We start from the raw sequence: 72,089 nt of genomic DNA on the forward strand, positions 1-72,089 counted from the left end.
CCAACAGGGAACGCAGAAGTTCACACTTTTTCTGAGTGGGAAGTTAACCTGGCTGATATGCGCACCTACAGAGGGCCTCAGTTTCAGGGTCTTAACGGCTCTCAGAGGGTGTGTGCTTATGAACGACTCGTACTTCACCAGGTGCATGCTAAACAAGTCTGAACGAGAGTCGCGCTGAACGAGAACTTGGAGCAATAACTCTCACAAATTAACCTGGCTCTGGTGCAAAACTGAGCATGCACCATACAGAATCAGGAATGTGTATTCACTCCTGCTTGCAAACTGAGTTAACTTGTTCCTTTTTAAGAGTCGTTCAAAAAGAACCATTCTTTCACAAATCTACCTATTAACACCTCTTTTCAGCCCCATTTACATATAGACTGGCTGGGAGATAAGTCCCAGACACACCAAGCTGACATCTAAGAATAAGTGCCAACAAAGCCTGTTGCATCACCTTTGTCCCAACCAAAATGTTGCACTTAAGCACACCGCCTTGCCTTCCACACTTCTGTTTCTCTCTCTGTCAATTCAACATACTGAAACTGATGAGAAACAGCCAACAAGGGCCTGTTAACCCCCAATTCCACCAAACACTTTAAGTCCAGTACCTTTGGAACCAGCAGTAACCCGTCAGACATGGTACCCAGACCCCGAGTCAGCATGGGGTTTCCACCACAGACAGTCCTCTTAAATGTGGGCGGGGTTGTTGTCACTCACTGCTCCGTCCAGCACTCGCTGTATTTCCTCATCAGCGGTGACACAGATGGAAGTCTGCACCTGGTTTATCGTCCACAGAACGAGGCTGCACGCCCACATTTTCAGAACAAAATAGAACAGGCTGCAGTGAGAGTCTCTCTCCATGGGATATTTAAAAATAGCAGCTTTGTGCATTTAGTCCTTCTCAGGCAAACTCAGGGGTTTAGTGTTGCTGTAGCCCACAGGAAGTGAGGATTAGAATATATGACCTTCACATAATCCGCTCCAAATTAATCTATATTTTTAAAGTCATTACTAAAAGTGTGTGTCATATAAAAACTAAAGTGATGGTCAAAGTTGTCACAGTGAAATTTAAGGTGTGCTGATGGATTCATGTCGTCAACTCATGCATTGAGTAACATTACAAGTTAACGTTCCACCTTAAAAGTTGCCGGCAGTCGGCCCAGTGAATGAAGTTATTTTTTTCTCGCAAAACATCCTTTCATTTTATAGTTATAGCTTACTAATATATGTAAGACTCTCCACAGTTACCCCTTTTCCACCAAAGCAGTTCCAGTGCTGGTTCTGGGCCAGTGCTTAATTTGGAACCAGTTTTCCTGTTTCGACCGACAAAAGAACTGGCTCTGGGCCAGAAAAACTGGCTCCAGAGTGGCACCAGTTCTTTGCTGGACTAGAAGAAAGAACCAATACGTCACAGGGAAGGGGGCGGGGTTATTGAGCCACTCAGCCGCTGCAATGAAAGCTGGAGGCGATGGTGGACGAAAGCGTAACGCTGCCGCAAACGGACCCCGGTAAGTTTGTTTTCGAACATTTTCGCCTTGCACATAGTTGTTTAGTGTTACCAGTTTCTTCAGATAACAGCTGTGTCCCAATTTAGGCCCGCGTCCCTCGGAGGATGCGGCGCTAAATTGGGACACAGCTATTGTTTGTGAAGTCTGCTCGGGTTAATGTTAACTGATCAACAGGTTAGCCTTGCTAACATTAGCTAACGTAGCAAGTTACTTAGCCATGGGCTCACCTACCAGCCCCCCTTTCAGTTGGCTAAACATTGTATAATGTGCAGTCGACGAGCCACTGTTTAAAGCGCTGTTTTTCATGTGGTCTACAGAGTTATCTGCCATCGAACAAGACGATGCTAACTACGAGCTAACGTCACTACTCCACTGCAGCTCGCCAACACCATCCAGCAGCTGAGGTCAAAGCCACTGTTGCCAACTCCTCAGTAAGAAAAGTAGCTATTGGCTGTCCTAAAAGTCGCTAGAAGTCGCTAAATGACGTCATCGCCTAATTTGCATAATTGTCCATATGCATGTAATTGTAATGGCTGCTGTAGGAGAGAGGAATAACGTCGTGGGAGAGACAAAAACTGAGTAAAAAAACACCCTGAATATGTTTAGAACTACAAATGAACCTTCTTTCAGTGATTTATATTAGACAAAGAAAATTTTACATTTACATCCCGCCCTGACTGTAAACCAGGTCGGGATCAGCCAGCGGTGGTTCCGCGCATGCGCGATTCACTTGCAGTCTGGACGTGGAGGGGTTAACGTCTCCTGCTTTGACTGCTGCTGGGAGGGAGGACTGGGCCGTCTGTGAGTGCTTTGAGGCGAGAGAGGAGCCCACGGCAGCATCCGCTGCTCGTTGGGAAGAATAAGAATGATACGTGCTCTCACAACAGAGTCTCCAGAAGTCTTCAATAACATCAGCAAAAGTCGCTAGTCGCTTTTTTGAAAAAGAGTCGCTAGAGGGGTCTGAAAAGTCGCTAAATATAGCGACAAAGTCGCTAAGTTGGCAACACTGGTCAAAGCAACACAGCAAGGACCTGAATGATGCCCTGCTGCAGAAGCTGGAGACTGACACCAGTGTGTTTCTTCATGGGAAGTTTTAGTTTTGCACATTCAATCCACACTTGTCACTTTTATCATTAGCTTGTTTTTTGTATTTAAATGAATTCCCTTCTAAAGAGACATGTCTGCTTTTGTATGTTTTCACTTAATGATGTACAATTTAACTGTGTAATAAGTTCAAGTAAAGCTAGTAAAAACAAGTCAAGACCTCAACAGGTTACCCATTTATGAAGATGCTTTTCATAGATGTCTTCAGTCACTGTGTTTATAAAGAAATGAGAACATGACAGCCATAATCATTTATATGAATTTATTGATCTGAAGGATGAAACAATATTGGTGACATGAAGTAGTCCAGCAAACACAGGTAAAAGTAGTCAGGTAAGCAGCAACAAAACAGCAAAAACAATGAAGAGTAGCAGCCAAAACATGTGCAGCATACACAACCAGAACTAAATATAACAAACATTTGAATGGCAGGTTTTTAGGAGGCACCTCCACCGTCCTTTCAATCTCCCAAAGGCCATTTCCACAACCGACCGTGCACTGCTTAATCTGTAGTTATAGGTGTGTTGTTCAGGGGTCAATCTGCCAGTGTCCGCAAAGGGCTTCATGAGCCAGCTCTGCATGGGGTAGGACAAAAATGTATAGGTAAATAAGCATGTTGAGTAGAGAGTGATGAATACTAAAATCAATAGCTAAGCATCCTTTTTTGTCCAGCTGAAACTACAATAAGCCCTCAGTTGTCTAAATAAGTACACAACACCTAACGTTACACATTTGCATTGTGAATTAGCTGTGCTCTGCCAACTAACGTTAGCTTACAACAAAGGCTAACATAACAATCTCACGTTCAGTGTTAGTAAGAGACAAACCGTGTTAGGTTATTACCTGTCTTCTGGAGGGTCCATGTCATTGGTTCGACAGCCCATTAGTCCGACTGTCCGCGGTGCTGAACGGCTCGCGCGCCGCGACCGGCTTGAGGCAGGCAGGCTCACGGCTTATGTGTTTACCACTTTCTTTTTCATTTTAACCCACACCATGATCTTTTCCTGACCCTAACCAAGTGGTTTTTGTGCCTAAACCTAACCAGACCTTAACCACAGGGCATCATGATGATTTCGGAACGGACTTCGGAACAATGAGTTTAATATGGTCGGAACAATGAGATGTCGAACCAATGGGCAGTTCCCCTTCTGGAACGTAATTGCTGTCCATACAAATCTTGTCAAGCAGCACAAATACGACGTATCTGCCTTGTTTGGATGCCGATGAAGGCCTCGTAGTGCCAGGAGTAACAGCTGCACAAGTACGTGGTCCGCCATTGTTGTTGTTGTTGTTGTTCAACGTAACTGACGTATACAGTGACGCAGTCACGTGGCACCCTAACCACCTCGAGCTGTGGAAAAGCAGATTGGTTCTCAGCTGGTTTGCAAGTCGAACCAACTGAGAACCAGCGCCAGCACTGGCCCCGAACCAGCACTGGAACTGCTTTGGTGGAAAGGGGGTAAGTATGAACAGAGGTTACAAAACCAGCCACAACTCAGAGTGACCAGTCAACAGGCTGCAGTGTTCACAGCTCCACCTTTTAGTACCAGATCTGTGTGCTAGGTACCCCAACAGAGGGGGGACCAAACATGGGGACGGTAAGGAACCATTCCATTGGTACCATCCACAACTTTTCATAGTGGAAATGGGAAAAACGCATACTGGACTATATTGAACTGTACTGACTGCTTAAAACAGGACTGGAACATACTGTAAGAACTAGACATCACAACTTCTCTTAAGTCCTAGCAGCCTGTTTAAAGGCACAGTTTCGAAGAGTGATTGTGTGCATTTCTCTGTGGTCTGAAATTGCTGATACTTTCACAGTATTCAAATAGCACCTATACCTGCTTTATATGAAAAAAACACATTGCAATCTGTCTTTTTACAATATGGAATCTTCAATAAAGTCAATCGATGAATCATGATACCTACCAGTGCTATCTTCTGAAGTCATTTTATCAACTCCACAGTGCTAACTCCCCTTCAAATATCAACAAAGTTTATCTAAGCTTGACAGCGGGGGTTTGCATGTTTCATGTCACACAAAACCCCGACATGCATTTACATTTGTGTAGTGAGAAGAGCCACTAATTGCCATGTTCACATTCAAATGAGCTAAATGCTGTGACGGGGCCCTTGGCCATTGTTACCTTTAACGGCTTAGGATGAGCAGAAAGGAATGCACTTTCATGTGCGCGGTGAAGCCTTGAATTTCCTATGTCCTGTATCCTGGTCGGCCGTGATTGCTATAGCCACTTATGGTAACTACCTGGTTTCATTTAAGCCACAGGAAACACAAAACATATCACTTCATGAGTGTGAGAGAAAACACCTACCTGAGGCTCGGTGTGAACGGCATCAAATGTGAATGCAACGTGAACTACATACAGGTTGGATTGACTTTAGGTTAGCAAAACGTGATGCACCAATACAGGTAGACATGAGTGAGACGACGTTTCAGTGAAGCACATACTGGAGCCACATTCAGCCAGTTTGAAACCCCTGAGTAAACTGGTATGTCAAATATTAGCAGCTCAGAGCCCAGCTAGTAGTTAGCACAGGCCTCATTCACAGATACTTATCAAAGCAGCACCCTGCAGACTCAAGTAGTGTGTGATATGGGATGCATGCATTCCAACCCACCCTGCCCCCCTCCCAAACTCCCACTGACCCATTGTGCTGGGGCTTTTTTTCCTCTTATCCTTGCCCTTGGCCCTACATGACCCCTTAGCACCCACCCATCTAGCCAGACCAGAGGTGCTGTTAGGTCAGTTTTGGTGCAGGTCACACACACACACAGAGACACACACACACACGCCCGGATTGACCCCCGCCTATCTGTGTTCGCGGATCACTTCACAGGACAATCTCCCTATCCATCTTTGCAGGGTCATTGTGGAGCTGCCCTCAGCAGAGAAAGGAGTTTCATTCACAGGGAAGAACCCTCTTTCTCTGCCTTCTCTCTTTCACTCAGTCCCTCTGCACCGCGGCTGGAGGAAGGGAAGCCCTCACACAGATACCGTGTGTGTGTGTGTGTGTGTGTGTGTGTGTGTGTGTGTGTGTGAGTGTGTGCGTGTTGTTGGAGGTCATATTTAGAATATGAAGAGGCATCAGGACTTCAAAGCTGGACATAGAAAGAGGGTGAAGACAAATGTCACCACTTCAACACCCCTGCAAACTCACACACTCACACACAGTTTTTGCTTTTAGGTATTAAAGCTCCGGGTTAGCTGAGGGCAGGACGACAGAGTAGACTGAAATACTCTAGAATATTTTCTTGTGGCAAAAATGAATGATGGCAAAGTGAATTTTCTGTGCTCACACATTTACTCAAATACAACAACTCAGCAACCCATTGAGGAAGATAATCAAGTGCAGAAAAGTACAAGAAATAGCCACTGTTGGCTCATGCAGGTGTGCCAGGTATGCATGCTACAGTCTGATGGCTTTGTTATCTGACAGCTCATTTACAACGAGTGAATACATGATGCATAAAACAAGAGGCTTATATACAGGTAATGACTCAAACATTCAGGAACCATGGTATAGAAAGGGCACAGAATTTGGGAGTGGGGGTTACAGATACCATGGGGGAGGGTCTGACACACACTCTCACACACACACACACCAACTACTGAATGAATGAAAGGCAGTACTGGGAAATGGAATGAATGAATGAATGGTTGAGACTGAGCAAATGAATGAATTTGATAACAACTGTTTCCATTATGCACACAGGAGGCAATTTGACATTCCAAACCAATCACAAGAAAAAAATGTGTGCATGCATTGTAAATTTCTGCAAAGCACTGCAATGTTACATTTGCATGTTATCATGTAGTGGTAGTGGATAACGTGGTTAGGTTTAGGCACAAAAACCACTTGGTTATGGTAAGGGTCACATTTTGGCTAGAAATGCACGGTTTTGGGGGGGCATTAGCTCGGCAGGAAAAGCAGATATGTCTTGGTAAGAAACAAATGTTTTTTGAGGCACTTTCGCAGCAGAAAATACATCGATGACTAAGTAAGACACAACCATTTTCTGTGGCACTATCCCGCTAAGAAATGCGCTGATGACTTGGTAAGAAACTAGCACGTTTTGTGGCACTATTCCAACAGGAAACTCAGCAATGTCTCTGTCAAAAACAAACATTTTTCATGGCACTTTCCCGGCAGGTAACGTAGCAATATCTCTGTGTAAAGCAATAACTTTTTGTGGCACTATCCCTGCAAGAAACGCACAGATGACTTGGCAAGAAACAACCACTTTTTGTGGCACAATTCTGATAAGAAACACAGTGATGCCTCTGTAAAAAAAACAACCATTTTATCCTGGCAAGAAATGCACCAATGACTCGGTAAGGAACGACAACGTTTCATGGCACTATCCCGACAGGAAACACAGGGATGTCTCTGTAATTAAACAACCATTTTTTGTGGCACTAACTCAGCAGGAATTGCAGCAATGTCTCTGTAAAAAACAATTCAAACAACTGCTTTTTGTGGCACTGTCTCTACTGGAAAAACAGGTCGCTACAAAACACCTACAATTGGGGGCTAAAACTCTGCTTGGAATACAGCCGTGACTCACTACATCACAACCAGTTCTGTTGTTGTTTGTTGTCCATCCACTTTCCCCTCCACCTTCAATGGCAAAGTCAGTTCATATATTCCATCACTTTATAAACGTTGAATGACACATGCTAATGTAACACATTTGTGGTTTGCAGAAACATATATTGCAAACATTTTCTTGTGGTGACATGGCTGCTCATTCTAGTCGCAGAAAACAAACTAACAAACTCAGACTTAGAAAATGAATTCATGTGAAAAGTATGTGTCAGCAGTCCACAGACCTGAGCTGCTGCACTGACTCAAAGCCTACACCTGTACAGTCAAAGACAAACTTGTCACACCTGCAGAGGCCGACCTGTAGGAAAATTAAATTCCTGCTAAGTAAGATATTAACCCTTTAAAATCAACCATTAACTTCAGTATTAACTTGTATACAGTGTGTGCAAAGTCAAAGATATAATATGTGTTTGCGTGACAGCCATTTTCTGAAACAAATCCTAATGTTTAAGAGCTGTTCAGTTTAGATGATAAAAGTTTATAAGCAGGGGAAAATCCTCATCGTGGTTAAAGACAAGACTGCAGCTTTTGAACGTGTCTTTATCTGGTTATAACAGACAATCTAACCACAGTTAGGAAACAGAGGTTTGGGCCACACTAGGGACAGCGTTATAGGTGCGGCAGTGTTGGTCAGTCCACCAATTTAGTCCAGACTGAAATATTCATACTGGATGGATCATTCTGTACAGATGTTCCACTGGCTCTAAATTCATATTTAGAAATTCATTCAAAATATACAAATTCCATCAGCCTTATTTTGTCTTTGGCAAATGTTAGCATGTGACCACTGCTCAATTAAGATGGTGACCATGGTGACCATCACCTGCTAAACATCATTATCAGCATTTAGCTCAAAGCCCCGCTGTGCATAGGGGAGACCAGGTATGGTTGTAACAATGGGATGGTTATAACAGCACCACTTTCACTAAGAGGAGATGACCTGTGAGTCATGTAATGCATTTACTGTAAGCTCACTTCCTTCCTGACAGTGCATGTGCATAGCTGTGTGATGCAGTGTGCAGATTTGACAACCAAAACACAGATTTTAAGGTAGGAAAGTATTGTTTTTGGACCGTGTCTATACTTTGATCAGTACTGATACTGCTGAAAAAAGAATTACGTGACTTGTATTACATTCAAGAGACGTTTCTTGGGTAAAAGAAGAAAAAAAGCATTTAATCTTTGATCACGTCCACTCCCATGCTGTTCACAGCTCACTAAACAATGACTGAAAGAGGTGGGGCAGACTGGAACACCTTTTATAAAGTGTTACAACTACCCCTGTGACAGCTTAACACATCTCTCTGCCTATGTCACTCCTCTTTTCAGCATGCCCGGAGAGTTCCTGAGAAAAGCTGACAGGAATGTGCTTGCACAGATACTAAAACCTCCCAGGTGAGGTGAGGTGAGGCTGGGAAGGACAGGATGATCTGTACCCAAAGAATAGTCTACCTGCCATGTGACACTGAGCCAATGCTGCAAGAAATTACAAAAGCATAGAAAAAGAGGAGCAACACAGCTGCACTGTTTGGGCCATCACAGCAGTCAGTAAGGATGTGTGGACTAGTTACATGGCTGAGTTTGCAGACTTAGCTCAGATCATAGAAGAAGCTGGTTGTTAGAGAATGTGTCAGCCTTTTCTATGTATATTTCTAATAGTGTTATTCTTAATTCTTCACTCTCCTCATTACAACTTACCAACTTATGTTTCAGTGATGTCTATCAGTGTTGACACGTTAATCACAATGCGATTACGGTCCAAACATTAGGGGCCGTACACATGCTACATCTTTAACCTCCTGGAAAACGCAAGATCGGGCAGTGGGCGCTACTCTTGCACCTACTCCATGCCAAGTTTCAAGAGCGCAGAGGTGGGCTGTGTCTGAGGTTGCTGAGCGACCATAATCAGAAGACATAAGTGCAGAGTGGATCTTCTCCCAGGCGTTGTTTTGTCAGTGTGTATTAGGCCAAAAATATTGTTCGTGGGACAGATGTAAAGCTCTGACAGCTCTGCACTAAGGTCCCGTTTATGCGACAATGATTTCAACCTAAAACGGTAAACTTTAGTTGCGTTTTGGCCGATCGTTTACACGACAGCGGCGTTTTGGGTGCCTGAAAATGCAACATTTTGAAAGCGGGTTCCAGAGTGCAATTTTTTGGAAACAGCACCATCTCCGTCATGTAAACTTGCAATATGCAGTTCCTCTGAAAACGGAGACTTTTCGCACATGCGCATTACGCTTCCAGTCACTGGGCATGCATGAGAAAGTCGACCATCACAACAACAATGGCGGATTCCCGAGCTCTGTTTGTGCTGCTCACCCTGTTGGATTTATCAACTCTTCTCCAGCACAGTGTAGATTTACTGTAGCAACTCCACCCCGTCGTCTGTCCAAACGTTTGTGCAGTTGCCATTTTGTTTGTTTATACATCACCGCTCTGTCGAAGGAAGCTCATGTGCGCAGGCGCGTGCTGTTTCATTACAAAGTCACACCGCCCACTACTGGCCTGGCATGTATACTGCAGCTTATTTGGTCATTTTTGCAGCTCTGTGTGCACGGCGATTGTTATCAAAACGTTGTCGTCTGAACGCGGAACTTCTTTCAAAATAAAAATGAGAAACAATTCCGTTTCAGCGGATCGTTTTTGTGTAAACATGGCTTAAGACCTTAAGATGATCAGCTTATTTTTCATATTTATTGCAGATATTTACGAAAGAAAGGAGAGATATCTGTCGGCTGTGATTGGTTGTTCCTCAACAGATGACATGCGGTGCACACTGAAAGTTGAACTTTCTGTATCCCAGGGCGCAGCTGTCCCACCCTGAAAAATAGGTGCTTGGGAACACATGCGTGCCGTGACAACAAATACACGGCATGTGCACGGCCCCTAATGCTTTTTTTTTTTTTAAATCCAGGTAATCACATGTTGCTGTTTTGTCCCTTCGATGTCCTTTTGATGACCAGGGACAGTGTTTGGCTTTAAAACCGGCCTTCCAAGTGAACGTCGGTGGTTGGTGGACCCATCCAACACCCCTCCTGCCCTACTTGACCTTCCACCACCCTAACTTTTGTTGTTGTCCTGCCGCATCGCTCGCCGAGCGAGAGGACGTTCCTGTAGAGTTCCTGCCCCCCAAATAGTACCAGGAACTTCTTCAGTGGAAACGGGCCTCAACTTTGCATTGAGACCGGGTTGATCAGACACAACTAAACTGAAACCCCTGAAAAGTGCAAATGCTGTCATTTGATTCCCAATCAAGACACTCCGGTTAAGAATTGCTTTACCTTGTTAATATGGACTTTAAAACTGCTTTGACATAGAAAATAATGTGATTTTAAACACCTAAAATGATTAAACATGTGAGTAATTATTAGATTCAGTAATTAATTGCAATTTTAAAAGTGACTACACTGGTTTGAACTTACTCCAGTAATGAGGTGGGTTGTAACAGTGGAACTTCTTGTATTTGACTTTAATCAGTGACTTCTGTGATACAGTTGGAGAAGTTGGAAACACTGCTCTTTATAAAAGACAAATATGGGTACTTTGTGTCAAAATTCGAGAGCTCTAACACAACACTTCAAAGAGTTACAGGTGCTGTGACAAAACCCAGAACTGGTCTCTGTAACGTCACATTGCGGCCAGCATGGCTGCTGAGTTTTAATCCTCCACCCTGACTTTTCTTGAAGCACGTATAGAACATGATTGTATTTCTTCTTAGATATCAGCACCTGCCCTACAAGTACTGATACCTATCATTTTTATCAAGACCCTGGATTAAGACACTTGCCATTATATCGAAGTATCTGGCCTAACCTGTGCAGTCAAATAAATTCAACAAGTGGTTGAAATCATGTGTTGAAGGAGTCAAACTGAGAGACCATCACATGCAAGTGACTGAAACTCAGGGTAAAAAGGGAAAGGTCTCGGTGTAGTGAATCACAGTCCTGACATTATCATTTATTTCACAGCCGTGGGCTCGGTGATGGTGTGATCAGTAGTCTGAACCAGTCTGTGCCCTGCTGGTTTCACTTCAGCTCTCCCTAAAGCTGTCCCTTTAAACACTTCCTTCCCCTGTTACCATAAAGCTGCTAGAAGAGCCTCCCTGCAAAAGTCACATGCTCCAGTTCCCTTTGTCTCCCCATAGAAAGCCTCTATCTGTGCACGGGAGGGACGAGGAGCATGCAGCTGAGGAAAGTCACATATGAGGGGGAATAAAGTGCATCAGAACTAATGTTTGGTTTCAGCTTTTCTTATTGTCTGTGAGCGCAGGATTCATATTTTGTTTCCAACACCGTGTCATTAAAAACATGTTAAAACAACTGAATATAGTAAAAAGTTAATAAAAAGTTTCCCTAGTGGCTTTTTATGACATGCATTAATAAAATACTTGAGTAATAAACCATTTGTAGAAGATAATTAGACAATGAGAACGGTTATGATAGCGAAAAAGAAGCTTTGTTGATTAGATTTGTATTATTTTATACGATTGTATTATTTTATTGTATCGATGGGAGGCTTAGTTGTAAAGACAAAAGCACATAGCAAAAATATACTGTAAAAAAAAATGAGGCATGAGGAGCATCTAAATGAATCAGAATATGAATGTTAAAGATTTTCCAAACTTTAAGTGAAAGTAAACCAAAAAAGTTTTGAAAATCCAGCAGCTCAGTTACAGATGTAAATGCACCATCAGTACATATTTTACCAAACAGAATCATACTGTATTTTTGATCTTTCCCAAAAACAACAACAGCAAAGTGTTGCTATGTTCTGATGTGACTCCAGGTTCAGTCCTCAGAGGTGAAACCCTCTTCAGACATTACGGTAGTCCACCCAAAAGCCCAGAGAGGAATTCCAGGAATGTGAAAAGCTCCAATTCATATTGAAACTAGATTAAAATGTTCACAATTTAAAAACCAAATGCTGGTTTGAGCCTGAGCGACTAAATACACGTCTACAGGGCCTGATTAACAGACTACACTCTGTATCAGGCTGCACACGTCAGAATATATGGCTCCTGCTGTCTTCTTCTTCTGTCTCAATAAAGCAGCGGGGGTGAACTCATGAAACAGCTGCTGTCAATAGATATTGATTATGTGACAGATTCTACGTCAGAGGACTTTTATCAATAACAATGTCAACTTTTCCAGTGCACTGAACTTTTCCCCACATGAAAAGTTACGCCGACATCTGCCTAGTAACAGCAATTCCTCCCATTGGTGCAACTCCAGTCTCCTCCCGCTTGTGTGTGAGAGAGAGAGAGAGAGAAAGAGTGTGTGTGTTGGAAAAGTCTTTAAACTTTACTATTTGCACTCAAGTCTTACTTTAATTTAAACAGCTTTTCTCTTGTGTTTTTAAAGGAGTATGATTGTTTTGCTGAGGTTATCAAAGCAACAACGTGCACATTGTTTTTTGTAATGATCAATAGCATATAAAATATATTCCATGGTTGGAACTGGTGGAATAATCATGACAGTATGTTTACAGGCAGACTTCAGGCATCCATGTGATTCAGTGTGGGGAAGTCACATGCTGAGGTTTATGTTAACTGCACTGAGCATATGGTGCCCAACATTTTACCACTTTTCATTGTGTAACTTTAATAAAATGTGACATCACAGCTCATCTTTAAGTATAAATGTGTTGTTAAGTATCCCATCAGGTGTCCCAGGCTGATATCTTTACCCTGAGCTATGTGGAGTAGGAATGAATGGAGATAAATAAAGCAGTAGCCTACTGTGTGTGTTCAGACTGCACTATTGTCCCATGTGCTCACCTCATGTTCAGTTTGTTGAGGGAGAGCTGCTGCTGCTTTCATTGAGTCTCGCGCAGAGGAGGAAGGGGTGCGAGCCGTTATCGCCCCCTACTGACGCCACACGGCTCAGCCTCCCCTTCGGTCAACTCTCCTCTCTTCCACCGGGGGACCGACGTCCCCCCTCACTGGGACCGACGTCCCCCCTCACTCAGCCCCGGACCTCCCACCTCTTCCTCAGAAGCTAGCAGGCTATAGGAGGAAGGGACAGAGGTGGGTGAGGAGGCAGGGGCGCCCTCCCCTCTCTCCCTTTCCTTATATATATGTATATAATAGAATCCCTTCCTCGCGCGCTCCCTTGCAGACTGCTTGTCTCTTTGATCCCCCCCCCCCCCCCTCCTAACGACAGCTGACGTCATAGCGAGCTATCCACCACCACAGCAGCCACCGCCGCCGCCGCCGCCTCCTCCTCCTCAGCGCGCGCTCGCCGATAAACTTTATGTGTGTGTTCGTGCGCGTTTGGTGAGCGCGAGGCAGGGGTTTTTGTCTCGCGGAGGGAAGCGTTCAGAGCTTCAGAGGGCTCGCGCACACCGGAGGAGCAGCAGCACGCAGCAGCAGCAGCCCAGCAAGAAGAAAGTGATTTAACACATTTACCGGCCTGTAGCCTCCCGTCTGCTGGAGCCTGCTCCCTCAGTCACACGGTGATATTATCACGGGGGGAGACTTTACACCGGCGGTCGTTCTAATAATATTAAAAGGCAGAAAAGTAAGCCGAGTATGGAGGACCAGCTGCTGTGCTGCGAGGTGGACTCCATCAGGAGAGCCTACCAGGACGTCAACCTGCTCAACGACCGAGTTCTGCACACCATGCTGAAGGCAGAGGAAAACTACCTACCGTCTCCAAACTACTTCAAGTGTGTTCAGAAAGAAATTGTGCCCAAAATGAGGAAAATAGTTGCCACCTGGATGTTAGAGGTTGGTTCCTTCAACTTTCAACTTCAGTGCCTGAGTTTCGCTGCTAACTTGTTGCTCTGTCGCCTCCATAGATTTAATTCACAGCCTATGAAACATGCTGCAGTAGCCTTGAGATGAAAGCTGTGAGTCTGTGAGAGGTTAATGTCTGTTAATTCACTGTTACATAAACGCTCTGAAAAGTATGTCCTCATGAGTGCTGGGTGGTCCTTCGGCTATAACAGGAGATATTGGCTACAGACAGCTTCCAGCATGAATACCTTTTGTTGTTGATTATGTCTTCAGCTACATTTTCCAAAAGGTATTGAAATGTAATAACACGGGGAAAATATTCCAAAATAACAGCAATGTACACGTATGCAGTCTGGCCCGTGCCAGTAGCCTATAACGCGCCATCTTTGTTGTCGTATATGAGAAGGATTTTAATATCATTAAAAATCTATAAAATCAGCAGCAATGACAGTATCTGGATCAGATGGGCCACAAATGCTTCTATATCCTGAGACAGTTATAAAGTGTCTGCTTCAGCTTGTTCGGCTGCTGTCAATTGGAAAAGTTTGTTTTGCTTCCCATGAGTCGCTGCTGTCTGTGAAGGTCGCTCGGGAAAAAGGGCATTTTGTCAAAGTGTAAAAGTCTGAAATGGGTTTCAACAGTCGGGTTTGATAGATCAGATGTTTTTCAACATTAACATGAACTTTTGGATTGAATTCGTTGCGGTTTTATATTTTGTATTAATTTCTGAAATCGTGCAGCGCGGTGCCGAGGGAGGAAGCGCCGCCTGCACGTGAATCAGCCCAGTCTGAGAAATTATTTTTTTATAATTCATACGTGTCACAATTCGACACATTTTCACTCTCATCCGATCAGGCATTCGATAAGGATCATTTACATGTCAATTACATGCACCCTGATAATTTTTAAATATTTATAAATATTTTATGAAAAGATGACGAAGTTGAAATTGGAGAGTGAAACTTGCATCGACGCCACCTTTGTGTCTCAGTCAGAACTGACTGCAAACTAAATCCCGACTATTTTTTTTATTACTGCAAAACTCTCACTTTCTCTAATAAATCGCATTTATCATATTTTGACTTTAGATGTTTTCTGTTGCATGTAAATTACATTAAATATCGTGTCACAGCGGATATTTAAACTCTTAACTCGAGTGAATTAGTTCATGAAGTGTTTAATTCCTGTTAATTTATTTTGGGATTATTGTGCAAAGTGCTGTTTTTGATTGCAAACAGCTGTGTGCGGAATAAGACATAGATGCAGCTGGGGGCAAAGACTTAACAATGGATGTGTATGAGGGGGAATTTCAGCAGCAGACTCAGAGTGTGTTTCTCACCTCCCCAGGTCTGCGAGGAACAGAAATGTGAGGAGGAGGTTTTTCCGCTGGCTATGAACTATTTGGACAGATTTTTATCAGTGGAGGCCACCAGGAAAACACGACTACAGCTGCTGGGAGCTACATGTATGTTTCTAGCATCCAAGATGAAGGAAACTGTTCCACTAACGGCGGAGAAACTCTGTATCTACACGGACAACTCGGTCCTGCCCGGAGAGCTGCTGGTAATTGAGTTCTGCAGACATGGATGTTGCATAACACATACAGTAGGCTACATGAGCAGCATGCACTGCTGAGCACATGACCAGAATACAGAGTGGTTGCAGTTCATCTGGTTTGTCAGTGTCACAGTGGTCGGAAAATATCAATATCGTGCTGAAATGTCAGAGATAAATTCTTTGGTTCTAAATTAAAATAAGTATAAATGTAGCTGTGGTGCAGCAGTGTCTGAATGGCTGCCTGTGACTTTCCCATGGTGACTGGAAGGCCTCTCTGATTTCATGAATGGTCTCAGTGACTGCCAAGAAAACGCTGATTTACTGCGACACCTAGTGGCCATTAGACAGAGGTGCAGGTTGCTGGCAAAGACTAAGAGGAGCTACACACACTTTGTTTTTGTGTGTGCTGCGATATTAAATGTGTGTGCATCTGTTATCATAGCTGTGCGTCCCTCCGAATGGAGACAGCTGATGATTGGGGCAGATAATAACACATTTATGCAGCGTTTATTAGTTGATAAGTAAGACAAAATAATAATAATTAAGTAGTAGATCCATTGATTGTGCAGCTAGTATAATAACGTATGAACTGGAGTATTTTGACCACTTAAGCCAAAAGAGAAAAAAACAAACTTTTAATGAGATGCCGTCCAAAAAAGTAAAGTGCAACCTAGACACATAAGACAAAGGAACTAAACGTCACAGCACATATAAACGAAGGAGCACATTTTCTTTCTCTACACGTGAGTGGGTCAGTGTGAGTGAATTCCTCTGGTCTGGTCCGTCCACAGCAAATGGAGCTGCTGGTTCTCAACAAGCTGAAATGGGACCTGGCTTCAGTCACGCCTCACGACTTCATCGAGCACTTCCTGTCCAAGCTGAAGATCTACCCGTCCACCAAGCAGATCCTCAGGAAACACGCCCAGACCTTCGTGGCTCTCTGTGCTACAGGTAGGATACAGTTTCATAATTAAAGGGCAGGTCTTTTGTCTTCATGTGTGCAGCAAATATACGTTATCAGTATACACAGATGCTTATTTATACATTTTCTCTGTTTTGAAATATTTCACATTTTTGTTCTGTGGTATATTATGATCTGCTGTGGCCTGGATTTTCTCATCTGTATTTAGTTATACTCTATATTTACTTTTTCATAGTCAATTACTGACTGACACAAGCGTCCAGACAGGGTTGATAAAAGTTAAGAAATGTATTAGAGATAAAAACAGCTCTAACCCCAGTTTGGGATGACTAGTTTCAGGTTTAGTTATTCTGATCATGGCAGCCATGTTCTCATTACTAGTTAATAAATGTTAAGCGGGGTTGATGTGCAGGGTTTTGTGAGGATAATCAGTCATGCTTTGTCTTGTTTTTCTGTGAGAAGCTGCAGGTTGCAGATTCATTGGGGGAAACTGGGAGAGGTTACATTTGCTGTAATACTGTAGACGTGGAAAATTATAATAAAATAGAAACACAATAAGAAGTATGCAAGAAAAATGTGCATTGTGCCACAATGCATGTACATAGAAATAAAAATATAAGAGAAGATATGTTGCATAAGGAATAGAAGTACTAATAATAATAATAAACTTTACTTATATAGCACAATTTAAAAGCTACAGAGTGCTTTGCAAAAAACCCCAGAGATAAACAGTGATAAAAAAAAAATTTAACAGTAAAAGCAGATTAAATGTTATGCACCACTGGACAACAGAAGCAACATATGAGAGAGTAAATATGAAAAAATAATAGTACAATAATCCTTTGGGGCCTGAACAGAAAAGACTCGGTCACCCTTGTTTCTTTAGCCAAGAACATGATACATGAAACATATATACGAATATGTGCATCAAGTGTTTGTTGAATATAAAACACCTCTTACAACAATGAACATGGGTCACGAGCTCATTGGATAAAATAAAGCATAGATTTGTTCATATATTTTAATCAAAGTGTTTTATAATGATCATCAAGCTGTGCTGTGTAGATTCTTCTTTCTAACACATGCTTTTCCCGTTCTTCAGATGTCAACTTCATCGCCAGTCCTCCGTCCATGGTGGCGGCGGGCAGCGTGGTGGCAGCTGTTCAAGGTCTCTACCTGAAGAGCCAAGATGCCTCCCTGTCCTCACAGAACCTCACCAACTTCCTGTCGCAGGTCATTCGCAGTGACCCGGTAAGCCAGACACACAGTCTCTCAAACCTATATTTGAATGTGGAAAAAACGTTAGCCATTTTTACACAGAGATCGCAATATAGCACCGCTACTATGTCCCTTCTTTATGCCGCCTTTGCATTTTTAACAGAACCAAGGATTTTAGACAGCATGCCGACAACACAGAATCAGGCGTGACATGTAACACCACAGTGTCAGTAGCACTTTATAAACTACCACAATGACAAAACATGTCTATAACAATCACTTACCGTCTCTGTTTTATGGTGGCTGATCTCGTCCTCTGCTCGGAGTAAGGAGCTCCTGGACCTCACTGTTTTCCCAGTTTACAGACATTTACGGCCGCTTCTTTGAGTTACCCACTAACTGCTAACAGCTACTTTTTAAATCTCCCATGGTGGGTTGCACACATTACATCAAAATGTCCCACCTGTCCTGCTCATGGTCCCGTCGTTTCGGCTGGCCTGTTTATACAGACACCGTTTCGGCGCTGTTACTACCTCCCATTAAAGGCGAGACAACTCTGTAACCCTGTGATTGTACCTTTATATATAGCACAGCGAGGCGGTATAAAGATATACCCACCTTGATCAGGCAATGTAAAAAGGGCTATTGATGTGTCTTGATGTCAGCAGCGTGACTCAGTGTTTTGATTCTGTGCTTGCAGGACTGCCTGCGGTCGTGTCAGGAGCAGATCGAGTCCCTGCTGGAGTCCAGCCTGCGGCAGGCTCAGCAACACAGCAACACGACGGAAACCAAACGCGTGGACGAGGAGGTGGACCTGTCCTGCACCCCGACAGATGTCAGAGACATCAACATCTGAAATGACTGACGTCCGCGTCGCATGATGACCTGATGATCGAGGGAAAGTTGTCGACAGAGGGTGGTGATGGGTGGGCTGGGGAGGGGTTTCCTCATCTGAACTCCCCTCCTCCTCCTTCTTCCTGGTGGGCTGCTATTATGGCCGACATGCCCGCTGTACGCTAGGACCGCCAAGGCGGGACAAAAGTGCCCTCCGCCCTGCAACAAACCCCAAGTCACATTTCCTGCCAGTGTCCCCTCCCATCGTGGGAAAAGAAACGAACACTACAGAAATGTACAAGAGAGAAAAGAATAGTGATGATGTGCGTGGGCTGGAGTCGAAGCCACAAACAGACATTTAGCAGATATTTTTTTTGTCATTCCCTCAAATATTAAACTAGGAATCTTTAAATTACCGCAGACTCAACTTGCCTACTAAAACATCCCAAAGTGTCATGTACAGTAGGTCCTTGTAGTCTGTCTTCAGGTCTCCACCTGAAATCTGACTTTTGTTGAAGAGAAGAGGATTTTTTTGTTTTCATTTTGTTTTATCTAATGTTTAGACTTCCTGTCCTGTGTTTGTCTTGTTGCAGTGCAAACATTCATATATCTCTGCTTGCTTATGTTTAGTCACTTTATCATATATAATTTTAGACCTCTTTATCAGTTAGTCTTATACCTCTTTTCTTCCAAGCTTTTTGTTTTTTAAACCAAGTGTAGTGTGAGACGCTCTGTTTTTATGACCCTAGTGACTGTGGACTGCTGACGTTAAGGCCCAGACGTTTGTGAATCATTCCTTGACAACATTTGCTTTATCAGCTCGCTGTCATTTGATAAGATCAAATCGATGCACAACCAAGCAGAGCAATCCACAGTCTGCTATGTATCCTTTCTCTGTGTAGTAATACCTAAACCATTCCAACTTTGTTTTTTTAAAAAAAGCACTTTTGGTCAGCGCTGCTGGTCGTCTAAAAAATCACAGTGATTAAGTTTGTAAAACAACCTGAAAATTGAATGGGAGGTTGAGCAGGAGTCTTCTGGTGATGGAGAGTCAGAGCAGCACACACAGACAGTTGGATCTGATTCATCTAATGGGACAAAAGATTTGACCAGTATGGCAGAAACACTTTTTTAAAAACAAGACTGAATGCTGCTCGACACTGTCGTGAGTCTGTAGCTGCCTTCTACGTCTCAGATTTGAGTTTTAGTTCAACAGATGTTTCTCAAAGGCAAAGCTGCTCTTCCACTTCAAGAAATATGGTGTCAGTGTGCAGAGCCGGAAGCTAAAGGTCCAGAGGTAAAAGTAAAAAGAAGTATTGTTTTTATAGTTGAAATAATACTTTATTTTTATAGAGTAAAACATATTTATTCTTTGTTAGCCTGCATTTTCTAGTCGAGCTATTTCTGTCTCCAGAGCAGCCCTGCCGTCCAGAAATATCTGCAAAACTAAAACTCCAGTCTGCCTCTTAATCGCCAGGACGGCATCTCCTCCATCGCTCCACCTCAGTTCAAATACTGCTCATGGATTCTGGGAAGGGGATCAAGCTAAAAAAAGGAGTGTTGAGACTATGATTTTGCACAAACCTGAAAGACGTGGGCTGCGTTTCTTGGGGACTTGCTTGAAAAAAAGTGTGAGCGGCAAGCGAACCCGAGGGTTGAAAAGGTGGCAAAAGTGGCAAAAAAAGGGTGAAGGCTCAACAGGGAGGGGTGTCTTAATGCTGTAGAGTTCAAGTCAGGGTTCCTACACAGGACGGCAGCGTCGTCACGGCCGGGTATGATGGATGGACAGATTGATTCTGGAAACACAAGTATTGAATTCTACGTCCCGCTGTGTAGGAACCCTGTGGGTTAGGTTTCTGATTGTACATTAAGGATAGAGAGTAGGAGAGAAACACTCCTTGTATTCCGCTGCTATAGAAAATGAATCCCAGCTACGTGTTTAAAAAAAAGAGAAAAAGGAAAAAAAGATGACAAAACCGTAATGAATTAAAAACGATGCTTTTCTCCTGTTGTTTGCTGCTACATTTTTGGTGTTTTTTTTATACATATAAATGTCAATATACTGCCATTCTAGGTTTGAATTTTCTCATAGAAAATTGTTTTATTGACATCCTCATTTGTTGTTTTTGTGTAGATTCTATGTGATCCTTTTTTTTTTGTTTGTTTATAATTACGTAATATGATTTTCCGAACTATTCCAAAAAAAACAAGGAAAAATGAGACAATGTACAGAAATGCTTTGATCCACAATACCTCATGTGACAGTCAAGATCTATCTCTGATTTTTAGTCTTTTTGTTTGTTTAGTTCTTATTCTATTCTACTTGTTGGTTCAGTGCCTACTAGCTCTGTTCAACCTGCTCGAGATGAAGCATCCGTGATGGAAACTAGCGAGTCCAGGGCATGCTTTGATACTGGTGCCATAACAGAAAATGGGATATGTATAACTCTGTTGAGTGTTAAGCTGTCTCTGTGAAAGAGACTTTATCCCCCCTTTAGGCCCATAGCGGCCTTCTTTCCTTTCCCCCCTTTTATATTTATAAAAGAAAAAAAGCTTTTTGCTCCAATTTTCAAACTGTCAGTGAGTTGATTTGAGTTTGTAAATAGATTCAGTGTCGTGCTCGGTAAGCCATAGACTGTTTTTTGTTACAAATCATTTCACACAGTTGTGTCTACTTCATGCCAGTTGTCTGCAACTGGGACAAACAGTGTATTCATATTTGTGTCGACTACACAATAAAAACATGAATTAGATGGAGTCTGGAAAACTGCCTGTCTGTTCTTGTCCACGGGAGGTTTGAGTGAAATGAACTCACACTGTATGTTCTGAATGTGTTAGCAGAGAATCTCAGGTGCAGCTGAATGTATAGTTACTCTCACCAGCCACTTTATTAGGTACACCTGTTCAACTGCTCATTTTGCTAATTGCTAATTCAACTCAATATAACTTGATTTATCCCAAAAGAAATTCTTTTGTCAGAGAATGCTTCAAATTACAATAACACCAAGAACAGTAACTACAATTTATTGATTCACAATCAGAACAACCAGTGGGTTCCCCAGGTCAGGGTCTGTCACTGGGCCCTGTTTTGTAACAAAAGAGTATTAGAGAAAGAATTTTATTCATCTCCGAAGGGAAATTCAGCAAGGAGCAAAAGCAAAAACCAGTGCCTGATAGGGTAACAATAGGAGTAAGATAAGAGTTACTAAAACAAAGAAGACAAACTAAATGGTTGAAAAAGCAGATTGCCCCTGATAATTAATGTCATTGAATATAAGACAATGAGAAGTAGTACTGCACATGACTTAGAAAATGATATTGCACTACACTGACAAGTGATCATGATACTGAAGAATAATATTGCACATGGTGTCAAACTTTTGCACATGATAAAAGCAGTAATAGTGCACCTAATGTAGATGAATATTGTTGTAAGTAAGTAAGTAAGTAAATCATTGTGAAGTCACAAAGTGCTTCACAATAAATATGCAAACAGTTAAATAAATAGAAAACACAGCAAGTACAAACAGCAAAGATACAGCGCAACCAAAACAACAATCTATATACAATCCATATAAATGCTTACAATTGTCCAAACGCCTGCCTAAAAAGGTGAGTCTTCAATTGCATCTTAAAAATGTGGACAGAGGCTGAGGATCTCAGGTCCAAGGGCAAGGAGTTCCAAAGCTTTGGGGCCACGGATTGAAAAGCTCGGTCACCTCGAGTTTTCAGCCTTGTCCGAGGCACAACCAGGAGGCCCTGGTTAGAAGACCTCAGTGACCGGTTGGAGATGTAAGGGTTGAGGAGCTTGCAGATGTAAGTGGGGGCTACTTTGTGGAGGGCTCTGTATGTCAGGACCAGGACCTTGAATTGGAATCTAAAGTGAACAGGAAGCCGGCGCAAGGATGCCAGGATGGGGGTGACCTGGCAAGACTTATGTGACCGAGTTAGTTGTCAGTGTCTTCATATCAGCTCTCCCTTCTACAGAAGGGGGAGGAGTTATACAGGTAGAAAAGATCTCCAGTGGTGTTCTGTGGAGCTCCTCAGTGGTCTCAGTCTACAGCTGAATGTGCTCTGATAGGACTCAAGGGTGGCGTGCAGGGGGTGAGAGGCACTGTCTTCTTTCTGACACCTCCACTCCAGTTCCACTCCAGACTCCAGTTCCACTCTCAGGGCAGAACCAGCTTTCTTGATGAGTGTACTGAGTCTGTTAGCATCAGCTGCTTTCACCCTGCTGCCCCAGCACAAGCATAGAAGATGACGCTGGCTACCACCCAGTGATTAAACATCTGTAACATGGTTCTGCAGACGTTGACGGATCTGAGTCTCCTGAGAGAAAACAAGTGGCTCTGACCTTTCCTCTACACAGCATCAGTGTTTATTGTCCAGTCCAGCTTATTGTCCATGTGCACGCCCAGTAACTATCCACAATGTCCACCTCAGTTTCCTCGATGCTGACTGGGTTCAGACGGGTCCGTGCTGAAGTTCAAACGGAGCATCAGAATGATGAAGAAAGGTGATTGAAGTGACTTTGAACGTGGCATGGTTGTTGGTGCCAGACGGGCTGGTCTGAGTATTTACTGGGATTTTCAGCACAACCATCTCTAGGGTTTACAGAGGATGGTCCCAAAAAGAGAAAATATCCAGTGAGCCAAAATGCCTTGTTGATGCCAGAGGTCAGAGGAGAATGGCCAGACTGGTTCAAGATGATAGAAAGGCAACAGGAAGTCAAATAAGCACTGGTTCCAACCAAGGTGTGCAGAAGACCATCTCTGAAGCAACAACACCTTGTCCAACCTTGAAGCAGATGGGCTACAGCAGCAGAAGACCACACCAGGTGCCACTCCTGTCAGCTAACAACAGGAAACTGAGGCTACAATTCACACGGGTTTTCTCACCAAAACTGGACAATAGAAGATTGGAAAAACCACATTCAGATGGAAGCATGGATCCATCCTGCCTTGTATCAACGCTTCAGGCTGCTGCTGGTGGTGTAATGGTGTGGGGGAGATTTTCTTAGTACCAAGTGAGCATGGTTTAAACACCACAGCCTACCTGAGTATTGTTGCTGACCGTGTCCATCCCTTTATGACCACAGTGTACCCATCTTCTGATGGCTACTTCCAGCAGGATAACGCACCATGGGGTCCCAAGTATGCAAGTGTTGCATTTAATTTTACTTCAGTGTATTTGACTAGAAGTCTGGGTATTTTAGTTTTGACTCAAACTAAAAAAGTTACTCTATTTTTGAATAAGTCGATGTAAACTGTTGACATTTCAGTCTTTTTTAGTCGTCAGCTTTTATTGAACATTTCAGTCAATTTAGTCGACACAAAACCAATAACTTTGTCCATTTAGTCAAAGTTTTTTCACATAAGATTTTATGCTATCATCATGTGATGAAAGACACAAACTGAGAGATTAAAAATGCAGACTTTGCAGATAGTGTCTGGTCTGGTGATCTGATGGGATCAATTTAAGGAATACACCCAACATAAAACCAAATATCACCTTGTTCCTATGTCCCAAGTCCTGCTGTTGTTACTCCGAGTAAAGTCACCTTCTCAATTTTTATCTTTTCTCCTAGAATTTTAAGCTGTTCTCAGTCACTCAGTTTGTTGAAATACAAAATGAATGCTGAGTTTGTAGAAAATGACGCAATTCGGTGTTTGCTTCCCGTATGAATGTAGAGCCAAACCATGATGTGTTTTTCAAATCCTAACCACGTGCATTTGTTGCACAAGAATAAACATGAATAAGAGGTGTTTTACCGAAGCTGTACGTTTATTTTTAAAAAGACTGTTTGCATCCAACGAGCAGAAACTGTACATTTCCTGTGAAAACAGAAGTGTAGTTTGAAAAGACACAATGCAAATTGACACAGCGTCCCAGAACGTCAACAACAGACACACCCAGGCTATCTAGCATGTCATATGTAAGCTAGACGTGAAAGCAATATTTGACAAGTTGGGAGTAGTGTTGGGACGGTGGGAGATTTTCACAATACGATAACATCTTACAAAATACTGCGGTTTCATGGTATCATGTTATTACAGGATTAATATTATCAGACAGAATGACCTTTAAAGGAAAGAAAACAGAGGGGCTATTGTTGGTTGAACAAACATTTTATTACTATAACTGAAATGTGAAATCATTTTGTTAATGAAAGCATTTTTTTCTCAATATTGTGGATGATAACTGGCAACTTTTATATTACGGCCTTTAAAACCTCTCTAACTCTGCCAGGACGCCGGCGTCCTCGCTCCCCCCCTCCTCTGTTAAATGGTATCTCCCAGGCGCACTACGTCATCAAACCATGTGATGTTTGGTATTGCCGGATTCAGGAAGCTCTCGACTCTTCAAAAATAACATCGTTTTTCTTTTATTTATTATGTATTTCGCACTAGAGCAGCCTAAACACACAAAGTCCAAAATCGCGATGAGTGGTGACAAGTCATGGCATGCCGTTTTTCGACGGGAAAAGTTAAAGGATTACTTGTGATCTTATGTGGAGCGGTTAGCGGGGAGTTAGCTGGTTTATAGAAAGTAAGAGTCTCACTCCTACCACTATTTTTGGCTGAGATATACCGTCTAGAAAGTGGGATCATAACTTTCACGTTTCATATGGCTTTATTTGGTGATATTTTGTGGTGTTTCTGTGTCATAAACAACATCAGCTATCATAATCACGCCTGATTTCAATAAGGTACAATGTTTGAAGCTGGCTGAGTGTTGTTTGATCACTAACAGTACTGTTTTGAAGCTGAGAGACCGACTTGTCTTTTGGAGCTCCGCCTGGATCTTTTCATGGAAAAAACACTGTAGAATGGTCATACTTTGAGCAGTCTTCTTCAAATTTGATACAAATATTCATTGATAGTGTGCCTACAGCCCCACAGTGTCATTTACCTGCTCAGATGAAGCCACAGACAGTTATTCATCCTGAAAAACATTTTGTATTTTATTTTAGGCATCTTCAATTTTTAGTGACTTCAGAGACCCATTACTCTGTCTCTGTATCACCTAGAGTGTTTCTGACACTTTCACAAGAAACTTCAGAGAGTTTTCTTTCTGGCAAGACCTCATGCATGTGTGTAGTCAGAGCGGTTCAGAAGCTATAGTCATTTTAATTTGGGTATGTCATTTTAGGCGTTTTTGCTATAAAATGGGGGTGGAGTGCAAGAGGTTAAATTTTTTTTATTTTTTTTTATATATACTTTATTAATCCCCGAGGGGAAATTCAATTTTACACTCTGTTGTCAATTACACACAGGTCCGAACACACACATGCACAAACTGGACCTATACATGCACTAAATGGAGAGATGTCAGAGTGGGCTGCCCATGACAGGCGCTCCGAGCAGTTGGGGGGTTCGGTGCCTTGCTCAGGGGCACCTCGGCAGTGCCCAGGAGGTGAACTGGCACCTCTCCAGCTACCAGTCCACGCTCCACATTTTTGGTCCGGACGGGGACTTGAACAGGCGACCCTCCGGTTCCCAACCCAAGTCCCTATGGGCTGAGCTACTGCCGCCCCCAAAACCAGTATATCGCTGCAACCCTAGTTGGTATGAGAAGGTGTGATGCTACTTGTCACCCTGTAGATAAAAATATAGTAAGATGCACTAATTATGACAAGAAAGCACCACAGCAACATGAGTAACCTCTTCAAACATTTAAAACAACCCAGCTGGACCACCAACGTCATTAGACGATGATATTTGGTTGAATTCAGGTGTTAATGTCAGGGGAATTTAATCAACTCAATTTTCATTCGAACCAAAGTTTAACATCTGTCCAACATAAGAGTCCAAAGTCTTTCTGATTAATATTGACGTTAAAAGTGTAACAAAAGATATTGGTGTCATATTGAATTTTCAAAAAAGAGTTTGGTGTCATCCATCCTGACCATGCATCACAGGAAACGAAACTGCTGCATTGAACAAAAAATAAATCAATAAAATTATTGATAATATTCCAACTTTTCTTTGTCAACAAAAGTAGAGATATTAGTTTTTCTTCTTCAACAATACTGAATGTTAATATTTTCACAGTTTAATGACATTGTGTCGTCCTAGTCATGGAAAAAACACATTTAGTCACAGTTTTTATTAATGAAAGTAACGCTGATATCTGGATATGATTTCATCTTCTTTTTAAAATACACATCTACAAATGATGTTTATGTTTCAACTTGTAAACTCCACTAATTTCCTGCTGCCCACATTAAAGCAGAGAACAAGAAAGTTCTGTCTGAATCCTGAAAAGTTATTGTTTGGCTAATGATTAACAGGAGTATCTGTGTGTGTGTGTGTGTGTGTGTGTGTGTGTGTGTGTGTGTGTGTGTGTGTGTGTGTGTGACAGTACTCATTGATTTGTTATGCAAGGAATGTCTTTGATGGGGCTTCAGTGTGGACGAAAAGGCGTGAAAGTCTAATCCTTTCCCACAGGCCTGCCAGCGCCAGCTCAACCAGCAGCAGACAAAGACCCTCAGCACACACACTCACACACACACCACCACACACACACAAACACACCACACTGACATACACTACAACCCCTTTCACACATGCAGTCTGTCTCTGACCTGTAAGTAACACGTACAGCAGGCTGCTGTGTGTTACACCAGGCTTTCCCTTTTTTCTGTCCATGTGCCTCTCTGTCTGTTGATGTTTTCACCTGATATCCTCAACACACACACACACACACACACACTCTTCTATATAGCCCGCTTCATACTAAATGTATGGAGTGATGCGAATTTCAATCATTTATATTATTTGATAAATAGTGTTTTTACTCTGTTCAGCCTTTTAAAGGCAATCTGACATTCATCTGAGAATTTTTTTTTATAGCTTTGTAGTTTTGGCTTTTGTTAATCGGTCAAGACTACATGCGGACGTAACAGTTCTGGGGACTCCTGTCTCCTGTCTATGTTTGTAAGTTGAAACCATTTCCCTCAGTGGAAACAAAGCTTCTATTTACTTTAATTTCACAGATAAGAAACAATAAATTGTGAAGACAATAAAGCCTCCACAAAAATAGCATTTTAAGTCTTGTGTGTGATTTATCCTGGCTTCATATGAGCAGAGGAAATGTCCGCTCGTCGCTAGGCTAATTTATACAATGTAAAATGCCATAGGCTTGTGCTAATAACGTTAGCATGTTGTATTTGTGGGGAAAATGTGTCCAGATAAAGACAAGTGTTTGTCTGTGAATGCTGCGAGTTATAGTGAAGCTGATTTGTGTTTGAAACTGTCTCTATTAAGCCATGTTTAATGTGTGTTTAACGTCTGTTTAATGTGTGTTTAATGTGTGTTTAACATGTGTTTAATGTGTGTTTTACATCAACTAAACTTTGCAGCACTTTCCAGAAACCCTGCAGCCGACTAGTGTTTTGGAGGTGTAACTGCAGAGTGACACAGACACACCACCGCACAAGTATAAATGCACACAACGGTGAAGGCCATGTGTGTAGGCTACTGCGCAGGCTCTGTATAGAGCTGACACACAAGTATAAATCACACCTAACTCATTCACCTCCCCTCCTGCCCATTATATGTGGACTTTCTCTCTCGTTAGATGCGCAGAGTGTCAAAAAATCCGGCTGCCCAGAGGGTCTCATATTAACACTAAAGGGTGCTTTGATGCATCAGTATCTGATGCTGAGGGCTGCTGACCAAGCGTTGGTATTTGGTGAGTTGGGAGTGAGACTGGGCTGGAAATAGGGTCTTTACTTCAGTAAGATTTCTTTAAAGTAACTACTTTTACTCGAATATGATCCCAGCTGACACTGGGTGAGAGGCAGGGTTCACCCTGGACAGGTCACCAGACTATCACAGGGCTGACACATAGAGACAGACAACCATTCACACTCACATTCACACCTACGGACAATTTAGAGTCACCAATTAACCTGCATGTCTTTGGACTGTGGGAGGAAGCTGGAGCACCTGGAGGAAACCTACGCTGAAACTCCACACAGGGGCTCCCCCACCCCAAGGTTCGAACCATGAACCCTCTTGCTGTGAGGAAACAATGCTAACCACTGCAGCACCATGCCTCTGAATACACTGTTATCATAACTGAGTGAAACAAACTGCTGAAAAGATCCAGGGTGAAATGATTGTTTCCAGGAGCAGTTAAAAAAGTCTGTATGTGCAGTAACGAAGGCCCCAAACAGTTCACGGAGGAGTAGCCTCAAAGTGAAACCAGTTCCAGGGCTGACACTGGGCGGTGGGTTTGCGTGTTAACATGGCAGTTTGCATGGAAACAGAAAAGCCGGCGGCTCCATGCTGAACCAACTCACACTTATTTGACATGCGATAAACTATTCTGGTCCTGTCACAGGTAAGTGTTTGTGGTCTGAGAGCAGGGAGAGACATTACTGAGCAGACCACATCAAACACAGAGGGAAGTACTTCCAGGATCCGTCCCGCAGGAGGGAGGAGAAGGAGGCGCTTCACCGAGCTGCTGCACTTTGATCACTGCAGGTTTGTGAAGGAGAATGCAACTCTGGGACTGAGGACGTTGATCGTTTGCTCATGTTTCGCTCATATAGTCGATACCCTTATATCTAATGACAGTTTACATCTCAGGGCCTGTTAAAGCCTTTTTGGAAATAGAGCGACAGTGCATAGAAACTGCACAAAGTAAATAAATCACAAAACAAAATAAAATTAAGAAAAAGACATTTAACTCTTCTTTTATTTCATGTCTCACTTCAAAGTCATCAGAATCCTGTGCTTGGTCAGTGACTTCCAGCGTCAGACACCGACAAAAAAAGACATCCGTTCACGACGGTATGATATGTGGCCGGTTACCCAGCAGCTCCTGGGGGAAACGTGACGGGACCACAACAAAAGTAAAGGCAGTACAAGTCCAAGTGGGGCGTGCAGGGTGGTGGGTGGGTCCAACAACCACCGACTTTCATCCAGGAGGCCAGTGTTCACCTCCTGTAAGACTGTAAAGCCAAACCTTGGCTTTTCCTAAACCCAACCACATGTACTTGTTGTTGAAGGAAAAAAAAAACGTCAATTTGCAGAGTTGTACCAACATAGTGCTTTTATTTTGAAAGAGACTGTATGCAAACTGTACATTTCCTGTAAAAACAGAAGTGTATTTTGAAAACAGACAATGCATGTAACAGGCTGAAGATGACACGGCGTCCCAGAACGTCAACAACCAACACACCCAGGGTACCTTGGACGTCATTTCCGGACATGGAAAGTCCATGACCAAACGTGGACATGTGACGAGGTCGCAGTGAGAATGTGTTGTAAGGGTGTAAACAACCATTATGTCATCCAGTTCAGAAACACACACACACAAAAAAAAACACAACACTTTTTAAAGGTATAAGTTAAAGATTTTTTTCATGCTCTGAGTAAATATATTTCTCTTAAATTTTGGTTTCAAGTTAATTTAAATCGGTGTTAACGAGCACTTCTACTTCTCTAAGATAATCCATCCACCTGACAGGTGTGATATATCAAGATGCTGATTCAACAGCGTCATTACTGCACAGGTGTGCTTCAGGATGGTCACTATAATAGGCCACTCCAAAATGTGCAGTTTGATCACACAACATAATGACAGTGATGCTGCGCAAGTTGTGTTGGTTTATGTAAATGTTTAGTAACATCTGGACAATAAAAAGCAATAAAAGCATTGATTTAAAAAACTGCAGTTCTTTGAATGGCCACCAGAGGCTGGCTCCAGAAGCCCCCTGTGTTAAAATGCCCAACTTTACAGCAGAAATAAACATGTTTACAGCCTGGTACAAAAAATGGTTTTGGAAAATGACAACTGTACAGGGGCTGATTTTTTTTATAACTCACCACTTTACATTTTATTAAGGCATAAAGTTCTGCATAATCAAAGGCGGGACACTTTGAGTGACAGGCTGTCTGCTGTTAGTGTCCTCGGCCTCTCAGTCAGATCCACCCCTCGCTCCTCTACTGCTCCAGCCTCTCACCCAAATATGGTCACTTTTGGTTCCAAAAATCTAAGATGGCGGCAGCTATTATGCAGAACACAAACCGATGGGTGAAGTCATGGTAGCTACGTCCCTTATTTTTGCACTCTGTGGTTTTAAAAGGAAAATGTATTTGTGTGGATGAAGCCTAAACCTTAGAAGCAGAGGGTTGACCCCAAAAAGCAAACAAAAAGAAACTTAGGCCATGTCCACACAGAGACGAGATTAGGTGCATCCGCAAAGGTTTTTTATTGTATAGACCTTTCGTAAACACAGAACCAGCGTTTAAGAGCTCAAATATGCCAACTTGTGAAACGGGGTCCCAGAGTGAAAAAATCTGAAGACGCAACCTTCACATTTCCGTATTTACAACACAGTACGCCTCTTTTCTGAAAGGATGACGCCATAACTCCACCTCTGCCTTAACCAACATGCGCTAGTCAACATTCTGTAATCAAGTGTGACCCTGCCATCTTCTTCTTAGTGTTCGTTTACATCGCACAAGTTTTATGCGCATGCTCCGTTTCTTATTCTCTGTTTTTGGTGTACTCTGTGGCAGCGTTGCAGCGCCACTTACAGGCCTTGCATATATACTACAGCATTTTCAGTGGCTTCATGTTTACGTACACATATCTTGAGACGATTCCGTGTTTATAGAAAACTTTTAAAAAACGAAATCGGTTCCGTCTTCGTGTGGATATGGCCTTAAAGTCGCAGAGCTTTTAACCACATGTCACAATCTTCATTATCAGCAGATAGAGAGTGCTTGGTTATCATCATCATCATTATAATCAAAATTTTTTCGACCATTTTTAACATTTCCATGAATTTCTGTGTCCATACGATTTATTAACAATTATGTTTCAAACCATATAAATATGATTTTAATGTGCATAAATATATATGTTATTAAACTGGATGAGAGCTGAGTTTAATCTAAACTATGTGTGTTCACTCAGAGGACACCATGTTTGTCTGCTGTTCTCCATGAAGCCCCCCTTCCTCCTCCTCCTCCTCCTCCTCCTCCTCCTCCTCCTCCTGGAGCTGTTGGTGTGCTTGTGGTGAAATCCGATGCCACCATTTCATTCAGAGGGCTTTTCTGCTGCCGGCCGGCCGGACGGCAGCATTTGTCACCACTGCTTTTCATGTCACCACTCACCACCTGCTCCCCACATTCCTCTACATTCTCTCAAAGACCTCAGTCCCTCCTCCTCTCCCTCCTGCTCTTCCTCCTCATCTTTCTCCTCTTCTCCTCCACCTCCCTTTTTCTCTTCCTTTCCTTCTTCATATGATTATTATTCCTCTAACTCCTCACCCTTTCTCCTCCTCTTCCTCCTCTTCACTTCGCTGCGGCTACAATCGATTCTTCTCTCTCTCTGTCTCTTCGGTTTCTTCATTTGATAATTGCTCACTCTGCCTCTGCCTTTGATTTTTTTTTTTTTGACTTTAAGAGGGTACAAGTCGTACTAAAACACTCAACTGAATGCAGCCTCTCTCATTTGGCCCCTGTCACCCTCCACCCCTCCTCCGCCCCGCCGCCTCCCTCGTTCTCTTTTCTCTGTTTGCCTTCAGAAGCTGCCGACCAGAAGACAGCGTTCACCTGCTGCCTGACACTGCATAAACCAGCTGCTACTGTACCCCAACACACACACACACACACACACACACACACACACACACACACACAGTCCTGTTGGGTTATTGTCAGTGAGTTCGGACATGGAATAAAAAGCGGGCTGGCTGACAAAGGCTGAAACAGTCCCTCTGGTCCTCTCTGGTGCCTCCTGATGCTGCTGTTGTTGTTTTTGTTGTTGTTGAGTGTGTGTGGACTGAAGAGCGGCAGCATGTATATGTAGTGACAGTCGAAACATGTCAAGGTAAACTACATCTCCTTAAAAACTCATTGTCTGGTAAAAAGAAACTTTCTACACTTAATCTATTTTGAGCAGACAAAATAAACCTAATTACACCAGCATGTACACACTCTGTACGTACAGTACACTGTTGACAGCAGAGGCTGGTGACCTGGCTTTATTTAAAGAGAGGGACAGGAGTTTAACATTAACCAATGGCTCCCCATCAGGAGACAGACCCGATCAAAAACCTATTGGCCTCTCTGCAGTTCACTCAGAGCAGGACATGATCTGCTCATCACAGCAAACACAGTGTTGCTGTTCTCTTTGTTCTGTCTAAATAAAGTTTGGACTCGTACAGTAAACCAGTCGCCAGAAAAAAGGGTGGCATTATACATTTCTGCAAACCATGGATCATGTTACATTTGCAAGTTGATATGTACCAAATACGTTGATGATGTACGTTCGATAACGCTGTGGTTAATGTGGTTAGGTGTCGGCACAAAAAACACTTGGTTATAATTAGGTAAAGATATTGTTTTGGCTTAAAATCCCAGGAAATGCAGCCATGTCTCTTGAAAAACAGCCACTTTTTCGTGGCAATATCCCCACTGGAAACACACCAACATGTTGCTACAAAACACCCACATATGGAGTATAAAAAGCCGATGGAAAAGCACTGACAGGTCACTACAAAACACCCACCTTGGAGCAAAAAAGCCGCTGGAAGAACTCAGTGTGCCCCTGCAAAACACCCATGTTTGGAGCCTAAAAAGCCACTTGAAAAACACAGACAGGATGATGATCGGGGCTTCAAAAGTTGCTGGAAAAAGACTGATGGGTCACTACAAAACACTGATGACTGAAGCCCAAAAACTGCAAAAAAAAATTCTATGGGTCAATACAAAACACCCATGTTTGGAACCTGAAAAACCAATTAAAAAAAAACATATCCACGGGTGCCTGTGAAACAGAGATGTTTGAAGCCTTAAAAGTTGCAGGAAAAACTCTACAGAGTGCTACAAAACACCCACATTTGAAGTCTAAAAAGCTACTCAGAAAACACTGACAGGTCGCTACAAAACATTGACAATTAGAGTCTAAAAAGCTACTGTAAACACACCCATGGCCTGCTATAAAACACCTATATTTAGCATCTGAAAAGTTGATGGAAGAACTCAACGGGCCCCTACGAAACACCCATGTGTGGAGCCTAAAAAGCTGCTCAAAAAACAGATTGCTACAAAACAGTGACATTTGGAGCCTGAATATTATGGAAACACACCAATGACTCGCTATAAAACACCTACATTTGGAGCTTAAAATTCAGCTGGAATCTCAGCGCTGACTCACTAAAACACAACTGATTTCGTTGTTTGTTGGTCTCAAACAGTGGTCTGCAGCTTTGCAAGCGTCTTCTCTTGGTGTCACACCTTCCACCATCCCATCCACCTCCTGATGACAAAGTCAGCTTATGAACTACGTCAAGTTAGAAATGCTGATGTGATATAGATAAAAAGTGCAAATGTAACATATCTGTAGTTTGCAGAAACATACAATGCCAATATTTTCCTCTGGCAGTTGGGCTGCGTTCAGGAGCAGAGTCACCATGTATCCATCCTGCTGCAGAGTCTAATCTTGGTTTCTTTTACTCAGGTAGCAAACTTAAAGCATCTGTGCCGACAAGTTTTCCTTTAATGACACCACACAAGGTATTATGCATGCTGCAATTATTATTTTTTTAATGCAACACTCTGGCAGGTCACAGTCTCCTGTGGTTAGCGGGGTGCTGGTATTATATCCATGCTAACAGATGTAGCTTATACTCTGTGCTGCTGGACTATATTTGCAACACTTCTTATAGCTCGAATATAAGCTGACAGGAACTACTTTGAGTGCATGAGCTATAAATTACAATGTCCTCTTAACACAAACTGCATCTAAATGCAGCTATAGAACTGTGCAGTATGGATGAATAGAAACATAAACTTCATGAGACAACCCAAAATTCTCATTTGGAGGTTTTCAGGTGGTCCCAGACGTCAGCTGAGGGTTCGGAGATCATTTTTAACCCTGATAGGATTGTATTGTATCTGGAGGAGAAGATGGAAGTGGATTGTAACATTATTACCCAAACTGTCCTTTCTAAACATCCATCGCAGTTTACAGACCTGCTTCAAATTTGACCTGCTCTGCTTGCCGTAGATGTGCATGCACTTTTTTCAGTTGACAGTTTGACAATTCAGGTGTTGCTGTTACAATGCAGGGTAAGTAATGAGGGTGGAAGCTGTGTGAGCTCACAGCACCATATTTTCACTTCACTTTTTATAGTGGTAAAATAAAAGGGAAGCCACAGCTGCTCAGAAAGTTTCAATGTGGAAACATAACAATCACATTAAACATTAATTTGTGCCCTAGATCATCACACAGTGTGTCATCCACCAATCAGCCAATCAGTTCTTTATTTCTTTAGAATTAAAATGACTGCAGTAGTTTATTTACCACTGAGCAAAGCTCATCTCAGCTTTAACTAATATCTGAATGACAGCATCGCCCTCTAGTGGCTCGCTGCTTGTATAGTTTGTCCAAGGACGACTTTCCTCCCTCTGCTGTCAGTTTACATCCCAGGTTTCTGTCACTCAGAATTTACTTTCTCCAAATGTCCATTTTTCTGCCTTTTCATGTTGTGCTTTACCTAATCACACCTGTCAGAGCAGTTCATGTCAGTGTTTTCATGAACTCACTGTAAACAATGAGACTGTAGTTTTAACCTCTGAAACTGTTTCAAACCGTCGATATAACTGTGACTGCAGTGCACTGAATGCAACACTAACAGTGGGGCAGCAACTGAAGATGAAAAATGTATCTACATCAAAGTGAATGTAAGGTCACAATGTGATCCAGTAATAATGTGGTCGATGTTTTGCACTTGAAAAGGCGTTGAGGTTAAAATACAGTAGATTCTACATTTTTGACTTCTATTTGAATCTTTGGCTCGACTGGATTCAGTTGCTTTATTCACAGACACTGGGCCACTGAAAGTCTGTTAAAGCGCGTTCAGACGAGACACACTCTTTTTAAAAGCTCACTTTGATTCTGCACCACCATCCTGCTCACTCAAAAATATAGTCTCAAATATGAAAGGTATTATGCCACCAATCACATCACAGGTAAGTAATCATTGTTCATTGATCCTGTGATCAATTTAATTAACTAACTATTTAATAAAAAGTAGGAACTGATCAAAAATTCATGATCTTTCCAGGGGGAGGGTGGTATGACATATTTTTTGTCATGGGAGGAAATTAAAGGACTTTTATTCAAACCTGTCATTGCACCAGGCAAAAAATAATGCACTAAAATCAGTATTGTGGGTTATGATTGACTCTTATCAGACTGGGATAATAACAGCAGAATAATCTCATCACCTGTTAGTATGTTGAAAATGTTTCAATATATTTTTTTAACAAATGGAAATTAGTGGTGTATGATACAAGCTGACATGTAAAGGGTTAAAATTTGATTAAATAATGATTTGAAATTAATTAAAAACATTTTGATAAGAAGAATGAAACAAAAAACCCTGGAGATATTGATCAAAAATGTCCAAAAATAAATAGTGACACACATGGTCCTTTGACAAGTTTGTGGTCATAATGATAATGTAGGAAGTTTCTTCTTAGCAGAAAAAATAAGTTTTCTCTCAGCAGTGCACAAAGGTTAAGCACAAAGATTCCACATTATGTGCATTAACCATCTTAGTGGGACTTCTCTACCAAACTGACAGCTGTCATGTGCACAGAGTCACAGTGTTATAATAAAAAAGGTTTTATTCTGAGCTGAAGGCGTCTTAATGTTGTGATATTTAATGTGAGGGCAAAAACACTGTTCAAAGACATGACTGACAGCACATAAAAACTTTACATCGTCCTGAGTAACAAACTAATGTCCAACCTGGATTTGATTCTGACAGAATAAAAATAAATGAATACACTTCGATGCACGTTTCGGCACAGACTGAGCCAATGAGGTAATGAGACAGCATGTCTGCCTCTGTCAGAGAGAGGAGACGCAGAGAAACTCAGGGTGTGTTGAAGAAAAGGTTAGGTTAAGTTCACAGAGTCAGTTACCGCAGTAACCGACCCAGAGTTGGAGATGCATCTGTTTCTGGAACTGAAAACCCAGAGTTTCCCTCATCTCAGGATTTCCTGTCACTAAACCCCCTCTGGAATACGCCCCTGAACACAACACTGACTGTACTGAACACAACACAGCTCCAACAGCACCACAAAATGCAGCCTCCAAACTGAAGTGTGGTGGAGCACGGAGCAGCGGACACTGAAGATAACTGGAGCACATGAGTAAAAGTATTTGGCACAAGTTGTTCCATTATTTCAGTCACTGCAGTTTGGTTAAACCTCACAAAGAGTACACACACTTCAGACACCAAAGAGCAAACTGTGTTTCTATTTTATCTGAAGATTTTAATTTGGTGTCTTTGTTGTGTTGAGTATTTTTGAAAACAAAACCCTGATCATTGTCTTTAACAGTCTGTTTATTACATTTCTCATTTTCAGTTCAGTTGCTTAAACATCACTGCAACAAATCCACTCATTTCTACAGTCAAGCAAGAAACAGTGTCTTTCTCCTGTTCCCAGTCTCTGAAGTCTTACTGGGACTCAGTTCCACACTCTGCAAGTTCAACAGTAAAGACTGACTGCAGTCGTCTCCTCAGATTATCCACTTTGATGAGGACTGCAGATTCCCACCAGACAGCAAGGATAAAGACTCAAAGAAGACTGCTTCACACTCCAAACCCTGAATGAATCCACTGCAGACCGATCCCAGCCGCCGGGGAGACTGACTCCAGGACTGTCGGCTGACTGCAGCTCAACTTCCCTCTGCTCTGTACAGGACACAGAGGTCGGCTCAGCACCTCCTCCTCATCAGGAGCGACTCAGAAAGAAGTCCCTTCAGAAGTTTTGACGTAATTGTTGAAGTCAGCCGAGACACTCAGCATGGAGCAGACCTGGACGACAGCAGACAGAGGTTAGCTGCTGTGCAGGACATTCATGGTCAGTACGTTTACATGACATCAGAGAAAATGAATTTATTGTGTCAGTGTGCCTAAAACCAGACTTTTTAAATACATGTAAACATGTTAGTCTGACTGAAAATGTCAATCAGACCCAAACTGGCACTCTGAGCATGCTCCACAGTTTCCGCCCCGGGCTTTGAACCAGAAGTCCCATAGCTTTAAATGTGTAAGAGAAGAAGAAGCCGGTAACAACATGGAGAAATCTACATCCAGAGGCTGTGACTTTTTGGACGGACGAGGAGACACAGTTCATGCTGTATCTCCTCGTACAGAGCTGTAAAGTTGTCCACCATGGTACCAGTTAGCGGCTAGCTAACCGTAGCTAAATTGTTTGTCCATTGTTTGGTCTGTGACGTAATAGGTCAACAGGAAAAAGGTCCAATACTAACAAGCTGGTGCACAGTGACTATCCTCTGTTCATATGGATGTATGTATGGATAGATTTATTTATCCCCGAAGGGAAATTAAAATTTCATAGCAGCTGATAAAAACGTCAAGACACAAGCACAAAAACATAGATCACAGGAACATAGAATACAAAAACAAAGTGCATGTGAAATGGGTTAAAAACAGCTGTGAGAAATCTGGTGGGCGGGTGAGTATTTACAGTTACAGGGAGGCGTTGTACAATTGTATGGCAGCAGGTAAAAATGATTTGTTGTAGCGGCCCTTCAAGCAGCGGGGCAGAATGAATCTCTTGCTCAGTCCATACAAACCTCGAGACATCTGTCACCATGACCAAAATCAAGTAAATAAAGTACCTGTCTGAACTTGGCGCGAAGTTTCTCCATGGACTCCGGTAGCTTTGGAGACTGCGGATCATCATGAGGGGAGTTCTGGATCAAACCCAGCAGAGCCTCCAGCGCCTTCATACGCTTCCTGACAGCACACACACACACACACACACACACACACACACACACACACACACACACAAAACTTGTTAGCTGTTGTTAGCCTGGATTAGTTAAGCCATGTTTGAAGCACAGTGCTGGGACACAGGTTCAGTTATTGCCTGCTGCTTTTAGCTCTTAAAAACTGAAGCAGAAAAAGGGTTCATTTAAATCATCTGCATCAGTATGTAGGTTATAAAGTGGACATCGTACCTTGATTTGGCATCTGTATTATGTTGGAGGAGACATTTCCACGTGATGGCGAACCCATAGTAGAAGGAAATCTGTAGGTTAGAGGGCGAGAGACTGTGAACTGATGAACAGACTCAAAGCAACACAACCCGACTTAAATAAAATAACAAATAACTGCTGACCCTGTCCACTTGACCATGTATTTAATGTAATGTTTACAGACAGCAGGGTCATAGGGACCAGTTCTGATTAAAGTTCAAACATATTCATACAGAGGGACATCTGTCAGTTATATTCTGTGCACCAAAATAAAATAAACAGCACACTGACCCATGTACAGTCTGGTGTGATGGGGCACATTCTGGCGCTAAGCTACAGATCAACATGGCAGAAATATTCTGTGTTAACTCACCTCAGTGGACAGTTTGGCCCCGTGAGAGGTTCCATGTCTGCGTCCATCCTGCAGTCCTCGGCGGGTCCCTTTCTCAAACCCCTCCCGGTAGCCCTCACTCCTGAACCTGAAAAACAATCACACCCTCACTCAGTGGTTGAAGACTATTTTTATCATTTCTGGAATATGTTGGATGATGCTTAATGGGGGGAATGCAAACTATCTGAAGTTTATAAAAACTTGTACTGAATTCGCCTGGTCTAAGTGTCCTCTTGTTGGACACAGCCTTGGAGCTTATCTAGCCCATTTCCCACTGGACAAAAAACCCACCAACATCTTTTGTATTTCAAGGGAAAGGTAACAATTGGCATTCACTCCGGGGACCAATGACTCTGCAGTAGCCTCACAACGTCCCGACAGAAAGTCTAGCATGTTTGATTTTTCTTTAAGTCGTTCCCTCTGTATTTTTATATTTTTACTTTTAATTTGCTCCTGTTTTATGCATCGTGCCGTCATTTCAAACTCAACACTTCCTGTATCTGTTAAATATTAAAAGCCCATCATAATTTCAGTTAAGAGAATCTCTTCATTTTCCTAACAGGCTTTTATTATGAAACATTTGCAGGAACTTGATGTGGAGGATTCAGTGACTTGTACAGTTTGCACACGGTGGCGCTTTTTACGTTACTACAATAACAGTTCGGGGCCATGAACACCCACAGTGACTGAAATAATAGTAATAATACTAAAACTAGGACAAGAGTAACCTGATGACATCACACACATCGTGAAAGACGAGCAGGGATGATTGGTGGACCAATGTGTAGTCAGTTATGACCGTCGGCCAAGTCACGGCAAGATTTTATGACTCCACAATCACCTAATCTGACACAGTGACTGTGGGAACAGACAAAAATATGTAGTATGAACTTATTTGTAGCTTCAGGAGGGGTGAAACAAAAAAAACAAAGTAACACCTCAGCCACCCCCCTCCTCTGAGAAATAAATAACAGTCCCTAATTATCATGTATAACATTATAGATCATTCTTTAGTATTAAAGTCATCAGATATTTTACACTAACCTGAATGTTCTCATCTAAAATCAGAATTATATCAACACATTTTCATCATAAATCTAAAAGTGAGACATGTATAAAAAATGAGTTCAACAGTCTAATTCATCATCAGTTAACTGTCGTCAGAGCTTGATGCTGTGACAACAGATAAACCACATTAGAAGAACTAAAAACATCCAATGTATTTGTCATATCGTCGACGATATAATCTGAATAACTGTGTTACCTGTGTACAGCGTGATGTACGGGGCCCAGGTAGGGACATACCGCGGTAAACAACAAAACAAAACACTCTACTTCCAGAAAACTCACTTTTCATCCGCCAGAAGAATATTATCAAACAGATCGTCATATCCGGAGCCGCCGTCCATCTCCACTGTATTCTGTAAACACTCTTTACACAGAGTTTAAACAGCTGTGTGTTCCTGACGTTTTATAAAACTCAGATGTAGACTGAAGACTGCTGACTGACCGCTGCTGGGAAGCTTCCACTGGTTTCCACTAGCCGGCTCTACTTCCTGTATCATCGGAGCGGTGCTGCCCCCTACCAGCCTGGAGGGGAACAGTCACTGCAGTCTGCATACACTCAAACAGGAGTCTGTAACTTCTTTTCAACTCTTCTGGATTTATTTTCAGTTGGATCTCCGACGCCATTTTGACAAGAACATTTCACTCAAAGAACCTTATTTGTTAATAATATTAAAAAATCCAAATGTATCTAAAAATGTACAATATATAATTAATTTGCTCATTATCTTAGCTACATTTTATATTCATAAAACAAAATACTCAAATAAATTGCCCTTGTAATAATAATAATAGTAATAAAGTGACTCATTTTTATTGTTAACTAGATTGATAATGTCATCACACTTATATAGTGCTTTTCAGAGTCCTCAAAGAAGAAGTGAATGCAGCTGGAGATGACCAGTAGCCCAGTCTCCAGGTCACACATCAGCTGCTGATGCCTTTTTCCTCTCTTTATCCTCTTAAAATCAACCTGCCTCTCAGCAACAAGCCTATTTGTTATAGATGAGGGCACTTTTATTTTTTAGCCAGCGAGCTAAAGCTAACAAGGAGAGGGAATATTGTGAACTGGTGTTTCAGTTAAAGTGTGGTCTTAGCAGCTAGCAGTTACAGCGAGCTATGGACTTACACGTAACAATATCCACAACTTAATTATTTTGAAAAACTATTTTGATACTTTTCATCAGTAAACCCATATGGACGAAAGGAATATGAAGAATTGAGAAATGGACACATTTTTCTCTATTGCCACTTTAAAAGTAGAGAATTGATTCTCTCATTTTTATTGGTATTTGGTTTATTGGTTTTTATCTGGTTTAACAGCATGGTAAACAAGACAAGTCTTGTTTACCATGCTGTTAAAACGGAATGAATTATAATTTGGTGGTCATGGTTTTCTTAAAATAAACTCAACGATTGAATTATGGAGAATCTAAGTGAGCTAAGGATGTGTAGTATGTCCATACTGACAACATTTTAAACATTTGTATGCAGGATATAACCAGTGTCGTAGGTATAGCAGGTACCCAACAACCCCACGGCCCAGTGGACTGACATTGCGCTAACATTTCCAGGCAGGCAACTGGCCATGATTCTGAATTGCGGAGATATATCTAAACTCGGCAGACATGTTTGTGTCTGCTGTCATTTTCAGCTATAGCTGTAAAGTTTAAAGACAAAATGTTCCAACCCTTTGTGTTGTGCGTATAATGTACTGTGTAGCTTTGCAAGCATCGCAACTCGCAACTCGACTTGGACTTTTAACATCAGTGACTTGTTACTTCACTGTGTTGATCAAGTAATCAATTAATCCTTTTCAGATCTACAAAACTCGGGTATTTGTCGTAGGTCTGACACAGTAGTTTTCAGAAAAGTTGAAAAAAGCTCACTCTATATCAGCTGGACAACCTTGATGCTGTAATGCCAAATACTGTTGGTGTGTACTTTAAGTACAGTACTATTAATGTTGATGAAAACCTCCAGCTGTCATTCAGCTGAAATCTGTCCCTCTAACAGCAGATGGTGCTGTGAGACAGGTGGAGAGGTGACAGGAGGTTTCTCCAGCTGAGTCTCATCCTGCTGGACGAACCTGTCTGTAGATTCTATCCTCTCTAGTCCTCTGAAAAGAAGCCAACAGCAAACGTGAGCAGCTCTGGATGTTTACCAGCAGTGTTGATAGGGTGTAGCCATGAAAACAAATAGTGCTCATAGGTTCTAAGTCCAGTAGTGTTTTATATTGATGCTACCAGGAATGAGGAGGTGTCATGTCACTGAACCCCGATATAGTCCTGTTCTCTGTCGCACAGCTGTGAAAACACAGCTGGAGGTTTTGGATGTGGGCTCATCAGCAACATCAACACAGATCAATGATTTATTCTACAAACAGGCAAAGTCTCACTGGAGGAGCAGAGAGGAGACAGTCACCTGTATCCAACACGTGCTCGTTTTTTATAGTTAATTGTTCTCTGTTGACCCTCTAAAGTCAGAAATGACAAAACTCATTCGCTGGTGTTTGATACTTTAGGATCATTTTTCATGACAGGAATAAATATGTTAATAAATATGTAGCCTCACTGAGATCAAAACATATTTTTAAAGTGACCTGTGTGCACGTGAACAAACATCATGAGCATGGACAAAAATACACAGAAAGCTGGTGACACATTAAAGGGATAGTTCTGATATTTTGAAGTGAGGTTGTATGGGGTTCTTATTAACAGTCAGTGTATTACATACAGTAGATGTCGGTCGACACGCCCCCAGTTTGGAGAAGCAGACTGGAGTCCGACACAGACGCTAAGCAATGTACAGCTGTGGATGGCGTCAGCAACAAAACACATTTTAGCCACCTAAAAGAAACAACATCAGTTTAGGATTATGCTTTATTGATAGCATTTTTGGCGCCTTACTTTCCTGTCAGACCAACACATTCTCACTCCGACCTCGTCACATGTCCACGTTTGGTCATGGACTTTCCACGTCCACATATGACGTCCAAGGTACCCTGGGTGTGTTGGTTGTTGACATTCTGGGACGCCGTGTCATCTTCAGCCTGTTACATGCATTGTCTGTTTTCAAAATACACTTCTGTTTTCACAGGAAATGTACAGTTTACATACAGTCTCTTTCACAATAAAAGCACTACATCGGTACAACACCGCAAATTCAAAATAGTTTTCCTCCAACAACACAAGCACGTGGTTGGGTTTAGGCAACAAAAACATGTAGTTAGGTTTAGGGGGAAAAAACAGGGTTTGGTGGAACCCATCCACCACCCTTCCAAAACTCCTCGGACTTTCGACGCCTTAACGTTCATTCTTGTCCCACCACGTTTCCCCCTGGTACCACCGAGCGCTGTTAAACTATAACGACGACCAGCTGCGTATCATGCCGATGTTAAGGGACGGCTTTTTTCATCAGCGTATGACGCCACAACCACTGCTCAAGCGCTAGATTTCTATGACTTCAGAGTTTGACCAGGTTGGTCAGACAGCCTGCTCCAGCAGGGAAGCTGTTAACAACTTCAGTTTCCCATCCATGCTCTGAAAAGCCGCCAGACTGCATTGAGAAAAACAGTGATTTTAGATCGCTTAACACAGGAAATGCTGGTGTACGGCTGCTTCAATCACTTAGTTTGTTTGTGTGTGACTTTGGTGAATCCCAAACACCAAAGTCACACACTAACATGAACAAAATAAATGATAGAGGCAGCAGCAGCTGCTGTGTTAAGTGCTGTTAAATCACTGTTTGTCTCAGTGGAGTCTGGCCTTGAAGAGAGAGCGATATAACGGCTTCATTTTCCAGTTGGAAATCATTGCCTGACATCAAGGTAAAGCAGTGAAGATATTGTAAATATAGCAAACACGTTAACGGATACTGCTTTTTTTCAGGTGGTTAAAACATGTTCTGTTGCTCAGCTTTCAAGTCAGATGCCAGCCCGCTTCTCCAAACTGGGGGACGTGCCGACTGACTTCTACTGTACGTGATATACTGTCTATGCACAAGTATCCCATACAACCCCACTGCAAAAAATCGGAACTATACCTTTAACCCCAGGGGCAAAAAACGTTCGTAATGATCCCACCAAATCTCCCACCTTGACTGCATTGGGTCTATATTTTGTCATGTGTGTAAAATTCCTTAAGGGCCCTGAGGCCCCAGGTTCAATGTGTCGCAGTTGGTTTGTGGCAGTCAGACCTGATCTTGAGGCCATGTCTGGAAGAGGAGCCGTTTGCCCTTTTTTACACTCAAATGTTCATTTATTCATCACTCTCTCTGTTTGTGTGTGTGTGTGTGTGTGTGGGGGGGGGGGGGGTGTTATGTTCTGTTGCTACTGAGCACGTGTGGACTCAAAAACACTGGCAGAACTCCAGAGCACAACACAGCTGTGCAAATGGCAGCTGTTCCGCACTGTTTGTATGCACTGAGTGTTTGGTGCAGAGGAGAGAAAAGACTTCACTGGAAGTCCATTGTGAGGATTTCAAAAAGAGCGAATCTGTCATTCAGAGATGAAAAAGATTGATCTCTCTCTCATGTGAACACCTTCAGGTTCCCTCAGGAGCATGCACCGTCCAGACAGGACCGTACTACTGTAGTCACCTTAATGATTTACCAGTTACTGGGAATTTCACTTTTAGCAAAGCAGATATACATGCTGGCCAGACTCCAACAGATAACTGATACAACCAGCTGCCCCATGTCAGACTCAGTACAGGACATATGGAAAGATAACTAGTGTATGATGGATGGCAAACAGGCGTCGAGTCATTTGGGACAAGTGGGGCAGAGCCATACCTGCTGGGAGCAGAAAGAAGGAAGGTGTTCATGTTACTGAGTGACTTAGAGATTAATATGATTCAGGATTAATGCATAACATAAGACATTCTTGGTCGTTTGTTATCATTATTATACTATCTGAGGTCAGTGGTTGATAGAATAGTTGACATTTAAAGAGGAGAGGGTCGCACTCTGTGCAACTGCATGTTCTGAGAGTAACGATGTCACGCTGAACATGCACTTATTTCTGACACCAATAAAACGTTTTCACATAATTGTTATACGTATATCTATATATATCTGCCACCGGCAGTACATCCTGTTTTGATGAAAAGAAGCTAAATGAAAAACATCCATCCAGCTGTTACACTTCTTATATTTTGACATGATAAATTACATTTTAGGACACTTTATTCAGAGTATGCAGAGCTGCATATTAACAGGAGCACTAGTGGTACTAGTGGAATGTTCACTGTGAAACCTTTCTGTCACAGTGATTGGTGATTATCTTCACCTGGTGACTCTGTGTGAATCCTCTCTGGGTGACATCACAGTGATTGGTGATTGTGTTCACCTGTTAACTTACCTGTCCTCCTTAAATAGGGCGTGTATCCCTGCATTGTGCACACAGATAAAGGCTGCATGGCTGAGAGCTGTTTGTGTTTTGCCAGACAATCAATTAAACTTTTTTTTTTTTATCTTAAATATCTGAATGTGACCCTCTTTACTTTGAAGAGATACATACATTGGATCATGCACCAGTTAGTCAGAGCGCAGTGGCATTCAAACAGATAGTGACAGAATAGTTTTAAATTGTGTTCTAATCACACCGATTGAAGAGGCTGCTACAGCCCCACAGTCACAGTGTCAGTGCCCAGAGTGTGAAACACAACAACACACATGCACAAAGCCTTTGGCAATGAAAGAGGAAGTGATGTGGAAAACATGTACTTCTAATCAATCTTTACCTTGATGAATAATGGAATAAGCGTGAGTCTCAGTTGTCCTTACTTATAAATTTATTATTGTACAACACAAATCTGACATCAGAGAAGATCTTGGTACACAAAGTTTGTACAGACAGAAATAACATTACACACACACACACACTCGGCTTTCCTCATCAAAAAGAATTACATATAATCATGCCACCAGAGAGGAGGTAAAACACAATGGCCAGGGCTTAACGTTATTTGCATAAAAACAGTTCAAATGATTAGGAAATAAAATGTTGTTTTTTGTAAATGTTTGCTTTAATAAAAAAAATGGGATTAGTAGTTTTAATTATGTATGCTGCGTAGAACTAAAAAAAGTTCAGCAGGTCATCATTCTGTCTTTTACATTGCTGTGAAAACAATTTCTCCTTCAAACAGCTTTATTTAAGTTTCTCACAAAAACCTTAATTACACTAGTGCGTCCGTTTGGATTTCAATGGCTCAGTTCAGCTTGTCATTTGCTAATAGTTATACACACAGTGGTGTGGTATGCGAAGGTCTGGGCACCCCTGGTCAAAATTCCTGTTACTGTGAGTAGAAGATGAACTGATCTCCAAAAGGCATACAGTGAAACATGAAACATGCTTTTTAACATCTTAAGAAGATCAGTGTATTGTTTTTGTTTTGTACAGTTTTATATTAAAAAATGAAATGAGCACCGTGCAGAAGTTTGGGCTCTCAGACAACTTTTACCACCTTAATGAGCTTGTTAGGGCTCTGGCTTCTAACAAGCTTGCTTGAAACAAGCCTGATGCTTTTTGGACACAATGAGCAAAGGTATGTTTGGAGGAAAAACTGTTGGATAGAACTCAAAGAGCAGAGCATGAAGACGGCCCAAGACTCTCACAGAGCTAGAAGCCTTTTGCAGGAAGAATGGGTGAAAATCCTCCAAACAAGAACTGAGAGACTCTGAGCTGGATACAAGAAGTGTTTAGAGGCTGTGATACCTGCCAAAGGAGGCGCTGAGTACTGACCATACAGGGTGCCCAAACTTTTACTTCAGGTCCTTTTCGTTTTTTGTTATTTTGACCTGGAAAAGATTGGAATTAAAAAGTAACCTCGAATCTTGCAGGATCCTTGGTTAGTGTTTGTAAAGACGCCCGTCAGCGAAAGAAAAAGTAAAAGTCAACCCTAGATTCACTCTTGTTTGGCGTTTTGCTTCTGCCCTCTGGTTATGACCTGGCACCTGGTCGCTACCTTTTCCTAAAGCCACGACCTCACCTGAGTGCTGTACACGCCAATGAACACCTCAGTCACATAAAATAAGAAGGAAATAAGAAAATACAGACAGAGTCTCTGCAGAAAAAGACACCACCATGCACTTGTAGTGGGCCATCAGTGCCAATAGACTGTGGTTTTCTGCCTCTGTGCGTTCTCCATACAGATGAACAAGCACCTGAACTCCATCAGGGGTTTTGCCGAAAATGTTGAGCTTCATTAATTTCTCGCTGTCTTACTCGATGTAATATAGGTCATACGTATAACCCTCCCGTATATCCTCCATGCCACACTGAGATTGAGCCAGAGTAACCTCTGCCTATGTCACAGAGCTCAGAGGTTATCTGAGAGGTGATAGACAAAGCAAACGGACAACTTCAAAAGAATCAGCTCTTCCTATGTCATCAGGAGGGGTGTGTGTGTTTGATGCTGTTATGCTCAACATAAATAAGATGTATAATGCCATATCATACCCTCCACCCCCTGCCCTGCTGCAGGTGAAGGGCACGGCTGCGATAGGCTCAGCAAACACAAACAGGATTATTGTATTTGCTCAGTTTGCTCAGATGAAAAGATGACATAAATGTCTTCAGAGGTTACTAAGTTCTGCTGATAATAATACCTAGCCAGTGACACAAACACACGGGGACATAATAAACAGTGACATGCATGCTCTTTATACACCCAGACCCGTCAGGAGGTGCACCAGAACCCCACACAGTTTGATCTGTGCCAGGCACCTGCAGGGACACGTGAGCGTATGTGATCAGCTGTGTTTGTGAATCAAAGAGTTGCAAAATGTATCCAATTACAAATGTGTGTGAGTGTTTACTCACCGTGTGTCACTGAAGGTGGAAAATGTGTTTTTTAAATCCAGTATGTACCGCAGACCTGCCGGGGCAGGTCCAAGTCTAAAGTCAAGTCACGCGTCTTCGATCAGTCATTTGTCGATTTTATTTATTTGGAAAACACATTAAGGGCGAGCCACGATAAATGCAAACACAATTACAATGTCTTTGCCAGTGTTGTGTCGAGGCCTGTTCCCCCGTCTGTTTTTCCCATATTCGGATTTCGGATCAGTGATGTACCTAATCTAGTTTGCCCGTCGTACATACACCCACGTTCTGTGATACAAAGGCCGCTGGAAAGGCAGGGACGGACTGGTGGAAAAACACCCAGGTTTGTTGGCTCAGACACAGTGGGGAACACCACGATGTGTCAGTGGAAAAACACCAAAGTTTGGTGCCACAAACAGCGATGGAAAGCAAAGGGTCACCAACATCTTGTGTTGCTGTTTGTTGGTTTCAAACAGTGGTCTGCTTGGCGCGCGTCTCGTCTAGGTGTCACTTTAGAGACGTTGATTTGATACATATGAAACATACAAATTTAACATGGTTGTGTAGAAACGTGCAAAGCCAACATTTTCTTCTGGCAGCTGGGCTGAAGCAAAACAATGAACTGAAACATTCTGAGATGTTCAGCAGAATGAGGGGCAGCAGAGTTGGTGATAATTCTCTGTGGGTTCATCACTACAAGCGACGCCTCCTAGGGTGGATTTATACTTGTGCGGTGGTGTGTCTGTGTCACTCTGCGGTTACACCTCCAAAACACTAGTTGGTGGTTGAGTTTCTGTGAAGTGCTGTAAAGTTTAGTTGATTCAAAGCACAAATTAAACACTTTAATAGACTGAAGTTCTGAGTCACTGCAACATGTTGGTACATTTCTGAGGAGGTGCATGTCAGGCATCGGTGCAGCGTCGATTCGACACAGAAAAGCACAGTCAGCGCTTTTTAAATGATGTGCTCTGCAATGGTTTAGTTTCTGTGACAACAATATCTTGACACAAACGTTAGCTAGGAGACAAACATAACACTACATCAACAGAGGGCTGAAAACACAGTTAACAACAAGCTAGCCCAGGGTCCGCCCGATCTGCTCCCACAAACGGGCTTTTCTGCCCTTGATGTGACTGTAGACAGAAGCCTAGCTAAAGCAGTGGTAGTGACGTCACCAGTGCCTTTCTGAAAAGTTCAGTTTTCAACTGGAAGCGTTCAGAGGGGAACTGCCCATTGGTCCGACATCCCATTGTTCCGACCATATTAAACCCACTGTTCCGAAGTCTGTTCCGAAATCATCATGATGCCCTGTGGTTAAGGTCTGGTTAGGTTTAGGCACAAAAACCACTTGGTTAGGGTCAGGAAAAGATCATGGTGTGGGTTAAAATGAAAAAGAAAGTGGCAAACACATAAGCCGTGAGCCTGCTCCGCCTCAAGCCTTTCCCAGCTGACCCAGAGCCGGTCGCGGCGCACCATCAAGGCAGAAATACGCCTGCTGGGAGCCGTTCAGCACCGCGGACCGTCGGACCAATGGGCTGTCGAACCAATGACATGGACCCGTTCAGAGTGGGTGCACAAAAAAGGCGTAGTGCCCAGAGAGAGAAAAAAAAAGGTGGCAAAATGCAGCCTCATACGTTCTCTCCTCTTTGGGGACAATTTAAAAAACATGCCAGCGTGGATTAAACTCTATGTGGACACAGGGCCAGACTTTGCATGTCGTTATTTGATCCTTTGTTAGAATAAGAATATTGATTAGTGCAGCTTTAACCACTTGATAATTTCTCACCTTACTCACATGCTCTGTGAATAAAAAATAAACTAAAATATTTAAAAAAGGTCATGATTGTGACCATGATGATGAACCTCAGACATTACATTACATATTTCTGTCACTCTGCAGAGAAAACAATATATATATCATGGTCCAGTAGCTCTTTAATAAAGGTTTATGGAAGATTTCTAGCAACAAGTTTGATGTCATACAAAACAAAAAAACACCTGCATGTCATTGACCTGAAACAGTTTCTCTCTCGTCTTTGGCACACTGCTCAGCAGAGCCTTTATCTATGAAAGCCTGACAGTCACATGCAGTGATTCTTCCTGTGTGCAACATGTTTCAGTCTCACCACTAGATGGCAGTGCATGATTTACATTGACACTCTGTGGCTGAGCACAAGGAAACACCATCAGTCACAATATGGATGTTATGAGCTCTCAGCAGCCTGAGAGACCATCCTTTGATTCTGGGACTTTAGGATTATTTGTTGGCTTTAAAAGACAAGTCAGGAGGTACGGTTACTGCCTCCTCCTCCTCTGTCATCACCTCTGATACCACCTTCATCACCTGCTTCCATTAACCTCCACTGAATATCATCTCCATCTCCTCCAGTGACACCACGTCCACCTCTACTCCCCCCATTCCCAGTATTATCATGGAGTGAGAAGAATGTATTTTTGGATTTTGGACTTTTTGGACACAAATTTGCACAATTATTGCTTCGTCTTAAGTGTTTTAAAATAAATGAATACAATTTAACATGTAATATCTCTTTAAGTGCCCGGATATAAAAAAGAGTTTTTTATGCATCACATTTAAAAGTGATCAAATGATACCGTCACTCCCACAGTTGAAGCAGAGGTGTAGATCTGAGGGGGGACGCAGGGGACATGATCCCTCAATATTTCGAACATTTGTCCACCACAATAAAAAGTACTAGAGGTCTTTTATTTTGACAAAATTGAAGACATTTCCACCATTAGCTGATGCAGAAAAGGCAAAAATTGGTCCATAAATTCATCACATTGCAGGAAATCAAGTGTTTGATGCTCAAAATTCCAGACCTCTGATTTCATATGTGTCCCCCCAGTGTTGAAACAAAACCTACGCTCTTGTGTTGAAGTTACGCAGCTTTAGCCGTTTGTCCGTGTGCCCCATATCACCAAAACATGTCAGTATCTATTTGGCCTCAAATGACGTGAACATTTTCAGTCTCTGAGCCTCCCTGCACTGCTGAGGATTGTGAATACACGGAGCTGCAGGGTCTCACCGCTGAGGGCTACTGGGAGGTCTCTTCAGATTCCTGTCTGACAGCGAGGGTCCTCCACTCTCTCTGGAGAGCCCCTTCACCTCCGACCAGCAGAGAGCGAGGCCTGAGCCCCGGCTACACACACACGCTCAATAATTCCAGACAAATTATGGACACTGGGGGGATGCTTCGGCCTCTACGTGGTCTGGTGGGGGAACATTTAACTCATTGTTGCCCCCTAATCTTCACCTCCACCCTTCCTGTGACCCCCGCTGCCAGCCCCCACCCCCCTGCCCCCCCTACCTCCTTCACCACCAGAAATATGTATCATTTACTCTCAAAGTCTTGGTGAGGTTTTGGTTGCATCTACTGTGATGAAACTGGACAATATGTTGAAATTTTATCATTTTGTAAAACCACATTTAATGCTTTGGAGCCAAACTTTTCTGCAGCATAAGCAGTTTTTTTCATATTCTATGTAGTCAAAAAAATCTAAATTGAACCTGATTACTTTGAAGCAATGTTGTGTCCGTCTCATTTGTCTCCTTCCCTCTTTATTCGCACATTCTGTCACCATGTTTTTTAATTATTTGTGTTGTGTTTGAGCATGAGGCTAAAAAGAAGAGGAGGGAGAAAAAAAAAACTTGATTGGCCGTAGGGAGGTAGAGGTCAGAGGTCAGCCTGTTGTGAGCCGACATGGGCGGTAATGAGAGACTGACCCTCATTAGATCTAACTCCTGATGAGACGACAATGAGAGCTGATGAGGACAGTCAGGTGTAACGAGCAGCACAACAACACTGGTCAACACACTGAAACAACAGGCAGGAAGGAGACAAAGACTTCAGGCAGCTGCAGAGGGTTTATTAAAACTGGCTTTGGAATGATGTGGAAATACTTGCCCCTTTTTTCTGTTTATAAGGGGAGTATGCAGGAATGTATGTTAGAGCACCCAAATCTTTATTGATATACGTCTTAAGAGGGTTGTGTGTGTGTGTGTGTGTGTGTGTGTGTGTGTGTGTGTGTGTGTGTGTGTGTGTGTGTGTGTGTGTGTGTGGATGATGGGTGTGGAGGGTTGGGCTGGTTGTAGCAGTCGAAGTGGTGTGGAGGTCTTGGTGGTGGATCAGTAGACTGATGACTGGAGGCAGTGGGGTGTAATGCTGGACTGGATTGTATGGGTGTAGGTTTGGACCGTGGACTGTTGCTCAGTAATTTGGACTGCAGATCCTTTCACAAGATTGTTAGTCTGATTCATCGGATGTAGACTGTGGCCATGAGCGTGCCACTGGTCCAGCTGATTTCGGCCGGCATTCTCCCCCTTCCACTATCTACGTGTCACTGTTTCCAACATACCCTTCTCTACAGGAAACAGCAACCTCCAAGCTGACAACGTTCACGCTGAAGATGGCAGGCTTTGACGAAGATTGGGATCATGCAATAAGACATGTCTGCTTTGTTGTTTTGGTGAATTGTTGGAAAGATCTACAACCAATAAAACAACTTGTGGACACACCTCAGAAAAGCCCAGACTACATCTTGCAGGACTCTCGTGGTCAATGTTGATTGTGTCTGACACGGCCAGTCAGAGTTGATTTTGCCACATCTTTGAACTCTGGAATGTACTTCACGAATGTACCGATCCATTCCTCTTACACGAGCTTCTGTGATATTGTCGTAATAATGCTAGAGTCACGTACAGCCAGCAAATCGCCTGTGGTGTAAAGGGGTCCAGTGAGCTCCCCCAGAGCTACAGTATAGTTAGTTTTTGTCTGTAGAGCCCAAATTATCAATAGTTTGTTGGCAATCGACAAATGATTCTTCCTGTTTTTGTGTTGTATTCTTTTGTGTCAGTGTCAGTGCTCGCCTCCCCATGTGCAAATGTTCAACCAAAAAGAGTTCCCCTTGGACACCATTTTGCAAGTGCATGGTCACTGCATTCAGGGCTTAGCACTGCCCAAGACAATGGTGACTGATTCAACCCTCTGAAATCCGTCGGGTCACTGACACTCCTGGCTAACATTCCTGCCTTTCAGAGGCTACAGAGGGCTGAGTTTTAAAGCTAGAGTGATGAGACTGGTTTCATAAACTAGAAGACCTAAGAATCCAGTGGTACCAACCATGTAATGCTAGCTTCTCAGGAAGGGGGCTACCTCAAGATATTTGAATGAAAATGGGTTCTGTGGGTACCCACATGTCTCAGCTATACAGACATAACCACTTTATGCTAGTCCCACACAGTTTTGGGCGCAGACTATGCTCTTCTTTGCATGTAGTGTAAAAGTTTTTGGCATTTTTGTGCAATTTTTGCCTATTGTATTTGAATATTTCTGCACACTGAGGTCCCTAAACAGTATTGGAAATGCATAAACTGGGTCTGACTGGAAAGCTGAGACTATTGTGCATTTAATGATCCCAATTTTATTCATGTGTGATGACGTAGGCCCTCAAAGCAGTCATTTCATTGTAGTGAGACCATTTTTTGGAACAGACATCACTGTATAAAATGACCTATAGTGACCTCTAGGATAATCGCAGCCTCATGAAATTTTAAAGCCACAGAGACCACTCACATTTAGAGGATGTATGGTTGGATGAGTTTTCCAGAACAAAAGTGCTCACCAGCCAATCACGGAAAAATGCAGTTCTTACAGAAATCACCAAATATCAAAAGTTTTTCATACCACATCACAGCATGGATTTTTCTGTGGTGTTCCTCAAGGTCTTGGTGTCTTAATGTGGTATTATGGAGGGATTTTTGACAATTTTTATCGATTCTCAAGTGGTAAAACATGATTAAATTTAGCACCCATGCTGTGTCACAAATGGTATCAACCCAAAAATTATTGCAACAACTTCTGAGCATAATTGAGGATGGGAATGGCCATCATACACTTCCATCATAATGTTCTGTGACTAGAAAAACTTGACGCACAGTGCTGAGCTGCATCTCAAATTAATCTTGAGGTTCCCAGCTGTCAGTTGACGTATACCACTTCTATGTGGCTTATACTGTTGATCTGTTATCTCCCCCAAAAGATCGCCTGTCTCCCCCAAAAAAAAGACAAAAATGGGTGGAGTTCTGAGGGTTAAAGAAATACAAGTCAGAGCATTTTCCCAAAAAGCAGAATAATAATGTGTGCCTCCAGACCTTTCTCGAATCCTGACACAGTGCTGTGGAGATAGATCTGGCTATGCAAGACTACAGGATTATAAAACAAGCCCAGTATCCTGAAGAACAAGTCCTATAGAATTCAATTTCAAAATACACTTTTTTTCTGCATCTTTCAGAATAACACATACAAGTGTTTTCTGCTCTGACACCTCACTCAGCAGGATCACTAAATATGTCTAAAATCACATTCCAGCATCACTTTTGGGGAAAAAGAGCTTTGTGATGAGGAGTGCAGAACAGAGTCATGGGAAAATAAGGGGAGGCTGATCAAAGTGGATAAATTATAGAAGGTAAGCGAGACAGTTTTAGGGAGGCAGTTACGAGGGAGTTCGACAAGTGAAGATTGAAGCTTCGAGAAGGAACATAGCAGTTAATGATCAGAAAGAGTCTGGCTCAGTATGTGGCACAGGATATGAGTCACAGTCGTCTGCTCAGGGAAGATGGGAAAGTCTTCTGAAGTTTGAATCATTTGCATTTGCAGGTTAAGGAAGAACAAATTATATAAAAATGGAAGTGGATGTGAAGAGAGATGGAAACGCCCCAAATTTCTTACTGATAACGCCCATGTAAATAAAATTTTCAACATTCTCAGTGTCATTTCAAATATGTTATGACATGTACACGTGTGAGCTCAGTAAGGATGAAATGGGATGTGATGACAGAATAGTATGGTGAGTGAAGAGTAGTGGCTCCCACTGTGAGTGTGTCGCCAATTCTTGTCTCATTTTAGGTCTGATAAACAGTGAATTAATCTAATTTAATGCTTATTGCCCCATATCGCTCTTATCCAAGCTACTGTAGCTGTCAAGGTTTGGTTGCAGCCACAGACTTACAGTGCAGAGGCCAACAAAATGAAATGACAAAAAAAAACAAAAAAAAAACACAGGGCATACAGTTGAAAAGACTTCTATACATATTTCATATGTTTATTCTTAGACTTGTTTTTATTTCATTTAAGTATATATTGTCGTTACCGTTGTAACATAATACATATTTTATATTTCTGAATGAGTGCACAAATTTGCACATTTTTACTCACGTACAGACTCAGCACAGTAGAGATATCTATTTTATTCCTACTATCTTAAGTACTAATGTTAAACATTGTAGCCTAATGCACATTTTTATTTCTATTTTATTTTATTACTTTATATTTACATACTTCTATTTCATACTCTTAGTCTTACAATTCTCTATTGACTGTTACTAATCACAATTTCTCCTCAAGAATCAATTAAGTATTTCTGACGTTGAGTCGTAGCATCAGTGCTAACATGAGCATGCTAGGTTGATTATCTTCTACTTTTTTGTAGAGGCTAGTTAGCCTTGTTAGCTTCCAGGGGGATATAAACCATAGACTGTATGAAATAGCAGACGAAGCTACCTTGACATCATCCATTGGTTTGAGAACGAGTTCAGCATTTTTTGCTGTCGCCATCTGAATTTTTGTGGAGCCAGAAGTGACCATATTTGAATGAAAGGCTGGAGCTGTGGAGGAGCGGTGGGTGGATCTGACTGAGAAGCTGAGCGACAGCCTGTCCCTTAATCATGCGCAGCTTTTAGCCTTTAATAACTTTTAAACAGGTGAGTTATAAAAGAATTCACCCCTGTAGAGCTGTAATGACTGTTGAAATTAGCTACAGAGACCAAAACCGTTTTTGCACCAGACTTTAACCATGTTTACTTCTGCGGTAAAGTTGGGCATGTTAATATGGGGGTCTATGGGGACTGACTTGCTTTCAGGGCCAGCCTCAAGTGGCCATTAGAGGAACTGCAGCTTTTTGTACTTCCATATTTGCTTGATTTAAACTCACAATGTTTCCTCCCAAATTTTGTCATTTGTAAAGGTGCAGATGCTTAACAGCTGATGGTCGCCCATAGGCCTGAAGCTTAGTTGCTTTTTGTCAGAATAAATGGAAAAATATACACAATAGCTGAACTACAACTGAAAGATCAAAACTACAGATTTGTCTTTAACGAGAAAAAACTTTGTTTTTCAGATTTTTTAAAAATGTCATACCTGTGTGATCATATTGTGACCCAAGATTCATCTCCAGACCCCTTGTAGGGGTCCCGGCCTCCAGGTTGGGAATCACTTCTCAAACCACCTGATTTACAGCAGGTCCTCCTGTGACCTCGCTTCCTGCCGCCAACAGCTTACTTACTCGTGAGTGACAGCGCTGCATGCTTGGCTGATACAGTCCTAAGGTGTGCTTGATGGATGAGCCGACGTCCAAAAGATCTGTTTGCCTTGTTGCTTTCAAAGGCCTAGCGTGACCTGCCGGCACGGATCAAGATGTGAGCCTTACTTCGACCACACCGGAACACCAACAGGTTGTGACCTCTGACAACAAGATCCAACATCATGTGGAGACTGCACATCAATAAACACTTTGAAACTGCACCGCCGGCCTCAACAGCCATCCATGGCCTCAACAAAGACTCGCTGTGACACAAAGACAACACAATTGGAAAACAGGAATGCATGAGTTGAGAAAAGGAAGGGCTGGGTGGGAGAGAGGGGTGATGTTAGGGAGGAGGGGGGAGTTCAAGAAACCATTTCAAATCATTTGATGCAGAAGCTGAGCAGTGACCATTTGACTGCTCGGAGGACTATATGGACTGTGACTTTCGGGGACTCTTTGCTCTAAAGTGATGCAGGTCTTGAAAGGGCCCTCTGAAGTGACAGCTTTTTCTCTCTTTCTGTCCCTGTGTGGTGCGGGGACTCGACCGGGGCCCAGAGACACTTATATCACTGGGCCGTGACAGCTACACACATACACGAACACACAAACACACAGAGTGGTGGCTCCAAGCCTTTTGTTGCCGGGTCCTGGTCCACTGATCTTCCTCGTTGCTGAAGGACAATGAGGGGGCAGCCAGTCAGTCAGCTACTGTCTGCTCCCCAATAACATAGCAGGCAGTCGCACGGGCAGAACTAATCTGGGAATGTCTCTCCAACTCTTTTCCAAAAAACATAAAACAAAAGGAAAACATGGACCCAACACTAAAATCCCATTCACATAATGACACTGGTGTTATTACTGGGACTTCATTAAACCATTAATATACCCCACAACCTCTGGACTGGTTCAACTCTTTGATTCAGATCTGTTTGTAATAATAAGTCAAAATCTTCCCTTTTAGATCTCACCACGGCTGCTATTTTTCATCGTAGAGTAGTCAAGTCAGATTTCTTTACAGAGCACATTGTCTTTTGGAAATAAATAAATGGATGAGCAATAATTTCTTAAAGTTAAATGTAGACAAATCTGTAATCCTGCATGTCAGCCCTAAAACAAAATAGCATAATTGCATAATAATCTGGGGAATTTAACTCCCAGGATTAAATCTGAAGTTACAAGTCTTGGTGTGATCCCTGATTCAGATCTGAGCTTCAAGTCCCACATTAACAAGGTGAAGAAAACATATTTTTTCCACCTCAGAAACATCACTAAGGTTTGACCATTTCTAAATGAAAAAGATGCAGAGAAATTGATTCATGCCTTTATTTCAAGTTGACTCCACTACTGTTACGCACTTTGTACTGGCCTCCCAAAAAACACCACTGAGAAACGTCAGCTGATTGAAAACTCTGCAGCTCAGCTACTTCCTGTTACATTTAGACTTGATTTTAAGCTCCTCCCACTTGTATACAAGGCCTGAAATGTGCTCAGACCAAGCTACATTACCCACTCCGTTGTTGACTATTTACCTCTGAGAACACGGCGATCATAACAAACAGCTAAAAGAAGATAGAGGATGCAGCCTTTGTCAGTGATGTCATTGCGGGGGGCAGTAATGCACCTTAAATGCCAGTTGTCACCCTCCATTAACCAGAAGAAGAAGAAAGAGCAGCAGTAGCAGTTAGAAGACGAGACCGACCACAAATGTGAACGGTAACATAGCAACAACATTTATCACTCATGAAGTTATTTCTAATATGATTGTTTTGACCATGAATAACAGAGCAGTGCTACTCAGTGTTGAATTTGCCACTTAATGTTAGCTACAGTAGCCGTACTGTTGACTCATCTAATGCTAATGGTAAGTTAGCAGGTTAGCATGAGTGCTAACCAGATATCAGTGGAATGATATGGAAAAGGTGACTAAGCGTAAGATGAATAAAACTTTAATACATTTTCTCGTCCATAAACATGATTGGACAGTAAACTTTTATCAGTAATGACCCCACGTTACTTCCCGATGTCATGTCCGTCTTTTGTTATCGTCTCATTGAGAAACAGCAGAAATGACAAACTGTAGGTGTAAAACTACAGAAAATTCTGACCTCAGAGGAGATTTTTGTTCTGTCTATTCTGTTTCCATTGTCAGCTAAAACACTTACAAGATGTTTTATAATTATCTCTACAAAGTTTGACGTGCTCCTGACTGAGTTAAAATGCCTTTGTCTATCTATTGTCTTATTTTAACCTGGAAATCCAGATGCCCCGCCCCTAGCAAATTCTAATTTGCACTGCACGGGAATCTGGCCCCGACGAGCACAGCCCGCTGAATCGCCAATCGGACCAGTCAGATCAGTCTATCTGACAGAGGCGGGCTCTGGGCGGGCATAACATGATGAGGACAGCGCTGCGCCATAGGAGTCGAAAAGTAAACAGCCAAGATGGCAGCTGCCGAAGGACCGCGTCCATTCAATTTAGCTTTGGAAGAAACACTAAGCCAACTACACTTATCTTTTTCCTTGAGAGAGGAACAGAAGACTGCCTGAGAAGCCTTCGCTTCCAGGAAGGACGTTTTTGCCGTTTTGCCGACGGGATACAGCAAAAGCATAATATATCAGTTAGCCCCACTGTTCGGCAAACCAATGGGGCTTAGTGCAATGAATACGTCACCTTGTTTCTCAGCATATCACAAAATGTTTAAAATAATATTGTGACTTCAGTATTGTGATAACATCGTATTGGGAGGCCTCTGATGATTCCCACCTCTAATCAGAGATGATGCCAAATGAACACTCCGCATGATTCACTACCTTAAAATATTATTTATCCACAGAATGTCAGCTGTAGCTGCCATGAGTTTGATTTATGTGGGATTAGTGCTGTCTTATACAAGCCCATTCCTAACAAAAATATTAGATGATATACATGTAAATACATGTGCATGATACAAAATAAGAAATACAATCCCCTTTAATGAAAATCCTGAATACTCAGCACAGCTTTAACAAACATCCAGACCTCATCAGCTGGTGTTCTGAGGAGTAATCGGAGTAAAACCAGTGAGCAGCTTTAAAAATAACTCGCTGTCCTTTTTCTTCCCTCTCCCCCTCTCCATCAATCTGAGGGCTCCTATTTGGGATGTCCCACTTTATTTGATGTGGCAGCAATTAGCAGGGGGACTTTTGTCCCTTTGGGCAGACGGGCGGTCCACTCCACTGATCCCCGTCCATACGGGCTGAATGGAGAAAACTGAAGATAGCACGGCATGGGGATCAAACAGACCTGCCTTGCCACCGTTATGGCCCCTCAGCTCTCTCCTCTTTATTGGAGAAGAAGGAAGAGGGGGGAGGAAAAAAAAAAAGTGAGGTGTTAGTTTTCCCATGAGAATGCTCACTGGGGGGGCGAAGAGATCTTCAGGGAATTTGTTTCATAAGATATAAATGCTGGTGTTTGTGTGTAATGTTTCACAGCATTTTAAAATAACTCATTTTGATTTTGTGATATATTATTAGATCCACACAAGTTTAGTACTATTTAAGTAGCTCTGCACCATTCACACTACTGCAGCACCCTGTTGTCATTGTGTCTGCAGTAAAGACAATATAACGTTATATTTTTATTTTATTTGATATTTGTCAGTATGTGTAGGAATCCCAGGAGAGCACTGATCTTGTAAGCTTCTATACTGATAAACCGTTTTTCTGTACCAAATATTTTTCCAACTGGTATCAGGATGTATTATCCACATGATGAAGTCTGATCAAGTAAAATTGGCTTCCTGTGACATCATCCATCCACTGAGTGAGAGCATACGGGTCGGCCAGTCTGGTCCCGTTGGTCAGTGTTTACTTATTCAAGTAACACTGGCGGTCCCGGAGAGTGAGTGACCTGACATGGTGCGTTGGTAAATTCAGTCTGACGCTCTACACTAAAATGAGAGCCCTGTTGGTGGAAGAAACGGAGCGTTATATTTCTACATGAATGAACCAACGGTTAAGTTAATCACACATTCACTCCGCTCGGCGCTCTGCTGCTCCGTCTCCACAGACAGAGTGTCCAGAGTGCGCTCTGCCACTCTGAGAGTGCGCTGCTCTGGATAACCCAACGCTACATTCAGACAGCGCTCCCAATTTATCAACGCTCCAGTTTGTGTCAGAGTGCGCTCCCACACTCACAATGAGTGTTTCTGAACGCACCACTCACATCATCTTCCTCCATTGTCTAAAACAAGACAACAGAACTTGCTAGCTAATGTCTGTGGAGAACTGTTTTGCCTCCCACCAAACACGTCTCCAACAAAGCCCCGGCTCTGTCCTGTATGCAGTGCTGTAAGTCTAGGGGTGACAAAGAATCGCACAAGGTTCTTCTTCAAACTCTCTCAGGCACCTTGAGTTTGAAGTGTCTCACATATCTCTGTCCAGTCCTCCTCCGTACAGTCTCAAAACCAACTTTTTAATTTCTCCAATTTGTCTGTAGCTTTTTGACAGGCAGCCTGAACAAACAAATCACCAGAAAAAATCGTTGGTTAGTTAAATATCAGGGCTGCTTTGGCACAAACAAAGTGCTGAAAAAGTTAGGAAGTGCTGCAGCCACCCACATTTATAATGTTATTATCATTTTTTTAAAGGAATAAATACTAAAGGAGAAGCTTGTGCAATCCAGGAAAAGTGTTGGCATTGTACACAAACCACAGATTCATTAGATTTGCAAGTTTTTATATAGCAGAGACATTGAAACTTTACATTTCAACAACGCTGTGGTTAATATGTGATTAGTTATGGTTAGGAAAAGATCATGTTTTGCAGGAAAAGCGACAATGTCTCTGTAAAGAAAAAACAGCTGCTTTTTGTGGCACTATTTCCACAGGAAAACAGCGATAGGTTAATTTACAACACCCACATTTGGTGCCTAAAAAGCTGCTAAAACACAGCAATGACTCACTTAAACACAACCAGTGTTGTTGCTTGTTGGTCTCAAACTGTTGTCTGTAGCTCGGCAGGCGTCTCGCCACGGTGCACGAAATCCACCATCCCCTCCACCTCCTGATGACAAAGTCAGCTCATATATTACATCACTTTAGAAACGTTGATATGATACATATGAAGTGTGCAAATGTCACGTATTTGTGGTGACCTCTAAACATGTTGGTATTATTTTATTTCAGTATTTCAGATGTGGTCTCACCATTTCAATTGCATTTACACGTGGCTAAGGTCCAATCACAGTGAAGGACAAACCACCTCCAGAGGAAGATCAGACCACATCCCAGGTGTATTTACACCTGCATTAATTCTTCCAGATACAGACTGTGTGTTAATACCAGGTGGGAATAAAGTCAAAATGATCCTTTGAACAGTTTCCTTCAAGATGCCTTCTTAAAAAAGTGGAATAGTAACTACCTCTGTTGACCCAGCACGGGAGTAAACCTCTTTTCCACTCAGGCTATCTCATTGATTAATGCCTTTCAAACCTCCTCCTGATGTCGGCCCTTTCTTCTTCTGTGGTTAAAATGCATGGTCTCTGGTCCTGGAGAAATGTCAATCAGCCGTCCTGTGAAAACGGAGAAGAACAATTCTTCAAACGGCTGGAGGGAAATGGCAAGTCAATGAAAACCACTGCTGTCTCATCAATAAAGAGTTTGAGCATTGTTGTTTTACAGTTGGCAGGGGGTCGAGGACAGCCCTGAGGGGGACGGTGTGTGTGTGTGTGTGTGTGTGTGTGTGGGTGTGTGTGTGTCAGGATGTCAGCAGGAGACCTCTCCATCAAACTTTAAGACAGTAATTTGCCACCTCATTACTAACATTCGGCCCACAGGGACTGTGAGAGAGACCCTAGGTGGTCAGGAGGGAGAGGTTAAGATGTTGACTCCTTCACAAAATCAGGAACATGTGCCGATCGAGGGTGAGACACATTAAAGGTGACATCACACACCCTCTGGCTGCTGTACCGGAAATCCTCAGCTCTTCAGGGTCCATTTTTGACTGAAGACTAATCAGGATAATTACTCTAAACTTTTCATTGTAATGGGGATATTAGTTACTGTGCTCATACACGACGATGAAGGATAAGATGGTGCTGCAGATAGTAAGCAGCCCCTGTGTTGGCCCTCCAGTAATATTTCAGTTCTCCTCTCTGATTACATTCACCAGGGAGGAACTTTTAAACATTCAACAATTCACTTGTCAAATCACTGTTTTCACCCAATTGAGAAGTTCTTTGGAGCTTTTAGTTGAGGGGGAAACAAGTTCTCTGGTCAACAAAACAGACAAACTGCCACCATCTTCCAGGACCTGAAGAGGACGTCCAGCGCAAGGCGTTTTCGAACCAAACAGTTCCAGGGTCTCATTTATAAACATTGTATACAAGTACGCCACTTCCCACGCACAAGCTGTGATCTATAAAAACAGATTTGATGAGAGAAACTTTGACCCATGTTTACGAACATTTTGGAGATGGATAATTGGTGATGCAGATGGTGAGGCGGAAGCCTGTTTGTAGAAACTGTTGAATATTCATTGGCACATGCCATTTTTTTCTGCATTGATGCAGAGCCTATGCTGTAGGTACAGCGTTGAACAAACAAAAAGGGGGACTCTTAAACTATGAAAACGTTCCTCTGGCTTCTCAGGAGCTGCTGATCAAGTTGCATAGCCTCAACAAAAAAAGCAATGCACTCTGCTTCCCCCTTATTTTACTATCCCCATACAGACAGGAGACTGTGAGGTGCTTTCAAATAGTTGATTAATGCAGTTAATTTTTTAATTAAAAAAAAAAAATCCATTTTTCAGTAATTTCATATTAGGGGCACCAGCATGAATATCCCACAAAAGATTTGGGTGTGTAACCCCAGATTAATACAGTCCATCTGGTTTAAAAGTTTGGATATGGAAGCATTTTAGCCATCCAACAGATTTTTACTGGCTCTAGGCCAGTGGTTCTCAAATGATTTGCCGCGGCACACTGTTGTGCCGTGATGCCAATCCAGAGTGGTGTAGGATTTTGTGATAACCACATATTATTATTGCAACATTAACTGGGCCTACACAAAAAGTATGAATTAATTTTTAATTAACTGTATCCATATGTTGTGCACACCAACTTCCTAATAAAGATGCAAACTCTAGCTAAAAAAATGTAATTTAATTTAAGAAAACCTTCGAGGGGAACCCACTTGTTGCCGTTCACGAGTGGGAATTACAAGTGTGTAACACATCAACAGCCCTGATTGGCAGCCAATGTGAGGGATGCTAACAGTTAATAGGAGAAAGCCGTGAGTGGGACGATGAATCACTTTATTGTACAAAGCAAATTACAACAAAGCACCAGCGAAGACGATCCACCACCGAAAGAAAAGAGAAAATAGACAGTAGACAGTATCACGAAAGCTTCCTGTCTAATTTTTTCTATATTTATTGTCTTATGTCATGATCAGTGATTCCACATGTTAAAGAAGCTTTTGTGCACAGATGTAAATACAGGTGTGCAACTACAGATTGTACTTTCACATTTTTGTATTCCTGCAACCATGGATGCAAAGAGTATAGAAGTGGATCAAGAGAGACCTGCCCCTCTCTCTGTCTCTCTCAAACACAGCCCAAACTCCATGGGTGCTGGTATCAGTGGCAAAACCTACGTTTCCTGTGATGACAGAAGTTGTTATTTTGAAAAGACACAATGCATGTAACAAGTGAAAACTGACACTCAGTGTCTGAAACTGAAGCTGACGCTAGAGGGGAGCCTAGAGCATCACAGTTTTAAGCGAAAGGCCGCTGACCAAACCAACATTTATGCTGGGAGTGAGAACATGTTGCTGCAGAGAGAAACATTCGTACAGAGAATCACCTCAGTTTGATTCGACCACAGAAATGTCACAGAAGTGTCTTCACTTTTCTTGGGTAGTGTAGTGTGTCAGGCAGATGTGAAGCTTTTCACTCATTGACTCCCTCTTTCATTTACTCACGTTGTCCCACAGTCTGTGTGTGTGTGTGTGTGTGTGTGTGTGTGTGTGTGTGTGTGAGAGAGACAGAGAGAGAGAGAGAGAGAGAGAGAGAGAGAGAGGACAAAAGGAGAGAAAACTTTGCATCCAGTTACAGGTGGTGGCATCTCAATAGGCCCAAAGAGGAAAGAGCTGCCTTTGAATGCCACATGAAAGGACAGGGAGGGATGGGATATCTGGGGATACCTTCATTTCTCTGACGGCAGCCGTGCATACAAATGGGAAGCTATGTAAGGAATCTCCTCTTCCTCACTGGCTCTCTCTCTCTCTCTCATGCCTTTGTGTAGTCTCTCTGTCTCAATGAAGCGAGGAGGGCTGTTCTTCTGTGGTTTGATGCGCTCACTCTCCCATGCCACTGGGGTGTTAGGAGTCTTGTAGGACAAGAGTGATGACACCAAGAGGGGCGCCGCTCTGTGTGTGTGTGTGTGTGTGTGTGCGCGTGCATGTGTGTGTTTAGAGTGAGAGGGGTGTACCATGTCCAACCTATTCATCATTTGTCAATGCCATCTGCTGATCAATTAGAGGAGAACAAGAGAGCCACTGACTGAATGCTCCAGGGCCACACACACACACACACACACACACACACACACACACACTCACACAAACACGTGTGGTAAACACATGTGATCAAGTATTGATCTCAGATTCAAATACTATAGAATATTTTGATTAATATCCAGTTCAAATTGTTATTTGAAACGGGTCAGTTCCCAATTTAAAACAAAAAAAACAATGTGTTGTTGGATGGGTCAACAACCATCGACTTTCACCTGGGAGGCCAGTGTTCGCTTCCTGTTAACATTGTAAAGCCAAACCATGTTCTTTTTTCCTAAACCCAACCACGTGTGTTTATTGTTGAAGGAAAAAAAGAATCAATACACAGTGTTGTACCAACGTAGTGCTTTTATTTTGAAAGAGACTGTATGCAAACTGTACATTTCCTGTGAAAACAGAAGTGTATTTTGAAAACAGACAATGCATGTAACAGGCTGAAGTTGACACGGCGTCCCAGAACGTCAACAACCAACACACCCAGGGTACCTTGCATGTTGTAGCTTGTCCATGACCAAACGTCGATATGTGAAGAGGTCAGAGTGCGAATGTGTTGGCAGGGTCGGAAATAAAATTTGGCCCTGGCAGTTTTCTTCTGAATCGGCCCAATTTCTACCTGTTATTCAGAAATCAGGATTTACAGCTCAGATATGCTCAATTAAAACCTAATAAGAGATTAATTTAAGGCGCCCAAATGGTACACCATTGACACTGACAGTATTGACTGCCTAGCTCCGTTATCCGTCACTACATGAACTAGCCAAGCGCTAGTGTTATCACCTGCTGAGAAGGTGTCTTGTCACTTGACCTCAGCAGCTGGCAACAGCCTCCTCTTCTTGCCCGAGCAGTAACGTTACTCCACCAGTACTAATACTTCTGCGTTGAATCGATGCCATGCCCTGCGCCGTACCCTGACATGCACCTCCCCAGAAATGTAACTACACCTCGCAGTGACACAGACCTCCTGTCTGTCTCTGTAAGCTGAAACCATTTCCCTCAGTGGAAACAAAGCTTTTATTTACTTTAATTTCACAGATAAGAAACAATAGATTGTGAAGACAATAAAGCCTCCACAAAAATAGCATTTTAAGTCTTGTGTGTGATTTATCCTGGCTTCATGCAGGAAGAGGAAATCTCCGCTGGCGGCTAGGCTAATTTATACAATGTAAAATGCCATAGGCTTGTGCTAATAACGTTAGCATATTTCTTAAAGAGAGTTTGATGTCATATTTTTCACCAGCAGCAGGATGTGAAATAATCTGAAAAGGAATATAGTTGTAGTCTTGCAAATGGTGACCCTGCAAGATCCCCAATCTTTATAAAATCTTAAAGTGTGTGTGACTAAAAACTCACATCGTCTTAATTTGTGAGAGGCTGTCACACACTCTTGTGAATGTCTTTCCAAAGTGTTGTAGTGTACAGGAGTTATTCTGAGTTTCAGATCATTCACAGTACTGACACAATCACGGATTTAAATCAGTGTAGCACTTGTTGCCAGAGCTGACATTTTGTAGTTACCCAGATTACTTCACCAAGAAGACGGACCATGCCAAGTGTGTGTGTGTGTGTGTGTGTGTGTGTGTCCCCACAGTATAGGAGATTCATTATCAAAGCCCCTTCAGCCTCAAACACACACATCCATCTGCTGCAGCGCTCCACGCCCGCCTGTGGTTTGGCATCAGGCCCGGCCTTCCAACTTCCTCACAGTGGGATCAACGGCAGGTGGAAGCGCTTTGAACTTTGCTGCAGGTGGAAACATCTTTGAACCTTCACACAGTCTCACCTACTGAAAGAGCATGTCCACGATGCGTTCACACACACACGTCAGAAAGCAACTTTTTGAAAGAACTCTTAATGTTCTGAAAGACAGACTAACCCCCACCCCATCAACACACACACACACGCACATGCACACACACAACATATCATCCTGGCTGGGCAGTAACTCTAGACCTTTGACAACAATCATTCACGACATCATTCATTCATTCATTCCCTAAAATAAACTAATCCACTGGGACCGGGTTCATGTCTGCAGGGGAGGTGGGGTGTCCTGTCCGTAGTGCATATGTGGGTCATTTTTCACGCCCATCCCAGTCATAATTACCTTAATGTGATCTGACTGGTCCTTCTGTCATTTCAGTTGGACAGACTTCCTTGTCCTTTAAAGTGAATTTCTGGTTTGTCCTTCTACTTTTTTTTTTTTAGTTTTACACTGAGCTGACTCAGTGCCACAGCACAGAGGAAGTACTTAACTAACTAACTAAGAACGGCCATGCACCACCTCCCACAGAATCAAGAAAGAGCCCAAAGACTTTGGTCTCCTGGACTCTGCCCTGCAGGTTATGGGAGTAACGCTGTCAGATCACTAGTTGGCATCCTTTATGGCCAGAGCTACATCGGTATCCGATCATCTTCGAACCTCTGACTCTTGTTCTTGATTAATGAAAACGAAGAGGGAGCCTGAGAAATGGCTACCACATCCAAGGAAGGCAGCAGGTGTGCAAATGACCCACTCCTGACTCAGGGAGGTAGTGACGAAAAATAACAAAACAGGACTCTTTCGAGGCCCTGTAATTGGAATGAGTACACTTTGAATCCTATAACGAATATCAATTGGAGGGCACGTCTGATGCCAGCATTATTAGTCAATGTTTCATCTCCATGATAAATTTCTAGATATTTGCAGCCCAGTCGCCAGAAGAAAATGTTTCCATTGTATGTTTTTGCAAACCACGAATACACTACACTAGAGTTTCTTATGTATACGAGAGAGGAGGGTGGACAGTGGGACACAGAAGCAAGACGCCTGCAGACTTTTGTTCAAGACCAACAAAGAACAGAACGTCACCGTTTGTGTCTTGTGTGTGGTCGTTTTTTCCAAGACATTTCTGTATTTCCTGCCAAGACTGTGCCACAAAAAGTGAGGTGACTTTGTCATCGGGAGGTGGAGGGGATGATGGATGGCGTGTCACCCAGGTGAGACACCTGCCAGGCTGCAGACCACTATTCAAGACCAAAACCAGCAGTGATTCAGCAGGTTGTTGCTGTTTTCCCAGCAGCTTTTCAGGCACCAAATGTGGATGTTTTGTAGCGACCCATCGCTGTGTTTCCACCAGGGACTGTGCGCCCAAACTAGGTAATTTAAGCCAGAATATGATCTTGTCCTAAACATAACCAAGTTGTTTTTGTGCCGAAACCTAACCACACTTTAACCACAGTGTATTTTTTATGAAAAACCCTTTTGATTCTTTTGATCTGAGAACCCTTACAGACTAAAGGAACAACTAACAGGGTAATTGAGGAACGGACACATAATTTGAGGTAGCCAACAACCTGGTAAAAAAGAACTGATTTGCAACTAGTCCACACTAATTGAGACAGGCGTATATTTGTATATCACCATAATGTGCCGCCACACCAGCCTAGTAAACGGGACTAGGCTTTAATTGAAGTGTTTCAGTATTCACAGTTTCAACAAGAACACTGACACAACTGACATCATAGTAGGACGGTAAGATCTTACAGACAGGAAGATTTATGTTGTGACGTATGTAAAAGTAACTCGGGTGCTTATTTAGAAGTGACACCGACATGTCAGACTGCTCGTCACTGATTTTGTCCATCCATTGTTTGATGCTGGGAAGGTAGTGGAGAGTTGATTTATCACAATCTTTTTAGTCAACAGCTGCGTGCTGCTGGAGACAATGCTGATGAGAGCAGTAAGTGTTAACCAAACAGTAGTCTGACTCACTGGATTTAGACTGTAGCTATAGGCCTGACACTGGCCGCCTGACTTAGTGGATGGGCAGAGAATGTCAGCTTATCTGTATGTTACTGTTACTCCTTTAGCTATGGGTAAAAACAACGACCACCTCTGAGATAACAACCTACACACTGAAAATGGCGTGACATTTTTTTTGTCAAATTTGGATTGTGCAATGAGGCACGTCTGCTTTGTTGTTTCGATGAATTGCTGTGAAAATCTACAAAGAATAAAACAACTTGTGAACGCAGATCAGAAAAGCCCAGACTCCGTCTCACAGGACTGTCATGCCTGATGTTGATTCATTTTCGGACACAGCCAGTTGTTGATTTGCCACATCTTTTAACTCCAGCAGCAACAGGGCCCAGTGACAGTGACTTCACGAACGAATCGATCCATTCCCCTTCACACTAGCTTCTGTGATATCGTCATAATAATATTCTGCTAGAGCCACAAACAGCCAGCAAATCATCTGTGGTTAAAACATTCCAGTGAGCTCCTCCAGAACTAAAGTATGGTTGAGTTGTGATTGGCTTCAACAAATACAAACAAGCAAGAGATTTTTTTTCCCTTTCACAGAATGATAATGTTCGCTTACACAACTCACTCTCACTGTGACCTCGTCACATGTCCACGTTTGGTCATGGACTTTCCACGTCCACATATGACGTCCAAGGTACCCTGCGTGTGTTGGTTGTTGACGTTCTGGGACGCCGTGTCAACTTCAGCCTGTTACATGCATTGTCTGTTTTCAAAATACACTTCTGTTTTCACAGGAAATGAACAGTTTGCATACAGTCTCTTTCAAAATTAGAATTAGATTATTATTCTTGTTTTGTTCTATTTTATTTTTACCTTATTTCACTCTATTGTTATCATATCTCTAATTATTGCTGCTTTTGTTGTTGTTATTATTATTATAATTGGAAGTTTATTTTTTTTTCTTTTTGTTTTGTTTCGTCTTTCATTCTATGTGATTTTATCTGTGTACCCCAGGAAGATTAGCGGCTGCTGCGCAGCTGCTAATGGGGATCCAAATAAAATAAACAAAATAAAAGCACTACATCAGTACAACACCGTGAACTGATGTTGTGTTTTGTTTTTTACTTAAGCATCAAACATTTAGCCAACACACGCACATGACTGGGTTTAGAAAAAAAGAACAGGGTTCAATCTTACAGGAAGTGAACACTTGGCCTCCCAGGTGAAAGTTGGTGAAACTTTCCAGCAGTGATTGGTGCTGCATTAGCTGAAGCCCATCCCCACCCTGAGTCTTGTTATTACAGTGCGCCCTGTCTGCTGTCAGTCTGGAGAATCCCACCCAGAGAAAGGCAATAAAACATGGAGACGTTCAAATGCCCTCAGCAGGCAGAAACAGCAGCTCCAGTGGAAACACACTGACTGAACTGTAAACTGTGTGTGGCCTGAAGAGCAGCAGCACTTTCTGGAGCTATAGGTGGCACCGTAGCTTTGCTCCGTCACCCTGCCCTTTCCCACCGGGACCAGAGGAGCACTGATGTGAGAATGTGGTTCAGTGACTGTTCAGTTTTCAACATCATTGTGTCTTCAGAACTCATCATCAAGCTCAGAGAGCCGGGACTCAACATCGCCCTCTGTGACTAGATCCTGAGCATCCTGACAGGCAGACCCCAGGCTGTGTGAATAAGTACCACCACATCCTCCACCATGACCCTCAACACCGTCAACCCTCAGGGCTGCATGCTGAGCCCTCTCCTGTACTAATAACCGACAACAATGAGACGGCCTACAGAGAGGAGGTCAAAGCCCTGACATCTTCATGCCTTGAAAGCAACCTCCATCTCATCAGCAGCAAAACTAAGGAGCATGGATGTATGAAGAGGAGTGGGTACAGCGTTGGGGGCGGGGCCCCGTTCATTCATAGGAAAGTTGCTCAGCCAAAAAAATGTTCTATTATCACAGTATGACATTACCTGGATCTTCTGCATCATGGCACCCACAGAGGACGCACACTAGAGACTGACGCTGGCTGAGCGGTAGCAGCTAACGTCCAGTTTAGCTACTTGTATGAAAACGACCGTATAGCAAACTGCTCTGCCCTGCACACAGAACAAGAGAGAGCCATCAGTGTTTTTCATTTAAACTATCAGTGCATACTTTACTTGGTGTGTTTGTTAAACTGAGTTTTGGTGTGGGTGTACTGTACTGATGCAAAAACACAAATCTGGTGTATAGACTGTAAAAATAATGGATTATAATGGTACCGTGATGTCGCCTATTGGTTTGTGGACTCCTGTTTTGAAGCCTCGGGTTCGGCACTTCAGCTGTCACCATCTTGGTTTTTTGGAGCCAGAAGTGACAATATTTGGGTGAGAGGTTGAAGCTCAGGAGCGAGGGGTGGATCTGACTGAAAAGCCAAAGACACTATCAGCAGACAGCAGACCCTTAATTATGTGTAACGTTAAGCATTACTTAAAGCAGCTGTGCAGAACTTTTTACCTTTCATAAAACTGTCCCTAGTTCGTATCACCCCCCCCTGAAGATCCGCATATTTATTTGAACCCAACAGCGACAAAAAAGCCTTTCTCTATATGGCTATTTAGCGTAGCCTCGGTCAGGTCGGACACAGCGGAAGTCAGCAAACCAGAATACAGCACCCGAAGGCGGAAGTAAGTCTGCACACCCGCAGCGGCCCGCAGCCATTAAACCACAGAAGAAGAAGGAGCCGTGTTTACAGAGAGTGTTCTTCGCGTAAGCAGTACGTAACGGGCATTGCTGAACACCTAACAGTTTTACCAGATGTATCTATAAGGACTTGGCTGTACTTTTGATGTCATGGCGGATAACGAAGGAGCACCATCTAAAAGAAAAAGAACAGAAGAAGGCTAAACGGGACAGTGATAGGACTCGAGCCCAAATGCGTGTAAACCTCAGTCGGGCATTCACCAAGTGGAGAGAGCTGAGAGATTTGAAAGGTTTTAAAACTGATCCCTAGTTGGCCCTTTTCCTAATCGACAGGTATGTAATTTTTGTTTTTATTTAGAGAATATACAACAACTTGTTAGACGTTGTTTCACTTCAATATATGACGACATGGAAGTTATAAGCAAGCTAAATGGCTAGCTGATGTGAACCGCTTTTATCTAGTAACGTTACAACAAACGCCACAAAATTATCTGTGACTGTGACCATGAACACAAATATACAGCAGGCAGTTGCCCTCAGTTTATAACAAATTCAGAGCTACACCAGAACATTTATGATTTTCCTCTCGCTCTCCAAAACAAATGCATGCGGTAATTGCCGGCTGCGGTCGGAATTTTACGACACCAGGCTGTGGGTGTCATACCGCTTCGACCAAAGGGGGCGCTATAATCAACGAAAACGTAAAGTTCCGCACAGCTGCTTTAAATATAAATGGGTAAGTTAAATAAAAATTCACCCCTCGTACACGTGTCATAAAAATGGAGAAATTAACTGTAAAGACCAAAACTGTTGTTTGTACCAGGCTCCTCGCGCTGTGCAGGCACGCCACAAAGCAGCTAGCACCTAAAACCTCTG

At 42.5% G+C, this 72,089-nt stretch overlaps 2 protein-coding genes across 2 annotated transcripts; one reads left to right on the forward strand and one right to left on the reverse strand.

Annotated features, from left to right (window-relative positions):
- Nucleotides 1–13,478: 13,478 nt before the first annotated feature.
- ccnd1 (cyclin D1) lies at nucleotides 13,479–21,285 on the forward strand. The gene is made up of 5 exons (XM_050045878.1): nucleotides 13,479–13,977; nucleotides 15,334–15,549; nucleotides 16,335–16,494; nucleotides 17,568–17,716; nucleotides 18,384–21,285. The coding sequence occupies exons 1-5, from the start codon at nucleotides 13,780–13,782 to the stop codon at nucleotides 18,537–18,539; spliced, it is 879 nt and encodes a 292-aa protein (XP_049901835.1). The 5' UTR covers nucleotides 13,479–13,779; the 3' UTR covers nucleotides 18,540–21,285.
- Nucleotides 21,286–36,884: 15,599 nt separating this feature from the next.
- lto1 (LTO1 maturation factor of ABCE1) lies at nucleotides 36,885–40,503 on the reverse strand. The gene is made up of 5 exons (XM_050052319.1): nucleotides 40,311–40,503; nucleotides 38,943–39,048; nucleotides 38,552–38,622; nucleotides 38,207–38,324; nucleotides 36,885–37,376 (listed from the first exon to the last, which is right to left on the reverse strand). Exons 1-5 carry the CDS (start codon nucleotides 40,367–40,369, stop codon nucleotides 37,305–37,307), a joined length of 426 nt encoding a protein of 141 aa, XP_049908276.1. The 5' UTR covers nucleotides 40,370–40,503; the 3' UTR covers nucleotides 36,885–37,304.
- Nucleotides 40,504–72,089: the final 31,586 nt, after the last annotated feature.

This window comes from Epinephelus moara, chromosome 1 (genome assembly GCF_006386435.1).
Source record: "Epinephelus moara isolate mb chromosome 1, YSFRI_EMoa_1.0, whole genome shotgun sequence".
NCBI classification, from domain to species: domain Eukaryota; kingdom Metazoa; phylum Chordata; class Actinopteri; order Perciformes; family Serranidae; genus Epinephelus; species Epinephelus moara.

Coding starts and splice junctions, on each gene's coding strand:
- lto1 (XM_050052319.1), bottom strand. CDS start 40,369: ATGGACGGCGGCTCCGGATATGACGATCTGTTTGATAATATTCTTCTG. Junction 39,049..40,310: donor ATTCTTCTGGCGGATGAAAA/GTGAGTTTTCTG, acceptor ATTGTTTTTCAG/GTTCAGGAGTGAGGGCTACC. Junction 37,377..38,206: donor TTCGCGCCAAGTTCAGACAG/GTACTTTATTTA, acceptor GCTGTCGTCCAG/GTCTGCTCCATGCTGAGTGT.
- ccnd1 (XM_050045878.1), top strand. CDS start 13,780: ATGGAGGACCAGCTGCTGTGCTGCGAGGTGGACTCCATCAGGAGAGCC. Junction 15,550..16,334: donor TCCTGCCCGGAGAGCTGCTG/GTAATTGAGTTC, acceptor GTCCGTCCACAG/CAAATGGAGCTGCTGGTTCT. Junction 16,495..17,567: donor CGTGGCTCTCTGTGCTACAG/GTAGGATACAGT, acceptor CCCGTTCTTCAG/ATGTCAACTTCATCGCCAGT.